Here is a 63,286-nt window from a genome sequence, read left to right as displayed (position 1 = left end):
TCACCCGCTGTCCGTCTTTGACCCAGCATTTGGTCCCCTCCAAGCTAGCTGCCTCTCCTCCTGGGGTACAGCAGCGGAGGGGACAAGGAAAGGGGGAAAGAGGCTGCCCGCCCCGGTCAGCTTGCAGGGCCAGGGGAAGGGGTGATGAAGCGCGCCCCGACACGGGGCACAGTTTGGACCCCCGCATCCCTGATTCCGAGACCGGCGTCTACCTCCCACCGCGAGCAGGCCTTCCCCAAAGGAGGCGGCAGGCTGAGCCCCCGCCTGCCGAGGGGAAGGAGCTGGCCCTGCCCTCCCATTGATCCTCCCCCGCCCCAAACTCCCCGGCCTGCCCGCGATGCCCCTCGCCCGCGCCCCTCCCCGAGCCGGCGCGGAGGCGGCCAGGCCCGCCGGCCTGCATGGCGAGGCCCGGCCGGGGGCCCCGCACTCACCCATGGAAGAGGCGCCGGGAGGCCGGGAACACGGGCGGTGCGGGGGGCGCCGCGGGCCGGGGGCGAGCGCAACGGCGGCGTGGGGCGGACGCCGGCCGAGCGCCGGGGTAGAGGCCGGAGCGCCGCGGCCGCGGGACCCTTTGCGGCTAGAGGCGGGGCGGGGCAGGTGGGCGGTGGGAGGAGCCGAGCGGCGGCCCCGCCTGCGGAGGGCGGGACTCCGTGCCCCGCCCCCTGCGCCCCTCAGCCTGGACCCCCGCTGGGCAGAGCCTGCCCCCGGGCGCGGGGCATCTGCCGGGAGGACGCGACCCATCCTCCCACCCCACAACTGGAGCCTTCCCCTCCTCTCTGAAAAGTCGTGGGTGTGACCGAAGGCCATCCCTCCGCCCCTCAACTCCCTCAGCCTCCCAGCCACCTCAAAAGAAAACACCTCTGTTTTTGATGTGGTCTGGAGACATTTTCTCAATCTCCTGGAAAGTGGGAATGAAGGCATTTTAGACAACTCTGCTATTTCTCCTGGCCCCAAAGGTACCGTCTAAGTGGAAACGGTGCCTTCTTGTAGATAGGCATGCAGGTCAGGACAGATCTCTGCACCCTCTGTCCTCCACCCTCAGCAGAGGACCCTCTCCTCATTTAGAGATGCTGTCGGCTGTGGGGGTAAGGGTTCCGTAAATGGAGTGGGCTTGGTGGCTACTGTTGTTTTATTACTATCACCTCTGTGTTGGTTAGCATTTTAAAAACTTTATGGAAGTATAAAACAAATATGTACAGAACAGTGCAGCTCTCATGAGTACACAGCTCAGAAAATTTTCGCAAAACGTATTTTTACAAAATAACCAGCCCGCAGGTTAAGAAGCAGAGCACCACCAGCCCCCCTGCAGAAGTCTCCCTCATGGGAGCTGCCAGCCACTCCCCACCCCCCAGGGGGTGCTGTCCTGACCTCTGTCTCAATTAGTTTTGCCTGGTCTTGTACTTTCATTCAATTAGTTTTGCCTGGTCTTGTACTTTATGTAAATAGCACCACGAGATACTTGGACAACATTTTAGTGTTTACAAAACACTTTTCACTTCAGAAATGGAGCCTGGGGGAGGTGGCCAAGACTCTCCCAAGGGACTCAGAGTTCTCCTGAGCCTGCGTAGACCCCATCCCACCTGCAGGTTGGTGCTGGGAGGCTCTGGGTAGATGAGATCCAGGTATGGAAGACCCAGTTTCCCATGGGACCCGGGTCTCTCTCCCAAAGTCTCCCCTGGCCCCTTCCCCAACCAGAGTAGGGTGCCTGCCTTTCTACGTGCATCTATTTCATGGGCTGGCCCTGGGGACTCGGGGGTGACCAGGACCCCATCCCCGCCCTCAGGGACTTGTGACAGAGGGCACTGTGATGGATCCCAAGGGTTCTCTGGATTCTCTGGATTCACTCAGCAAACATACAGCAAGGGTCCTCTGGGGGCTCACCATGTATCTAGCCCCAAGCTGGGCACTGGGGACCCATCGGTGACCCTGACAAGTCTTGAGGGCCTCATGTGGGGCCCGGCACGGCCGGGGCGAGGAGGCCGAGGGAGCAGCTGCACGAGAGGCCTTGCTCGGTGTTCCGAAGCTTCCAGGCTGAGAGGGAAGCGACAGCACAGTGTCCCCCAGTGTCCCCCAGTCTGCTGTTTGTGCAGTGGGAACCTGGCGTTCTGAGAAGGGCCCCTGCTAATTCTCAGGACTCTCAGGCGGGCCCTGCCTCACTCAGTTCACAGAATCACACAGTTCTGATTTCCCTCTCGGAATCTCAGCTGTCTGAAGGGCCAGGGACGCCTGTCCTGCCTCTAGCCTGGAGGCAGGGGCAGCTGAAGGGGGAAACAGCCCTGTGAGGACCCTGACGGGGTCCCTGGGGTCAGCGATCCTGCTGGCCCTGCCCCAGCCCTGCCTGTCAAGCCGTAGCTGGCTCAAGGGTCGGGTGGGAAGCAGGGCTCTTCTCCACCACCCGGCAGCAGCTCCTCTGCCATCTGGATTTCCAGGGACCTGGAGACCGCAGCCAGCTTTGGGGAGTTTCCCATGCACCCTACCTGAATCTGGGGAACTCAGCCAAATGAGGTCTGCTTGTAACCCTGAGTCCCTGGGTTCTCACAACTCAGGGCCTGGGGTTGGGTTCTAACCCCCTTTGTCCCAAGACTTCTGGACTCTGGTCCTAAATTCAGCAGGCTCTGGGCTACTTACGCCACCACAGGGTCCTGGAGCTGCCTTGCCAGCCCTCTGGGTCCTGCCATGACCGCCCCAGGCCACAGCCACTCCAGGGCCAGACTCCCCTCGGCCACCGTGGGGTGGTCGTGGGGTCTGGAGTCCTTTGTCCTGGTTCTTCCAAGCACTGGAGTTCTACCTGGCTAACCTCTCTGGCCTCTAGCATCCCCCCAACCCCGCCGCCCTCCCACCCTCCCCCAGCCCCCCCTCCATTTTCAGTTCCCTCAAGGTGCTCAGTCTGCTTTCTAGACGCCCCCTCTGCGGACTGCTCAGGCCCAGCCCCTCTGGAATCTAGTTTCCCTGCACTCCACATGAAAGCTACAGCCTCCTAGGTGTGCTTCTCTCCCCAGAGACTCCAAACACAGGACCTGAGGACCCTGCTAGCTCTCAGGGCCCAGAGACGGGCCTCTGGGGGCCAGGGAGGAATCAGGCATCGGGACGGGCTGTCCCCACCCCAGGCCTGCCATGGGCTCCCCTCTGACAAGTTGCCCGGTTTGCAGCCCTGCAGAATGGGTGGGTGTGGTAAGGGGGAGATGTCGTACCAGGTGGTACATACCCTGGACATAGTTGATTGGGCCAGAGGTGGCCGCCTGGGCCAGCCTGTTCAATTAGACGTGCTCTCTTGAGAATTTGAATTGAGACGGGCAACTCCTATTGGGCCCTGGAGCCCTGAGGTCACAGAAAGTCAGTCTGAGTGGGTACGCTCCCAGGGGCCGCCTCCACCACCTGCCCTCGCTCCCCCCAGGGTCCCCGCCCCGGAGTACCCCTCTGGCTGCTGGCCCTTGGCCAGCCCCAGGCAGACCTGGAACCTGGAAATTGCCCACCCCCAGGGTGCCAGATGTCGTCTCTCCGGGTCTGAAACAGCCCAGCTGCCCTCCTGGCCTCCTCGGGCCCCTGCGGCTCCCAGCATCCTGGGGAAAGCCAGGGCCCCTCAGCCAGGCAGACAAGCCCACATGCCAGCGTCCCCCACCCTCTATCTTAGTCACACGATGCCGCTTTTCCTTCTCCAACACGATCTCTACGACAACTGGCCGGCAGGGCGCCTGGGCAGAAGCCGGCCGGCAGACATGTTTTGCTTGGCGAAGCGCAGTGCTTCAAAAGAATTTGAATTGGTTGCCAACTTTGAAAAGTCAGATTTCACATAAAAATCCAGATTTCTGGCTTCCATGGACAAACCAGAGGAGCCTGGCAGCTCTGGACCCATATTCCTGATGGCTCCAGCTCCCCAGTTGTGTCTGCCTTAGACTGGCACACACCCTTCCACCCTCCACAGTCCCCACCACTCCCTATCGCCTCACTCCAGCCCCCTCCCTCTGTTACTCACTACCTCCCCTGGGACGGAACTGAGCTTCTGACCGCGGCCCAGCCCTTCCTGGTTCTGTTCCTCTGCCTCTGCCACATCCTTCCCATCGCTGTCTACTGTCAACTGACATCCTGCCCACTCTCTAAGGCCCAAGTTGAATGCAGCGACCTTCCGGAAGGCCTCTCGATCTCAGAATATCCAAATTCCAGATGAATCGCTCCCTCCTAGATCCCACTGTCCTGGGATGGGCCTTTGAATTGACCTGTTATTTTGGACCTCTCTTCCCCACTAGATTGCTCCAGAAACACCTGCCTATAACCATAGCTCTGACCTACTCAGCACCTGCTGGGCGCTCTGTGCTTTTCACACATGGTCTCATTTCACTGTCAAACCCTCTGCAGCATGGGCTAACCCCAAAGGACAGCTGCTGGCCACTGTAGCTACTGAGCATGTGCGATGGGGCTCATCCAAATTGAGATGCGCTATACATGTGAAATACCCAGCAGATTTTGAAGATTTCGTGCAAGAAAAAAAAAAACAATGTAAAATCACATTGATGCGGACTTCCTGACGGTCCAGTGGTTAAGACTCCGTGCTTCCACTGCAAGGGGCGTGGGTTCGATCCCTGGTTGGGGAATTAAGATCTCACATGCCGTGCGGCACAGCCAAAAAGTAAAATAAAATCAAATCTCATTGAGGATTTTTTTATACGGATTACAAGTTGAAATGGTAATGTTTTTGAAATAGACTGGGTTGATTAAATATACTCTTAAAATTCATTTCACTTGCTTGTTTTCAGGTTTTTTGTTTTTTTGCTTTTTGTTTTTAATGTGGCTAGTAAAAAAATTTAAATGATGAAAGTTCTAGGGGATAGCACTGTTCTAAACAACTGAGAGAAGAAAGTATGTTGATTGTTGCCCATTTTGCAGATGAGGAAACTGAGGCCCAGAGGGTTGGGCGACTTGCCCAAGGTCATGCAGCTAGTGAGTGATGAGCCTGGGACTTGAGCCTAGGACTGGAAGACTCCAAGTCTGTGCTCCTAACCAACAGGCCACACTGCCCCTATGGTGCCCCCATGGTTCCTGACATGGTTAGGTGCTTGGCACACATAAAATGATCCCCCCGTTGTCACATAAGACCCCTTTTCCCAGCTGGCTGCAGGCTGAGACAAGCGTACCACCCTTGTCATTCCTCAGGGGAGCCCCTCACCTCTGAGCACCCCCTGGCATAATGAACCTCAAGAAGACAGAGCTTCCCTGCCCATCACCTCCCAACCCCAGGCCTGGCCAGGCAAAGGCCACCCCTCCCAGGAAGCAGCTGTGGCCTTGAATGCCCCCTCCCACGCAAACCCAGCCCTCCTGGGAGCCTATCTATGGTTGGGCAGCTGCTGCGGGCTGTGCTAGGACTGAACCCCGTCATCAGGGCAGCTTGCAGAAGGGCAAGATTTGACCCAAACCTGCCCGAGAGCCAGAGGGGTGTGTCCTGGGCAAATGGCTGCTGACCCCAGGAACCATCCGCCTCTCCCTACCCCAGACTCTGGTCAGAGCATCACAGGTGGCCTGGGAAAGAAATATCGTCCCCTTCCCAAAGCCCCATGTAGCATTGTGGGGTAGGGCCGCCAAGTGGGGACCCAGCTGGAGGAAGGAGCCCGGACCATGGTCTCTGATGCTGTCCCTGCCTGCAGCCCAGACTGAAGATGTCATCGTCCCCTGGAGCCTAGAGACCCCCAAGCACTGCCCCGCCCACCCACACGCCTCGGACTCAGTAAGAAGAGGTGGGAGGACACATTCAGAATCCCTTTCTGGGGCCCAAGAAACCATCCACACAGTTCCTGCCCACAGGCCTGGAGCCCGCCTGCCACTTCCTCTGGCCGAGGCTGTTGTGGGCACCTGCCCATTTGCCCACTGCCACGGGCTTCCCCCCAGGCTCCTCGGAGGAACAGAGAGTGGCTGCGAGAAAAGCAAGAGCAGGACTGCGGAAAGGGGCGTGATTCCCGTTCGGGACAATCACGCTCCGGGCACGAGCCCCACCCCATCGCGCTGGGACCCACCACCCACCCATACTGGGCCCAGGCCAGGGGCTGGCAGGGTGCAGAGGACAGAGCCCACATAGACAGCTGTGTGCCCGCTCTCCCACCCGCCTGCCTCAGCTCGCCCCCGAGGCCGGCTCACGCGCCGTGACCCACGCACCGTGTGCTGGGACCTCTTTCCCAGCCGGGGCCAAGAGGCACGGGGTCGTGATGGTGGGCCTGGTCCTGCGGCTCCGAGGCGGAGGGCGGGAACTGTGGGTCTGGGTACCACCACTCACCACCCCACTGAGCCTTGCCTTCCCTTCCAGAGCAAAGGAGGGGGCCACCAAGAATGGTCCCTGCCTCCAAAGGTGGGCGTGAAGATGCTAGGAGCCAAGGGAAGTCTTGGCACGGGGCAAGTGCCCGCTAACTCTGTGCTGTGAGGCCCCACAGATGGCAGGGACTGCTTGCCTGGAGAGACTGGGGGCAGGGGAGCAGGAGCGCGCTTCACAGGGGCTGCCCCAAAGCCCCGGGAATGGGTGAGGGCCCAGCAGCAGGAAAGCTTGGCACTTTGCAGTGACTGAGATGAAGAGGACAAATAGCAAGAGGGGGACAGACCCCTGCTTGGCCTCCCTGGCTTGTGTCTGGGACTGGCTGTGTGACCTCATGCCGGACCTCAGCCACCTTCCCTGCCTCAGTAGACAGGAACCTGCCAGGTAAAGCCGTACAAGCAGGCAGGACTCAGTCTGCCCCCCAGGCCACTCCCCCAACCCACCCTCTGGTTCCAGAACAGTGCCCGGCTGAAAGAGACGGGGAGCTTTCTGCCAGGCTGGCCCGCGCCTGCCCCGTGCGGTCCTCGCCCTTCCCCCTGCTCCATGCCCTGCCCAGTCTCCTGCACAGGTGGGCACTGTGCCCACTCCACCCCTCCAAGCAGCCACATCCCTCCGTCCACTTTGGCCAACGGGACAGGTTGCCCGGAGGGGCCCCCTCTCAGGTTCGACAGCTGCCGTTTATGCCCACCAGGCATCCATTCTCCCCCTTGAGAGCAGCATTGCCTGCCCTGCTTTGTGGAACCCGTGCCCCACGTGGTCTCTTTCTGTGGTGGATCCCAGGCCTAGCCATCACTTTCCCTGCCCTCTGGCTGCAGGGAGGGGTCAGGGAAGGACCACGCCAGGCTGGGAAGTTGTGTCCCTGAGAGGCTCCTGCTTCTCCAGGCCTGCGGCCTGGGGTGGGGGCGTGCCAGAGCCTGGGGCCCCGGATGAGGCCAACAGAGGAGATAAATGAGGCCCGAGACACCGCGCCCTGCTGGCTTCTGCCAGCCAGACCTGGGCTTCCATCACTGGCACTGGTGTCCTGACAGAAGCGGAGTCGCCAACCCAAGGCTGAACGTTCTGCTGGGCCACTCATTAGCGGAGCTATGATAGAACAGCAATGATAACAGCCAGCATGGACCATGCCCTTGTTCTCTGGCGTGCGGGGTTTGAAGGGCTCCATGTGTCACCCCAGCAAGTCCTCTCAGCCACCGCACGACACCACCTGTATCTTTATCCCCACTGACACGGCCAGCTCAGCCTCCAAACACCGGCCGCCGGGCTCAGCACCCCGCACCACCCGTGCTGCCTCTCGGGGGGCTTAATCTCTCTGTGTTTCTGTTCCCTTACCTGCAATGGGGATAATACGAGAAAGGGCACATGTCCTGGGGCCTCGAACATGAGCATTCCAGAAAGACTCGTCCCACCACCTGGCCCTGATCTTGGAGGCAGAGGACCGAGGCAGAGACCAGGCCTGAAGCCCAGAGCCAGGCCCAGCTGCCCTGCTCCCAGCCCAGCTGCCGGGCCCACGCTGCCTGGCTTGGCCTGCCCTGTCTGCCCCCGAGGCCCCCAGGGTCCTCGTGCTCAGGCCCCTCTCCTCCACCAGCAGCGGCTCTCAGGAGGGCCTTGTCCCCCCACCGCTGCTGATGTGACGGGCAGCAGCATGTGCATGGTGAGCAGGCCGCAGGCTCCGGCCACAGGGCGGCGGCAGGGTAGACCAGCTGTCCGGACCTCCTGCGAGCCCTCCTGGGAAAGTGGAACTGCACCTACCCCCGAGGTCCTCGATGATGTCCAGGGTGGAACTCCAGGAGAAGCGCTCCACGGCCCCCAGCTCCAGCTCGGCCAGGGCACCGGGCAGGGCCTCCAGCGCATAGGCACCCCGCTTCTTCCAGTAGAGAAACATGCTGAGGCCGGGGGAGGCCTCCCCGCCGGGCCCGTGCCCTCAGAGGCTGGGCGGCCCCGGGGACCCGGGTCCCCGAGGCCTGGACACAGTGGGTGCGGGGACTGCAGAGGGGCTGTAGAGACCCTGGGGCTGGCCACAGGCCGGCGGGCACGGCCCTCCCTGGGGAGGGGAGCATGCTGGGAGCGGCCGGGGGCCTCAGAGCTGACCAATGGCCAGGGCCCCAGCCCCACACAAAGCGCCTTTCTTCCCCTCCTACAGACATTTTACAAATTTCAACTTCCCGGCCCCCTCGGAGCCCCCCCCCGAGGGGATGGGCTGGCCGTCTGGGGACGGCAGAGGCCCGGAAAAGAGTCCGATTGTTCCGTGATCTCTGTGCTAAGATAAGTTTTCAGAGGAGAAAAATGTGCTGCTCCAGGGGCAGTTCCAGCCCCCCACTCCTGACCTCTGACCCCAGCCCCCAGCCCCAGCGGGGCCCTGCAGGATTTCTCAGTGGGGAGTGGAAGCACCCATGGGGTGCTGTGGAATGACCCCAGAGCTGTTTTCAGCTGCCTGGCTGGGCCCCCTCCCCAGGAAGCGCGAGGCGTGGCTCCCAGCTCCCCAGAGCAAAGGCCCCAGGGAGGCCTCCAAGGGTCAGAGGGCAGGAGCTGCGGGCCAGGCCTCAGCCTCAGCTGCCAGTGAGGCCCCGCATCTGCCCTCCGGGCTCTCACCAAGGGCCCTCCCTCGCCGGGCTGGCCAAGCTTCCCCAGGCTGCCCACCCACCCCGCCTCCCTCCCCAGACTGTGTCACCTACACCAACAGTTGCACCACACATGAAGCCCTGGGCAGGCCTCAAAGGCCTCGGGCATCGTCACAGAGCTTCACAGCCCCCTGCTCAGTGGGCAGAGGGTGGGGTGCGGGCAGGGAGGTCAGAAGGCCGGGGGCTGGAGGAACCAGCTGATGCAGAGCACAGATGAGGCGCAGAGGAAGACACTGGCTCAGCTGATAAGCAGCAGGGCTTGAATTTGAACCCAGGACTATCTAGTCTCAAAGCCAGCTTGGGGGCCCAGACAGCTACCTGGGGGAGAAGGCCTGGTGGTCGGAGGGCAAAGGGGTGGCCCTGTGGGAATCCAGCCCGGATGGGGGAAGGGCACCTTGCTCGTCCCCCCAGCCAGCCTCTGCCACGTTGCTGAGCGCCCTCTGTGTGACCCTGCCACGGCTCCCCAACCTTCCGGGGTCCCGAAGGAGCTAGCCTGGGTGGGGGCAGAGCTGGCCGCCCCCAACCCTGGCCCGACCAGTTGCCTGGCGACAGAGAGGCACGAGGCCCAGACAAGAGGAATTGGCAGCAGAAGGCTCGACTTTCCGGGTGGGGGGCACCCCAGGGCTGTGGCGGGGTGGAGGCTGGTAGGGGTAGCCGACCAGGCAGCCTGCACACCCCCAGCTGAGGGCTAAGGTGCCAAGAGGCAGCTCAAGTGATTCAAACCAGATGCCTGCCTGCCTGCCCGCCTGCCCACCCTCCTCCTCCGGCCCAGGGCCAGGGCCAGGGCCAGGCCCAGACGAATGCGGCCAGGCCCTCTGGTCCTTAATCACTGGCACCCACGTAGCCTGGGCCCACACGAGGTGGGGGGCACCCTGGCTCGTGTTTACAGGCAAGTGGCCAGTGTGTGGGTGCCAGACCAATGTCGGGGGAGCGAGATGATTTGTCCCCGGCAGCCATGGCTGGTCTCGGCGCCCACCGGGAGGGGCCGGGGCTGCACAGTGAGCAGTGCTCCCCGAGCGTTACCTAGTCCAGATGCCTCTGTGTCTAGGCCTGGAGGGACTACACTTGGCTGTGGTTTCAAAACTGCAAGCCCCAAACCCACCCCGCCCGGAGGCTGGTGGGAGATGCTTCCTAACCCCTGCTTTGAGTGAACACAAGAAGCCCCCCGACCACACACACACACACACACCTGCGGAAGCCCTACTCCGTGTCTACTTGTGCTCAAGCCCGGGATGCTGCACAGCTGGGCCTGGCTGTGCCCCCCCTCCCCCCCCCCACCCGGGGCACATACAGCCTCCTCCCAGAGGTTCTCTCTGTCCCCACATGTGCCTTCTGCCTCCTACCACCCTGCCTTGGCTTGTGGCAGTCCTGCTGCCTGGTGTCCTCCTCTGGCTCCCACGGAGAGTCACCCACCCTCCTCCTGTCCAGGCTAGAGGCCTGCATCCCCGACCTTGCCTCCATCCTCCCTGTGCAGGAGAGCAGGGGCGTCCGGGCAGGCCCACCCGGGCTGGTAAAAGGGCCCCCAGGGTGTCCCGGGGGGGCCCAGCAGCCCTCATCACCATGCTGCAGGTGTCAAAGGCAGGTGGACACACCTGGGCCTTTTACTGGGTCTGGGGGAAACCAGGAAGCTAGCCAACTAGTGATGCCGCTTACGAACGTGGGGAGAGGGCTCTTCACCGCCTCTGAGGGAGCTGGGGTGCGGCATGGCCGCCGTGTATGCTGCTGTGCTCCCAGCCCCAGGTGGACAGTGATGACAGTTACTGTGGACCAGATGCCACACTGAGCATCATTCCTACGTTAGCTCCTTTAAGCCTCACATCAGCCCCATGAGGCCTCACATCAGCCCCATGTCTGAGATGGAGAAGCTGAGGCCAGGGGCCACTTACTTGCCCAGGGCCACCCAGAGTGGGCAGGGGGCAAACCAGGGTGAACTCCAGAGCTGTGCTCTCACTGCTAGGCTGCACCCTCTGGCTCTTGATGACGCAGTCACCGGGTACAGATGGGGACCCAGGGTCCAGACGGAGGCAGGGCGGCCCCAAGCTGGAAGCACATCCTCCCACAGTCCCAGGCCCACCTCTCCTGCCTGGCTCCTCCTGGAAGCTCATGACCTCTGCACAGGACGATCCCAGGGAGCCAGGAGACCAATGGCTCGTGCCCTCCTCTCGGCATGCCCGACCCCAAACCCAAAGGTTTGTCCCCACTGCCATGAGCTCCCACTGGCCAGGGGCCAGGGCTAGGACGGGCAGAGGGCCGGGGAGCTGGAGACCCGAGGCAGCTTCATCCAGTTCCTGGCAATGGCCTTGGACATGGGGAGGGGGTCGAGCCCTCCGCAAACTGCAGCTGTTTCCTTGAGAGCGGAAGTGCCTTGTGGAGGCCAAGCAGGAGCCCCGAGAGGCCCACGGAGTGAGGGGCTAAGAGAGGAAGAGGGGCAGGTGGCCCAAGCCGGCCATCAACCCCCACGCCAGCTGCCTCCCAGCCAGCCACGGCCGACAGAGACCTTGGCCTTGGCCTTCCCTTCACTAACCAGGGGTCCCTGGGCCCCCTAGATGCCCCTTCCCCCTTCAGCCCTGGCTGACCCCTTTCCCACCAGGATGACTGAGGGCAGCTCCCTGAGGAGTAGACTGGTCCAGGTTCCTGCCTCTGGCTCACTAGCTGGGTAGCCCTGGGCTTGACACTTCCTGAAGCCTCAGTTTCCACATCTGTGAAACGGGGTAAGGAGAGAGGCCGCCCCCACCCCCCGACCACTGTATTGTCTCCAAAAGATCCCACTCACCTGGGGCTAAGCAGAGAGCAAGTGCTTGCCCCACGGGGATGAAGACCTGGGGGGTCCCTGCCTTCTGCTAAGAGGCCCTGCCCCTCCCCCGCACCAGGTAAGGTCCTCCGTGACCCTCTGTGGTGCCCTGAGCTCCCCCAGGAGCAGGTGACCACATCTTTCCTCCACCTTCCGGAGTCTGGGGAGGCCTGTCTGGACCCCCAGGGCAGACTGGGAGCACCATCTTTGTGGGGGGAGGGAGGTGGCCTGTAACAGAGCCGACACGGCAGGGCGGTGCCCAGTGCCAGCTGTGCAGCTTGCGTGAGAAGCGGCCGCACGGGCTGTGCTGTGCTTAAGTGCTCCCAGGTCAGACTGCAGAGCCTGTTAGGAATTATGTCTGGCCGGCCAGCCAGAGGCCCGTTATATAACATGGCACAGGGCAGGCACTAGCCACCCCTAACCCCCGGCTCCCCAGCTCCCCAGCCGCTGCCCCACTGGCCAAGCCTGAGAGGAGACATGTCCCACTGACCCCCTTCCACCCGCCCCACGCACATAGCACGCCAGACCTCCGGCTCCAGGTGAAAAGGATCTGCTCCCACCTGCCAGAGCACGCGCCAAGGACCTTCCAGGGCCACAGCCCGGTAGGGGCCCCTGTGGGGAGGAGGCCACCCCCAGGCAGCAGGCACGCACCTGGGGCTGGCACCTGCAAGAGGGGTGAACAGTGGGGCCTGGCATGGGCGGCACAGACCCCCAGCCCCCTGACACACACACACAGACCAAACCGTTCTGAAGGCTGGATACGCAGGTCTGAAGCCTCGGCCGCCTGCGGGTCCGTCAGTTTGGAAGGTGCCGAGGTCACCTGGTTGAGAGCCAGCCTGGCCCTTAAGCCGCTGCCAGGCCGCTGCCCCAGGCCCTCTCCCATGACACCTCCTCACGGCCCCCAGCTACTGCGGCCCACCGCCCCCCAGAGCAGGCTGCGTGCACCATGCCCGGAGGGGCCTGGCACAGCGTGGGTCTCCCCACACCCCTGCAGGGCCCACACAGCCCTTTCTCAAGCCCTCGGGGGCCCCAGGGGCTGGGACTGAGACTTGTGAGATGTCGGACATAACAGGGCCCAGGACTCAGGATGGGGTTTGCAGAGCCCGGGACTGAGGTGGGCAGGGCCCCGTGGTGGGCTTCTTCCCCATCCCCAGGGTGGGCACCACGGGTAGCTCCTCGGCAGTGCCCCTCACAGCTGGGCTGTGCCAGCACTCGGAGTGTTGGATGTGTGTGAGCCAACACCGTCACCACCGCCAGGGGACAGAGCTCTGCCGGCAGGGAGCCCTGTGCCCGGCACTGAAGAGGCTGGGCCCCTGCGGCCCTGGGTGGGGACCCTGTGCTGCTTACACCCTGGCACTCCAACACGAACCCCTCAGAAGCAGAGGCTCCCGCTTGGCCAGGGACCCTGTCTCAGTCCTGGTTCTCCAGCTGCTGGCTGGGCACACAGTAGGGACACTGACATTAGCCAAGTCCCCTTGTGTGCCAGGCCCTGGACCCAGAGCCTTCAACATGGAGCTCCTTTAAGTTGCCTAATGATGCTGTCATCGTGTTACTACCCCCGCATCGTCCAGAGCAGGAAGCTGAGGCGCAGGGGGGCCTACAGACCTGACCAGGTCAGCCGGGAAGTGGGCGGGTGCTACTGCCAGAGTCTCCTCACCACCCCCCAACTCCATGCCACCCTCGGTTCCCTCTGTGGCCAAGATATTCAAGTTCCACGTGCCACGAGGATCCAGTCAACAAGCAGCCCTCCCTGCCCATCACCGCCAGCATCCTGAGCTGAGCCGCAGGGGCTCAGGGGGCCCCATCTCGGGGTCCCATCACAGTGACCCTCCCTTCCCCAAATGCACCCCTGCTTCAGGACTCTGGGGGCCCTTCAGGCTTAGACAAGCCTCCCTGACCTTTTTTTTTTTTTTTTTTTGCGGTACGCGGGCCTCTCACTGTCGTGGCCTCTCCTGTTGCGGAGCACAGGCTCCGGACGCGCAGGCTCAGCGGCCATGGCTCAGGGGCCCAGCTGCTCCGCGGCATGTGGGATCTTCCCAGACCGGGGCACAAACCCATGTCCCCTGCATCGGCAGGTGGACTCTCAACCACTGCGCCACCAGGGAAACCCCTCCCTGACCTTTGAGCCCACTGATCACGATCCTGGAAGTAAATGGGCCCCCTCCTGGGCTCCCCTGCGTGTGTATGTGGCGGGGGAGGGGGGACAGCCAGACAACAGGCCCCTCAGACCCAGGCAACTCCCCAGAGGCAAAGGGGTGGGAGGCCTAGTCACTGCCCAGCATCTGGCCTGGCCATCCTCACCCACCCATCTACCCACCATGGCCTGGGGACAAGCACACCCTGGGGCGGGCTGGCCACAGACCAGCCGCCCACGCCATTCTCAGCTCTGCCGCTAGAATGCCCTGGCCCCCGCTCAGGCGACCACCACCATGTCTGAGGCCCCTGCCTCGCTCTTGTCCCTCCAAGTAAGCCTCCAGAATGCAGCCTGGCACCTGGGTTCAGATCCCAGCTCCTGCTGGCTGTGCGGCCTTGGGCAAGTTGCTTAGCCTCTCTGGGCCTCAGTTCCCTCGTCTATCCAGTGAGGGTACTTACAGGACTACCTCCCAGGGTTGCTGTGGGAATTAAATGACTTAATCCAGAAGAGCGGTCTCCACACTCAGGCCCCTGGTGGGAGCTCCACGGACGGTGACCGACAATCACGGCAAGAATACAAAGCACGGGGACCTCCCTGGTGGTCCAGTGGTAAAGAACCCGCCTTCCAACGCAGGGGACGTGGGTTCGATCTCCAATCAGGGAACTAAGATCCCACATGCCACGGGGCAACTAAGCCCGTGTGGCACAACTACTGAGCTCATGTGCCTCAACAAGAGAGCCCGTGTGCCACAAACTACAGAGCCCATGCACCCTGGAACCCTCACGCCACAACTAAAGAGAGAAAAGCCGTATGCCACAACTCGAGAGAAGCCCGCTCACTGCAACAAACACCCAATGCAGCCAAAAAATAAATAAATAAAATTAAAAAAAAAAAAAGAGTACAAAGCAAGGGACTTCCCTGGTAGTCCAGTGGTTAGGGTTCCACGCTTTCACTGCTGAGGGCCTGGGTTCGATCCCTGGGTCGGGGAACTAGGATCCCGCAAACCACGTGGCATGGCCAAAAAAAAAAAAAAAGCAAATCTGAAAATGTCCCTGCTGTAATTAAAAATCTGCTCCCCACCCCCTGTGGGGCAAGGCCACCCTCCCTGTCATGGCTGCTCAGACCTTCCCGGACCTGCCTCCACCCACAGCTCCCTGGAGGACTGATGGCGTCATCCCCCAGCCACAGAGCCAGGCCGCCCTTTGGTTCTGCCTCTGCTGCAGGTGACCACACGGAAAGGTGCAGCCTGGATCCATCAGGACTGGGAGCCCCTTGAAGCAGCTACTGGCTTAATTCTCCCCTGAACACAGGGCCCAGGCCAGCCTCGCCCAGAGCAGGTGCCAGGAGAATGCTCATTGACTTGAACTTGGATCCGTCCATAACCAACCATCTCTCGCAGGGTCAACTTCTGAATACCTCAAAACTCAGTCCAGTAAAGGTGGCAGGGAGGATCCCAGCTCAGAGGGCAGCCCACAGGCCTGGACACCTGGCCTGGGGTCAGATCTGACCACCCCACGGGAGGAGCAGAGACCCCGCTAGACCCAGGCACTCTTCAGCTGGTGCGCCAGGGTTTTCCCAGCCTGGGGAGCGGGGAGAGGAGGAAGTGGGGGCTTGCCTGTATCCCCAGGACTGTCTGTGGTGATGGCAGGATGGCCACATTCCAGTCTTGCTGCCAGCTGCTGGCCACGGCAGACTTTTAAACCTGGCCAGACAGTCTGAGAGGCTGGGCCTTCTTGAGGGCCAAGTCTGTCCAAGGAACAAAGGCTTCTGAGCCAGGCTCCCAACCACAGAAAAGACTGGCCAGCCTTCCAGGACAGCTGGAATTTCAAAATATCTAACCCATTGTTGGAACACCAATCCCAATGGTTGGAAACTATCGTTGCTGTCCCCTTGGACACCCCCAGCAGAGACCCAGGTTGCCTGGGACAGGTTTTGTCTCCCTGTTGGCCCTTGGAGGCCAGAGACCCCTCCTTCTCCCAAGCCCAGGATGTAGGCCCAGCCTACAGAGGCAGTTTCTGGGCAGGGCAGCCGCTGGGTCTTAGCCTGTCATGGCTTTGTAGTAGATGCTGGTGAGCCTCCCATTGGGCCTGGAGAGGTGTTGCCTGGGTCCTGTTCATTTGTATCTCAGAAAAATAAAGCAGGTAATGGACAGAGAGTGACCACGCGTGTGTGCGTGCGTGCGTGTATGTGTGTGCACACGCGTGCACATTATTTTAGATACTTCTCTCTGAGGAAGGTGACTTTCAGCAGAGACTGGAATGATGTGAGGGAGCTCGCCATGCAGATATTTGAGAAAACAGCAAGTGCAAAGGCCCTGAGGTAGGGACATATATTGTGTTCTAGTTAAGGTGACCAACTGATGCAATTTGCCTCACCCAGACTAAGAGGATTTCCGGGACACAGGACTGTTAGTTTTAAAACCAGGATAAGTCGGTCACCCTAGGGAAGAGACTTCAAGGAGGCGACTGTGGCTGGCGCAGGGTAAGCACGGGGCGGAGATAAAGTCAGAGAGGTGACAGAGCATCGGGTCCTGCACAGTCCTGTGAGGACTTTGCCTTTCTTCATTCTGAGGGAGACGGGACCATCAGATTTGTGAGGGTTTTGTTTTTGTTTTTTGTTTTATTTACTTTTGGCTGCGTCGGGTCTTAGCTGCGGCACATGGGATCTTCGCTGAGGCGCTCGGGCTTCTCTCTAGTTGTGGCGTGCCGGTTTTCTCTCTCTAGTTGCGGCGTGTGGGTTCCATAGCACGTGGGCTCTGTGGTTTGCAGCAAGCAGGCTCAGTTGCCCCGCGGCATGTGGGATCTTAGTTCACCAGCCAGGGATCGAACCTGCGTCCCCTGCATTGTAAGGTGGATTCTTTACCACTGGACCACCAGGGAAGTCCCATCGGAGTTTTTTTTTTAAACAGAGGAGGAACATGATCTGACTTAGATTTTTAAGAGGCTATTATCACAGAAGTAATTACAGGTGAAATGCGAGGAGCTTATGACCATGAGGGGATTCTACGAGGGTACAAGGGACCTCCCGACCCTGTTGTGGCTCTGAGTTGGCCACAGAAAGCCTCTGCCTTACCTCATTATGATTCTAACAAACTTTAGTTTCCTGTGCTTTAAAAACACACAATGGGGACTTCCCTGGTGGCGCAGTGGGTAAGGCTCCACACTCCCGATGCAGGGGGCCTGGATTCGATCCTTGGTCAGGGAACTAGATCCCACATGCGTGCTGCAACTAAGAGTTTGCCTGCCACAACTAAGGAGCCCGCATGCCGCAACAAAGACCTGGCGCAACCAAATAAATAAACAAATATTTAAAAACACATCATGGGGAATTCCCTGGCGGTCCAGTGGTTAGGACTCCATGCTTGCACTGTAGTGGAGACGGCTTCGATCCCTGGTCAGAGAACTGAGATCCTGCATACCAGGTGGCACGGCCAAAAAAAAAAAAAAGAAGATATAGTTCATACAAATAGTTTACAAAAAAACTCATAAAAACACACCATTGGGCTTCCCTGGTGGCGCAGTGGTTGAGAGTCCACCTGCCGATGCAGGGGACACGGGTTCGTGCCCCAGTCCGGGAAGATCCCACATGCCGCAGAGCGGCTGGGCCCATGAGCCATGGCCACTGAGCCTGTGCGTCCGGAGTCTGTGCTCCACAACGGGAGAGGCTGCAACAGTGAGAGGCCCGTGTGCCACAAAAAAAACAAAACAAAACAAAAAACCACCATGGTTTTGGAAACAACAGGTATAAAGAGACAATATGCTAAATGCTTTGAACATTTTCCTCCTTCAGTGGAGACTCTCCTTCCTACAATCGTGGATTAGGTAAATCAGACCAAACTTCCCTCTTGGGCCAACCAAAAAAGCTGGGTGAAAAAAAATTGTTTTTAATCTTAAAAACATCAAACCCCACGAAACACAAAAGAGGAGGATCTAGGGAGATAAACAGACAGTTTTGCTCTCAGGGTATTTATGCATTCTGAAGAAAGAGGTGGGAAACAGCTTCACTTCTAACAGCTTTATGGAGCTAGGGGAAAAAATCAAAGTCCAGGGAACCTCAGGCCTGAGTTTGGATCAAAGTCATCCCAGACTGGTAGTGTTTCCAAGCATACAGCAGAAGCATATGAACATCCTGTGTCATCCTAGGCCTCAAATTTTTCTTGCAAATAAGTTTAAAAATACAATGTCCAACACACAGTCAAAGATAACCAGGCACACAAGTAACTAAGACCCCGTGTCTGAGAACCAACAGAAACACAAAAACTTGAGGTACTGGAATTACCAGACACAGACTCAAACACTGCCTCCTCTGAGCTCCACAAAACCCTGGGTGGTAGATACGGCTGTTGACTCCACTTGAAAGATAATGAAATTAAAGCTCAGAAGGCTAGTGACTTGCCTACGATCATCCAGCTAGTAAGTAGGAGAGTTGTGATTGAATATAGGTCAGTTGCTTCTGTAATCTGTGCTGTTAAAAACTTACTACATAAGAGGGTCCTTAGGAGGACCATGGAGTGCTGTCCCATGGAAGTTCTAGAGGCATGATGTCAGAGCCTGCAGCTGCCCTTGCACCTTGGCCAAGAGCCACAGCATTTCAGTAATAGGGGTGGACAGAGAAGAGAAGTGCCTGAGACCATGTAAGGGGACACCTGCCCAGCCACCCACCCTTATGTGTCAGGGACGGGCTCATGGAAAATGATGACCAGGAGACATAGAAAGAAGGACTGAAATACTCTGCTGATGGGGGAATAATTGGCTTTTCTGGATGACAACTTGGAAATGGGCATTAAAATGCAAAATGCTCAGCCCCTTCCACCCAACAATTCTACTTCCAGAAATTTATTCTATAGATACTCTTTCACAAGTCCACAGAGATACAGGTGTAAGAATGCTCACTACAGCATCATTTGCAGGAGTAAAAAACCGGAAACAACCCCAAATGTCCACGCATAGAGAGCTGGTTTATTTATTTATTTTTTATTAAAAAAATTTTTTGGATTAAGTGCACCTTTTATTTTATTTATTTTATTTATTTATTTTTGCCATGCGGCTTGTGGGATCTTAATTCCCTGACCAAAAAAAAAATTTTTTTTGGATTAAGTGCACCTTTTATTTTATTTATTTATTTTTGCCATGCGGCTTGTGGGATCTTAATTCCCTTAATTTCACTGTTGAACCCGTGCCCTCAGCAGTGAAAGCAGCGAGCCCTAACCACTGGACTGGAGGGAATTATCTAAAGAGGTAGTCTTTTTTTTTTTTTTTTTTTTGGCCTCGCCATGTGGCTTGCAGGATAGATTCCCGACCAGCGATCGAACCCAGGCCGCAGCAGTGAAAGCCCGGAATCCTAACCACTAGGCAACCAGGAAACTCAAGGGCTAGTTTAAAAATTAAGGTATAGGGACTTCTCTGGCAGTGCAGTGGTTAAGAATCCGCCTGCCAATGCAGGGGACATGGGTCCGAGCCCTGGTCCGGGAAGATCCCACATGCCACGGAGCAACTAAGCCAGTGCGCGACAACTACTGAGCCTGTGCTCTAGAGCCCACGAGCCACAACTACTGAGCCCATGTGCTACAACTACTGAAGCCAGCACTCCTAGAGCCTCTGCTCTGCAGCAAAGAGTAGCCCCCGCTCACCACAACTAGAGAAAGCCCGTGCACCTCAACGAAGACCCAACGTAGCCAATAAATAAATAAATTTATTAAAAAAAAAAAAAGTAAGGTATATCCATACGAACCATGAAGCCATTAAAAAGAATGAGGTAGATTTTCATGTATTGGCATTTTTAATGTCCAAAATATAGTATTAATTGGCAAAAGCAATTGCAAAAATGCATATTTTCTTCAATTTCATTTCAACATTTTTACATAGACACATATTTAGGTATGTGCACTGTGTACATATTCATAGAAAAAAATCTGAAATGCAACTGGAAATAACAGAAAATCAGGACTTGTATCTTCATTATTTGTGTACTGTTTGAGAATGAAAATGTATTATTTGTATAAGCAGAACAAAGTAAACACAGGCATACATGTGTGTGCATATGTATATATATTCATATGCTAATTTAAAGGCCTTAAACAATCACCTTTCACCTGCAATGCTGTAAAAGCCTCCTGATTCTTCGGCTCTTTATTTGCCATGTTCTCCTTCTCAAAGTCCCCCAAACCCACTCTCCAAACTGCTATCGAAAAGGATTTTCTTAAAATGCAAGTCAGAAAATGCTACCTACCCTGCTAAAAATGCTTAATGCTTATCACGCCAAGGATGAAATCTGATGTCCGCAAGATGCTCGACCGCCCTCTCTACGGATTGACCTCTGCCCCGTCTCTTTAGAGCTCTCCCCTCCAGCAGCTCCTACAACGCTCTCCCACCCCTCAGTCATCCCACTGACTGTCCCAGTCAGGCTGCACGCAATGCCGTCTCTAGCCCCTGTTTTCCTCTCTTCCTGAAATGACCTGTCTACCCCTACTCTTTACCCAGCTGACTCCAGTTTATCCTTCAGGTGATGTCACTTCAGAAAATCCCCAAGATTGGTGGTGTCGTAAGAGGAATCTTACGTGTGAACCTGTTAACCCGCAATTGCTCTATTTAACACACATCAAACTACTTTTCAATTTCCTGCTGACACATCCGCGTCACTCATTAGTGAGATTCTAGAAGGACGGGCGTGTATCTTGCTCCCGGCCATCTCCCCAGCCGCTGGCACAATGCCCAGTGATTAACGTGTTCAGTAACTATTTGGACATTGATTACATGAGGAACTATGACACACTGAAGCTTATTAAACTTTAAAACTTGGAAATACAGCAAAAGCAAAACTAGTTTTTTTTTGTTTTTTTTTTTCTTTTTCGGCTGAGCAGCGAGGCTTGTGGAATCTTAGTCCTCCGACCAGGGATTGAACCTGGTCCCTCAGCAGTGAAAGTGCAGAGTCTGAGCCACTGGACCGCCAGGGAATTCCCACTAGCTGTCCTTTTACTGTCAAAGAAAAGAAAAAAAGAAAGGAAGAAAGAAAGAAAACTAATAATAAAGGGCTTAAAGACACAATCAGGGAATTCCCCGGTTGTCCAGTGGTGAGGACTCCGCACTTCCACTGCCATGGGCCAGGGTTCGATCCCTGGTCAGGGAACTAAGATCCCACAAGCCGCATGGTGTGGCCTCCCCCAAATTTTTTAAATGACACAATCAGGCTGAAGCAGCACAGATGGCCATTCTCTGATGTCCATGTGGCAGCCATGATTTTGGGGACCCCCCCCAGAAGGCCTAGAGCCCATATTTCACCCAAGCCTGGAAACAATCTCCCCAGGGCGAGTGAGCAGTGAGGGACCTTGAGTTAACTGGACATCGGTCACTGGGGTTCGTGTATTAGGGTGACAGGCCCACTAAGGTGAATGGCACACGTTGGTCTTACTCTCTGGCCACTCAAGGCGGAGACCCCAGCGTGGTAGTTAAGCTTCACTTGGGGGTGTGAGCCAGAGGAGGGCTACATCAGCAGCTCAGACCCTTCCCGGGGTGGAGACAACCCTGCAGTGAGGCCTGGGTGGGTGCTAGGAGTTCTGTGTGACTCACTGTCTGCTTCCTAAATCTGTCTTGGGCCAACCGTGGGGCTGGGGGGGAGGGGGAGACAGATGAAGGTCGGAATGAGGGCTCTTATGGGAGCGCAGAGGGGTCAGTGACTAACACACCCTCAGGCCCTTCCTCTCTGGCCAGGAATGGGGTGTTTTCCAGGCCAGGTCTCTGATTCTGGGGCGCTGGAAGGCTGTTTGATTCCATGAACGCCATTCCTGACCCCCTCTGCCAAAACGCGTCATGGCACGAATCAAAAGTGAACTTACAAATATTGACGGTTTAGGAGGCATTTCACAGCCCCTCTTGAGAGAGGTACAAACACGGTTGGGAACCTATCCCTGACCATCCTGGCAAGGGGGACACAACTTTAATGCACAAAACTGAAGGTTTCAAGGTCTGGGGACCCCTTTCCCCCCCCCGACCTTCCACCTCCCAGGAGAGGAAGCTGGGGAGCAGCTTCCCCCCACCCCCGACCCCGCCACTGGCCCCTCCGCGGCAGCTGCCAGTGGAATATCTCTTCACACAGGACCCTGTTCTTTCTTCTTTCAGGGCTTGGAAGGCTGAAACCGAAAGCCTCCTTCCTCTGCCTTCTCAGAAGACAGGACACTATCTGCACCTAGATCAGAGATGATGCCTAACGCTCACCGGGCGACCCCTGTCTTCCACGCTCTCAAATTCATTAAATCACTGTGAGGGAGAAAATGTGGCCAGCCTGCAGGAGGGGTTCTTAAAGGGCCCAGGCGAATTCACCAAGCAGCCCCTCCAAGACCCACAAAATCTCTTCTCACTCTGCCGTCCACCCTCCTTTCTGGACCGAAGAGGAAGAAAACACACTCACCGCTTCCTGGACGAAGGCTGAGCCAGCCGCGAGGTGGAGACCCGTATTTTGTCAGGACTGAATTCATGTTTGACCTCTGGGGTGGTGGCACCTTGCCTGGCCCTTGAGCCACGTGCTCGACCCACAGTCCCTGTCCCTCTCTGCCCAGCTGCAGTCCCAACACTGGAGGGCTTCTCCCAGACTCAGCCCCAACCTTAATTTCTCCAGCTGAATCGTCTGCACAGAAAACCACCGAGCTCTCAGCCCTGCCAATTCTCTTCTCCGACACAGGCCCCCTGGGCGCTGTATATTTGAACGTATGGACTCTGTGGCCGCGGTTTGCACTGTTTCCTTGCCGGTGGTTTCCTCCCCTTGGATTTTCCATCCCCAAGTACCCATATGCTCCCTGGCACGCACTCCTCACACCGCTGGCTGCCTCAGAGGGTGCCTTCCCTCCTTTCCCAGAAAGCAGTGCCACGAAGACCCTCGTCTCTGCAATGCCAACAGCCAGCAGCAGCCCCCCGCTGGATTCCTCGGTCAGGAGGAAGGCCTGCAAGTGTGGTGGCTTCTTCCTGCCCGGCCGACATGCACAGCCCGGAGACAAGCCCAGGTCCGAAGCATTAGAAAAACCCAAGCCACAGTCCGCTGAGCAGCACAGCAGCATCGGGGCCAGTCGCCATGGCAACCCTTGGCTTCCCAGCCCAACACATTGTCTGCCTGGCTCGGCTGTTTGCCGATTCCCAAGACTGCTTACTCAGCTCCCGGGATCTCCAGATTGGACCTGCTGCCCCTCAACTCCAAGTGCGGCTCCTTTCAGACTGCTCCCTCACCCCGCGGCCCACCCTCTGCCCCATTCTTTTCCTGGCAAAGCCCTGGAAATAACTTTAACGCAGCCAAGGCTTTCTGGAGGCCCTACCTCACGTGGCTCTTCCCCTACTGCACAGATGGCCCCCATATTTATTTTAGCCACTGTTCAGGCTTGGCCTGTCAGCCAAGTCTCGTTGCCTCTACCAGGCCCCACCCTGGGAGCGAGGGCCGAGGGGCTGAGCTCTCGCTCTCGGAGAAGCGGTTACAGACACAGACCCCCGGCTGGCTGGCTAGCTTTCTTTCTATTTGAACTCTTCTGGGAGCAAAATTCTTTTCCCTGCTAATATACTCTCAAAGATAGTCCAGAAACCATTTAACTTACATACATGGGCCCAAAAGGAAAAATGACGATGAACTCCCACTGGAGTTTATCCCGCTCAATACTGAAACAGAGAAAAGGTGCCGGGCACTTGCTGGGGTTTCCTGTCTTCCCCACTATGGCGCCCAGATTTCACTACCCCCTTTCGATGTTTTCCCCATAATTTCTACTAAACATTTAAATAATTTCCGAGAATAAAATGGTCTATCTATGTACGTAAGAAAATCACACAATTAAATTCACATTCTCAAAAATATTTAATGATACAGAAGTTCACATATTAAGTGAAAAGAGCTGGATAGAAACCACACATACAGTTGGACACCAGTTTTATAAAACAAACACACACGTGCATTTTAGAAAAACACTGGACGAGACAGCATCCCAGCATCCACAGGGAGTCCGTGGTGGGGACTTCAGGATCATTTCCTACATGGTGAACTGGTCACACAATTTTAAAAGCAGTTAGCAGGGTTTATGAGAAACTCCCAGGAGCGGGTGATCGGTGGAAGCCCTGGGACCTTCCTCTCCGGAGCCCTGGGCAGGACCCACAGCAGGAAGAATGCTGTTAAGGGAAACCTGCCCGGGGACCGCCAGGTAAGGTGGTTTCCGGTGCCGACAGTTTCTGCTTTGTCCCAGTGTGACTGTGAGGGATACGATCGTGGTCCTGCCTTCTGGATTTACAACCCTTAGAGACAGGCCGCATGCTAAGAGTTACTGCTTCGCCTGCTGTAGACACGCCTCTCGCCCTCCTCACGCAGGGGCCCCGAGAGAAGCGCTATCCGCCCATCTTAGAGGACACAGGCTCAGGTTAAATACGCCCTCAGAGCTACACTGCTAGCCAGTGGCCCAGCCAGAAGGTGAACTCAGAGCTCCAACATCAAAGCCTGCTGCCTTAACCACGACATGGCCTCAACCAAATCTAAGGGAAACAACTACCAGGCGCTTTAATAATCACCGTCCCACGTCCCTTGGTCCTCTCGCCGTCTGTCGGGCAGAAACCTGAGTGCCCAGAAGGGTGAGGACCCGCCTGTCACAGGGACCCCAGGAGCGGCAGCGGCAGCTTAATTTTCTTAAAATAAGCATGTACTGCTTTAAAAATCACACACAGAAATGACTGAGTTTTTGTTAAGAGCATCTCCAACGCAGAACTCTCACTACCCGTCCTGAGCCATCGCGGACAGTGGAGATGCCAGAAAGCCCAAACCATCGCCACTGATCATCCAACACACCAGGTGGCTGCGCCGTTGCCAGTCTGACTGGCACACCTGGAGCTGACCACAGCGCCCTGTCTCCAGCATCTCTGGATGCTGACAGAGGCCTAGGTGGGCTCCTCGGCCAGGCCATCTCCAGCCTCCGTAAGGCCAGCTGACCAATGGCTGACAGCTCCCTCTAGCGGCAACGTTTGTTTTCTTTACCGATGGGGACTGAAGCCCGCAGCCTTAATGGCCAGCAGGAAACAGGCTAAAAGCGAGCCTGGATTTAATGAAAACGCAAATGACGGGCCACCACTTGCTGCTAAAGACCTACAGTATTATTGTAAAGGTACAGGAACTTGGGAAGGAGGCAAAAAGTTGATGGTGGATTGTCTGTTAATAGTCTTTGCAAGGCCAAGAAAGAAAACCATGTACAAGTTAAATTTAGATATAAATAAGAAGCAACTAAGAAGCTAGACATTAGGGTGGGGGGGTGGGATGAACTGGGCGATTGGGATTGACATGTATACACTAATATGTATAAAATGGATAACTAATGAGAACCTGCTGTATAAAAAAATAAATAAATTTTTTTTAAAAAAGAAGCCCTTCCTGCAGGGCCCCCTTTGTTCCTCTGGTAGAAAGAATCACAGTAAATACAAGTCTCCGTATGCAAATTAAATGGTTCCCACTGCAAAAAAAAGGAAGCTAGACATTAAATGGTCTCTAGGGTATCACACCTGATCCTGGATGGTGACAAGGGCTCTACAAGATGAGATGAGAAGCCATGTGAGTACTTAAGACAATGACAGTCAACGGTTTAAATGAACGTAAACATTAAAACCCACACATCATAATAGCTGTCCTTCCACACATTCTGCTAGGAAGCTGGAATTCACACCACCAGTTTGAAAGGCTACCTCAATGTCCTAAACGCAGAAATGGTGACCTGACCTGGCTGTCCGGATTGTTTACCAAAACCACTTCCAACCTGGGAGGTTAAAGAATCCTGACCACCAGGAAGAAGATGGAGTTCCATCGTTGGCCCCAAAGCCCCCTGGGAGAACAGCACCATCACTGACACAGAGTTCAGGTCCAGCCACCGAGCCCAAGAGCATGAGCTGCTCCCCCGGTCCTTCTTCCGAACAGCCTAGTGTCCGGCTCTGCCCACTGTGCGTTTTTAATCTCAGATGTGAAGTCAATTAGGACAAATCTGGTTTTAAAGAGGCCCCAAGACAGGCTTCCTGGATTTGAGAGCATTTTTTCAGCATCAGATTTTAAAAAGGAAGAAGAAGAAGGGCTCTGGAGTCAAACTTTTATCTCTGAAACACTGATTAACTTTAACAGACCAAACAGAGGCTTAACCCTTGGCCCACACGCATGGACGGGGTTGGAGAGCATCCAACGCGCAGGGATGGGAACGCCCCCCGCCCCGGGGGAAGGACCACAGGGCGCCACCACATTCCGCTACGCCCTCCATCCTGCTGGCCAGACTGCCTTCCTCCTTAGGACGTTTCTGTGGCTCCCATTACTCTATTTTTATCCAGATGCCAACAACCAGGTCCGGCAAAAACTTTATGAGGAATCTACCATGTTCTTTCTGTTTCAATGGCGCACAAACTTTCCCCTGCTGCTTTACTCCCTTAGAAAATAAAACAGAAGACCAGGGCAAACCTCTAGGTCATGTCGACTTAAGAACAGACTTAAATGTACTCTAAACATATCCATGAGTCATGCAGCGTTGTGCTACGTCAGCACACCGTTCCGTTCGTGGCCACAGAACCCCATCGGTCCGCTGGCGCCGGCCTGGAGACAGAGTCAAGCTCTCGGAAGAAAAGGTCCTTCCCTGATTAAGAACATCAGGATCAGTTTGTTTTTCGATAGAATTTAGGTTTGGGGTGTAATTTCTCTTTACGTGTTTCCTCAATTTCTCTTGCTCCAATTTTCTCTGATGCTCCAGGAAGTTTAAAATTATAATCTGTTGTGATGTAAGGTATTGTCCCTTCGAGCCCACGCTGAAATGGAAACACAGAGAAAATACTTCAAATCCAGCGAAGATGGAAGGAAGACAGTGTTAAAAGTGAGAGTCTGAGGAAGGTCCTCTCACTCCTAAGACACTCGGCTCCACTCCCCTGGAAGGGCCCACTTACAATTCAACCCCACAAACACATCAAACAGCATGAGAATGGGGGTGGGGACTTCTCTCTCAAACAGGCAGAACGAGCCGGTGGGGAGGGGGACACTGGTGCCTCCCCAGCTGCCTGCAGGTCCTGCCATTTGGTTTGGGGCCACACGGATGCCCTTGGCCAACGTGACCCTCCATGGCCTTCCCACGGGGACCCCTGAAGACTGTCTTCAGGGAGGGCTCATCATGGGGACGCCACCTCTGCTCTTTTCTCCCACACGCACGTCTGCAATGTCGGCTCCACCACGGGGCTCCTGGCCGTGCGTGATGGCGACTCTGGGCCCCAGACCTTTAGGCCACGCTGACACACCACCATGGGGTGTGAGCTCCCCAGACAATAATCTGCTCCCCCGAGACTCTCGCCCCGACTTCAGGCCCCCACTGTGGACACGGCCAGCGAGCTCCAGGGCTGCCCCCGGGGGCCGTACTCACCTGGCTCTTGAGAACACACTGTGGAATGGAAATGGTTCCAACCAGCAGACAGTTCACGTTTCTTAGCTCTTCCGGGGGCACAGGAGTGAGGATGTGGTAAAGCCTCTTCTCCATGTCGATCCCTCTACAAATTCCTTGAAAGCACACAAAACACACAAAAATCACCCTTTCTGGAAGATATCAAACTTCCCCACCACTCAGAATTGTAGAATGGCTTTTAAAATAAGAGTTTCAAGTTCAACTGTGTTTTGCTTTAAAAATACAAAGTGGCATATGTGAATATCTGAAGACTCTTGGTACCCTTCTCCTAGTTCAGCTGTGAGAAACCCAAGTCCCACACTGTCTTAACTAAGGCGCACCTGGGCCAGGGAGAAAGCCACCAGTGGGGAATGCAAAGATGACTCAGCCTCTCCCCACCGCCAATCCCTTCTTTACGGTCTGTACTAAGCACATGAGTTCTGTGGAATGCTTTCGAGAAGCTCAGCGTTGTATAAATCAAGAACACATATTGACTGAGGGCTCTGCTAATCTTGAGGTGTGTAGGCCCAGCCCCCTTCCAGAAGCATACACTGACGGTTACTGATCTCAGTGAGCCGGGGGACGATCACGTGAGGCAGGTTTGGTGAGGGACGCAGGGACCCAAGGCTGCCAGGCACCATGAGGCTGGGTCCACATGCTGGACCTGTGCGAAGGGACGCACCAGGATGCAGTGTGATCTCGTATGTGCTCAGATCACCCCTGACCGTGGGGAGTCCAGTTACACAGCTTTTCCACTAGTCCAGGGCAAGAAATGAGACGGGCGTGGTGAGAAGAGGTGAGATGGAGGAGTCTGACTTTCTGAAAACGAAACCACCAGGCCTGCGAGTGGGCTGGATGTGGAGAATGAAAGCAAGGGGGTGCCAAGGAGGACCCAGGGGCCTGACCCAAACACCAGAGTACATCTTCAAAGGACTGTTCATGGCCTAGGAACTGGGGATGGTGTGGGCTGGGAGGAGATCTGGGGAGAACATCAGGGAAGGGGTAGAAGGACCTATCAGGACTCAGTTTGGGACCCAAGTCTTAGGTGCCGGCGAGACATCCAAGCGGAGAAGTGCCGTGCTCACACGGGCTTGGAGCTCCGATGCACCGCTGTGCTGGAGAGACCCCACGGACGTCAGCCTAAGATGGACTCAGAGCCCCAGCAGTGGGTGGGAAGGCCCACGGAAAACATGTCAGATGAGAAGGAGGCCGCGACCAGGCCCTTAGGAATCTTGGAGGAGAAGCAGAGAAAGCACCGCTTCTTTCCTGCCCTCCAGCCCGCAGAGCCCGCTATACAGAAGACAGAGAAGCTAAGCTCGCTGGCCACGCCAGCCAAGTGACGGCGACAAGGTCAAGCCCAGCCATCGACAGTTAAGAAGCGGGTCAGTTTCAGTAGGTTTACAGACAGTGTCCCTCTCAGACTCACCAAACCCCAAACAATCACAGATGGGCGTCTGGGCAAGCAGGATGGGCCCACTTGCGTATCCTCTGACATCATCCAGGATCTTGCAAAGCCCAACCCAGCTGGCGTTCACAGCGTATAATATGTGGGTAGGAGCGACATCAGCGTGGATAATCCGGAGTGCCACGGCATTGAAAGGGACCTGAAAGATACATGCGCATCCCCCTCTATGAATTCTACTTGAAAGACTACTTTTAATTTTTACAAGTCGACTCACCAGCTATCTGACGTTCTATCTGCCAAACCACTTACCAAGAAATATCTAAACAGAATGCGAACACCAACCAGCATTTGTTTAGTGCTTCACCGTTCTAATACAGAGAACCTAGGAAACTTAAACAAAGCTCCTGTATACCAGCAATACCTGCTAGAAATCTAAACTGAATGCCTGGAACTTTGTCTACAGAGACACAATGAGATGCAAGTTTGGAGACATCCTACATGAGCTGAAGTTGACGGAGGGAGACTATGGAAACCCCTCACTGAGGTCTCCTGATGGGAGAAAGTAAAAATCCATTCAGCGAGAAAAAGCCTCCATTCACTCCCTAATTTAATTATTGCAATAAGAAAAATGGATTGCATTCCCGGAGCACGAGGTAAATAATTACTTTTAACATGTAACTTTCTGGGTAATTTCAAACTTTTAAAGTAGAAAAACTTTTTTTTTTTTTAATTTTATTTTTGGCTGCGTTGGGTCTTTGTTGCTGCACATGGGCTTTCTCTAGTTGCAAGGAGTGGGGGCTACTCTTCGTTGCGGTGCGCGGGCTCTAGGCACTTGGGCTTCAGTAGTTGTGGCGCGCGGGTTCAGTAGTTGTGGCTCGCGGGCTTAGTTGCTCTGCGGCATGTGGGATCTACCTGGACCAGGGCTCAAACTTGTGTCCCCTGCATTGGCAGGCGGATTCTTAACCACTGTGCCACCAGGGAAGTCCCCCTCACATTTGTTTTTGAAGCCTAAATAATATGTATAACAAAATGCTTTTCTGGGGACTTCCCTGGTGGCGCAGTCATTAAGAATGACTGCCACAACTACTGAAGTCAGTGCACCTAGAGCCTGTGCTCTGCAACAAAAGAAGCCACCACAACGAGAAGCCCACACACGGCAATGAAGAGTAGCCCCCACTCACCGCAAGCAGAGAAAAGCCTGCGCAGCAACGAAGACCTAATACAGCCAAATAAATAAAATTTAAAAAAAATTGTTTAAAAAACAAATGTGAATTTGTAACAAAAGGCAGTTTAAATTACTGGCAGCTAAGTTTCACGTTCAGTTATAGAGCATCGTCAAGTGAGTAAATTGCAGTAAATCAACCAAAACTCCATTAAACCAACTGCCTTAGGTTGTTCAGTGGAGATGACATGGAAGCCTGGAGCCAATCTCTCCATCAGGCTCAGGAAACGCATCCTTGCCCCCCAGGTCACAGCCCCTGCCTGTGCAACCTCAGGCCAGTGTGTCTGCCTGGCTGTGCCCGGTTTTCTACACTGTAAGCGGGGTCTATAACAGCACCTCCCCGGCAGGCTGCCACCCCAGGTAATGTGCTCGGCAGAGCGCGCGGCACAGCGGGTGCTCAGCACTGCACAGGCCACGCAGCAGAGCTGAGTACCCTGGGCTCTAGAGTCAGGCCGCCTGGGCGCCAGTCCCGGCCCAAACTTTTCCTATGGGCCTTTGGGCAAGCTGACTCAGTGCCCCTGGCCTCAGTTCTGCCGTCTGCAAAGTGCGGATAATAACAGCGCCTCGGTGAGTAAAGGAGTTAACCCAGGCTTAGAAGAGAGCACGGCACAGGGTGAGCACTTAGAAATGCTACCTGTTGCTGTTTCATTCTGTCATCATTTGGAATCCTAACGTTATGGTGGTTTCTTCCCAAATGAATTTCTTCAGAGGTTGGAATCCAAGATGCATGTACCCTAGTGCCAGAACCTACTTGCGACGATATGTGAAACAGTTTAAGAGTGTTCTCCGGGCGCCAGGCCCTGCTGTGAGCACTCGTGAAGCCTGCACAAGCGTTCTGCGAGGTCTGGCACCGCTGTTCCCAGCTGAGAGCCCAAGTTGCACCCAGCCAGTCAGTGCAAGGGCGGAGATGGGCTGCCAGGGCGTAATCCCAGCGCCAGGCCCAGCACAGCAGTGAAGAGCTCGGCTCTGGAGCTGGGCTGCCTGGCTCTGTGGCCAGCTGTGCCACTCACACTGGATCACTCAGCTCCCTCTGTAAAGCGGGGACAGTCACCAAATCTACACCATAGGGCTGCCCTGAGGACTAAATGAGTGAGGCGCTATGAAGTGGTCAAGGTGCTCTTGGCACACAGGCACGGGCGTGTTTAAGTAACCCAAATAAAGACAATTCCAAGAGTTCAGATCACCTGATAGGGTGTCAGACCATGTAAGGGACACAGTGGCTTTGGCACTGGGGGCTGCAGCTGGCCAAGGTAACTCAGCACTGCCAACTCGCGAAGGACTTTGTTATGTGATTCTCTGAAAAGGAAATCACAACGAGGTAAACAGAGATTTAACCTTCCAGGCCCACCTCCCACTAGAGACATCACACAGATTCTACGCACACAGCCCACGTTCCAACCTTAGCATCTGCAGACCCTGCCCTTCCATAAACCCCCTGGAAATCCTTCAAGTCAAAGGCCCTGGCAAGCAGACCTGGAAGCCAATTCTGGATGTTTCCACTGGCAAAGTAACCATTCAGAAAATAACTGACTCTCCTTCATAAATAGATAGCTGTGACAGAGATCTGAAAAATTTTAGAGGACTATTCCTTTGAAGGAATTGAGGACAGAAGGCCTTGTAAGACTGAAGAAAACTAACTTCTCCAGCCATGACGCTTTGCTTACCTATTTCTTGGAGTTTTTCCAGACACAAACTCCGACTTAACGGACATCAGTTTGAATCCAGTAAACAGAAGTGGATTCTCCTTTTCTTCGTCAGCAAATTCTAAACTGTCTGCAAATTCTGCCAGGTGGAACCCTCTGTTTCTGACTTTGGACGTGCTCTTTGTGTACAAGCCGTCCATGTTGTCCACGTAGCTTGGGCTGAGGTCTGGCATGTACCTACCCCGGTCGGAGCTGAACTGAACGACGTGGCTGGGCGACAGCAGTCGGATCAGGTCAATAAGAAGCAGGAGACCCTCGTCTACGAGGAAGGAGACCACGGGAGCACAGTTAGCGCACAGAGAAGCGACGCACTCCTGCAAAAAGCTGGACTCCTTCTGAGACAAGGAATTGCCCCAAAACCGGGCTTCGGCACTAATGTCTGGAAGCCACGCACTTATCCCCACTGCCCAACCCTCCCGTCCAACCCATGCGCCTCGGCGGGCTTACCTGCCACCCAGCCCATCGTGTTGACGATAAGAGGGGACTCTCTCTTGTAGGAGCTGAACACATACTTTATTATCTCAATATAATTTTCAAAGCTGTTTTTACAAGAAGGCTTCCCATAATAGACCATTTTCTGGGGTGTCCTCTGGTGGGTGAAAGGTGGTCCTAAGACGATAAAGATGAGCGTCATCGATCCGGGAGAACCTAAGAGGCGGCGAGGGTTCTGGTCCAGCCATCGTCACTGACGAAGCTCCTCAGGAAATCCGAGCCCGTCCTACCACTAGGAATAGCTGTGCTCCTACTTTCGGAAGTCTAAGCTGTCAACTTCATACAAAGACACGCTCACGATTACGTACACAGTTAACCCCAACTAAGTCCTAATACAGCCACTCACTCAACAAACATTTACTGAACACCTACTGAATGCTGGGCATTGTCCTAGATACTTAGGACATTTCTGTGAACTGAACAAACATCCCTACAGGGCTTACACACTAAGGAAACGACGATTAATAACAGCAGCAGTCACCTGTTGGACTACAGTACTGTGTCCTACGTATGCTTCACACACAGTCTCTAGTTTTCATAAACACCCTGTGAGACAGGAAGCATTACTTTTCCCCATTTTTACAGACAAGGAAATTGAGAAAGAGATTAACCTGACCAAGGTCACACAGCTAGTAGAAATCAGCTGGACTTGAACTCAGGTGGTCCAGCTCCAGAGCTGATACTCCCTAATCACAACAGCAGTCTGTCCATCCCCTCTGGCTGGGGCCAGCGCCCACAGCAGACAGGTGGCCAGGACGACATCGCAACACAGTTGGCGAGGCAAGGGCCTTGGTCAATGCGGTTGGGGCGAGGCCGCCTGGGAAAGAGCTGGCGAGGCTCCCCTCCAGGTCGGGGCCAGGGGATTCGGGGCAGCCCACAACAGAGAGGGTGGCCTGCGTAGTCGAGGGACTGAGCCAATACAAGGGGACTGAGCAAATATGTAAATATACTGCGAATAACGGCAGCCAGGGTTCTTACCATCAGAGAAGGAACTTACAAATACGGAAGGGGGAAGGCTACCTAGAATGAACCCTGGGCGCTAGATTAGAATCGGAATGATCAGTGCAGGGAACTCCCTGGCGGTCCAGGGGTTAGGACTCCACGCTTCCACTGCAGGGGGCCCAGGTTTGATCCCTGGTCAGGGAGCTAAGATCCCACAAGCCACGTGGTATGGCCAAAAAAAAAAAAAAAAGATCAGTGCAAACTCATGGCTCTTAATAAACAGACAGATAGAGATAGACATAGAAATATGTGTGTGTACATATATGTGCGCACACACACACATACACGTACATACATGACATGCGTGGGTTTAAGCATATGCATATTTCCTAACTCTGTCCATGGAGAGGATCTAGAAGAAATGACACCCAGAAGAAGATAAAAACAGCACACCTAGTTAGAGTGGAAAACCCTGGCAAACACTATCTTAACCAACTGATCAAAGCTAACATGTCTGGCAACAGGACAAACTGACAGCATGTTGATATGACACACGGAGAACAGCGTCACTTCTAAATCGAACCACAGGGGAGCCTACAAACGTACCCTTCGAATTGTCAAGGTCATAAAAGATAAGAAAAGCCGGAGGAACTGTTCCAGACTAAAGGGGACTAAAGATTTGTAAGTACACACTGGGCCTACACAGATGATTGGAACAGTGGACAAAATCGAGTAACCACACTGTAGCAAATGTTACTACCCTGATTCTGGTGGTTGTACTATGATTACACAGCAGTGTTCTTGTTTTTAGAAATACCCACTGAAATACTAAGGGATAAAAAAGGAAAAAAAATTAAATTAAGTAGAGAAAATGTAAAAGAGGAACAACGAAAACAGCTAAAGAGCTAAGTCTAAACAATTTTTCTTTTTTGGCTGCGCTGTGTGGCTTGCAGGATCTCAGTTCCCAGACCAGGGACTGAACCCAGGCCATGGCAGTGAAAGCCTGGAATCCTAAACATTAGGTCACTAGGGGCCTCTCCTAAACATTTTTTTTTTTTTTAACATCTTTATTGGAGCATAATTGCTTTATAATGGTGTGTTAGTTTCTGCTTTATAACAAAGTGAATCAGCTATACATATACAGATATCCCCATATCTCCTCCCTCTTGCGTCTCCCTCCCACCCTCCCTATCCCAACCTAAACACGTATTTTTTAGAAAGCTGTTAAAATAAAGTAAATGTATTTAAAAATTCTTACTGACTAAAAGCGTGTTAAATCGCTAATATATCTAGCAACCTAATGTGATACCGTCTGCTTCCTTTAAAAATCAACTTAACAAAAGTCACACAATTACCTGAACAGGAACAGAAAAAGCATTTGACAAAATCCAACATCCTTCCATGATAAAAAACATTCCACAGACTAGGAATAGAAGACAACTTCTTCAACCTGACAGAGGTAAAGTGAAAAAGCCACAGCTAACATTTTGCTTAATGGTACAAGACTGTACGCGTTACCTCCAAGATCAGGAACAAGAAAATGATGTTTACTTTCTATTCAACACTGTATTAAAGGTTCTAGCCAGAGGTACCAGACAAGAAAAAGAAATAAAAGGCATCCAACTTGGAAATGAAGAGATAAAACTATCTCTATTCACAGATGACATGGCCTTATATATAGAAAATCCCAAAGAATTCAAAAGAATGCTACTAGAGGTAATAAAGGAATTCAGTAAAGTTACAGGGCATAAGATCAAAACACAGAAGTCAGTTATGTTTCTATACACCAGCAATTAGCAATATGAAAAGGAAATTAGAATAGCAATTCCACTTACAATAACTAAAAGAATTAAATCCTTAGGAATAAATCTAAACAAGGAGGTAAAATACTGCTTAAACAAATTAAAAAGGGAGTTTCCCTGGTGGCGCAGTGGTTAAGAATCTGCCTGTCAATGCAGGGGACACGGGTTCGAGCCCTGGTCCGGGAAGATCTCACATGCCGCGGAGCAACTAAGCCCGTGCGCCACAACTACTGAGCCTGCGCTCTAGAGCCCGCAAGCCCCAACTACTGAAGCCTGTGTGCCACAACTACTGAAGCCCGCATGCCTAGAGCCTGTGCTCTGCAACAAGAGAAGCCACCGCAATGAGAAGCCCGCGCACCGCAACAAAGAGTAGCCCCCGCTCTCAGCAACTAGAGAAAAACGGCATGCAAGCAAAGACACAATGCAGCCAAAAAAAAAATTAAATTAAATTAAATGAATGAATAAATAAATTTATTTTTAAAAAAAAGGGACTTCCCTAGTGGTCCAGTGGGTAAGACTCTGTGCTCCCAATGCAGGGGGTCCGGGTTCAATCCCTGGTTGGGGAACTAGATCTCGCATGCCACAACTAAAAGTCTGCATGCCGCAACTAAAGATACCCTATGCTGCAAGGAAGATCCCGTGTGCCGCAACTAAGACCTATGACCTGACGCAGCCAAAATAAATAAACAAATATTAAAAAAAAAAGAAAAGAAATTAAAGAAGACCTAAAAAATTACAGACTGAAAACAATCCCTATCAAAATTCTAATAGCCTTTTCCCCAGAAATGGAAAAGCCTATTCTCAAATTCATATGGAATTGCAAAGGGTCCCAAAAGGCCAAACAATCTTGAAAAAGAATAAAGTTGGAGGACTCCCATTTCCCAACTTTTAACCTACTACAAAGGTACAGTAATTAAAAGTGTGGTGCTGGCCTAAGGGCAGACATAAACCAAAGGAATAGAATAAAGAGTCCAGAATGATTTTCAACATGGGTGCCAAGATCACTCAGTGGGGGAAGGACAACAAACGGATATTGGAAAACTGGACATCCACGTGCAAAAGAACAAAGTTGGACCCTCCCTTGTATCATACACAAAAATTAACTCAAAATGGATCAAAGACCTAAGTGTTAGAGCAAAAACTGACAAAATTCCTAGAAGTAAGGAATTAACATCCAGAATATATAAAGAACTCCTAAATTCAACAAAAACAAAGAACCCAATTCAAAAATGGGCAAAGGGGGACTTCCCTGGTGGCGCAGTGGTTAAGAATCCACCTGCCAATGCAGAGGACACAGGTTTGAGCCCTGGTCCGGGAAGATCTCACATGCCACAGAGCAACTAAGCCCATGCGCCACAGCTACTGAGCCCCCGTGCCACAACTACCGAAGTCCGCGCACCTAGAGCCCGCACTCCGCAACAAGAGAAGCCACTGCAATGAGACGCCCGTGCACTGCCCACCCTCGCCGCAACTAGAGAAAGCCCACGTGCAGCAACGAAGACGCAACGCAGCCAAAAATAAACAAATTAATTAATTAATTAAAAAGATGGGCAAAGGACTAAACTAGACATTTCTCCAAAGTAGATGTACAAATGGCCAATAAGCACATGAAAAGATGCTCAACTCCATTACTCATTAGGGAAATGCAAATCAAGACCAAAAAGAGATATCACTTCGCATCCACAAGAAAGGTCATAATTAAAATAACAAAAATTGGGACTTCCCTGGTGGTCCAGTAGTTAAGAATCCGCCTTCCAATGCAGGGGTCACGGGTTCCATCCCTGGCTGGAGAACTAAGATCCCACACGCCCTGGGGCAACTAAGCCCGCGCGCTCCACAGCCTGCACACCACAACTACTTTGTTCAAGATCACAATAGGCAGAAAATGAAAACAATCCAAGTGTCCATCAACAGTTAAAAGGATAAACAAAATGTGACATAATGGAATAATTTTCAGCCATAAAGAGGAATTACTTTTGACATATGCTACAATACGAACAGACCTTAAAACCTTTATGCTTAGTGAAAAAAGCCTGACACAGAAGGACAAATATTGCATGATTCCACTTATATGAGGTGCCTAAATTAGGCAAATTCATAGGAACCGAAAGTAGGCTGGCGGTACCTAAGGGCTGTGGGGGACTGGGGTGGGGAATGGGCTACTGTTTAACAGGTATAGCATTTCAGTTTGGGACAGTGAAAAAGTTTTGGAGGTAGATAGCGGTGGTGGTTACACAACACTAGGAATGTATTTAATGCCACCGAACTGTACACATGAATAGTTAAAATGATAAATCTCATATTATGTATATTTTTGTATTAAAAAAAAGCAGTGTGGGAGTTCCCTGGTGGCCTAGTGGTTAGGATTCCAGGCTTTCACTGCCGTGGCCAGAGTTCAATCCCTGGTTGGGGAACTGAGACCTTGCAAAGCCTCAAGGCAAAGCCAAAAAAAAAAAGGCAATGTGGGACTCTGATTTGGATTCTGAAATATAAAAAGGATATTAGTAGGATAACTGATGAATTCTGAAAAAAGACCTATAGATTAGTTAATAGTATTATATCAATAGTTAACAGTATTAAATCAATGTCAATTTTTTTTCTTTTTTTTTGTGGTACGCGGGCCTCTCACAGCTGCAGCCTCTCCCATTGCGGAGCACAGGCTCCAGACACGCAGGCTCAGCGGTCATGGCTCACGGGCCTAGCTGCTCCGCGGCATGTGGGATCTTCCCGGACCGGGGCACGAACCCGCGTCCCCTGCATCAGCAGGCGGACTCTCAACCACTGCGCCACCAGGGAAGCCCCAATGTCAATTTCTTGATTTAGATCATTGTATAGGGTTATATAAGATGTTAATATTACTGAAAAGTGTTTCCAATTTACATAAAATAAAATGGATGGGGATTCCACTTACTAAAATGGAACCCTAGAAAGGTCTTATTGGGTTTTTGTTTTTGTTTTTTTGAGGCTAGAGGAATAGTTATGGGAAGACCATGAGTTTGGGAGTGGGGGAGAATGTTCTTTTTTTTATATTTTATACTTCTGTATGCTTTGAAATTTTTTTTTTAAACAATACTTTTTTTTATTATTTATTTTATTTATCTATCCTTGGCTGCTTGGCCATGTTGGGTCTTCATTGCTATGCGCGGGCTTTCTCCAGTTGCCGCGAGCGGGGGCTACTCTTCGTTGCGGTGCACGGACTTCTCATTGCGGTGGCTTCTCTTGTTGCGGAGCATGGGCTCTAGGTGCGCGGGCTTCAACAGTTGTGGCTCGTGGGCTCTAGAGCGCAGGCTCAGTAGTTGTGGCGCACAGGCTCCGTGGTATGTGGGATCTTCCCGGACCAGGGCTCGAACCCGTGTCCCCTGCATTGGCAGGCGGATTCTTATCCACTGCACCACCAGGGAAGCCCTCTTTGAACTTTCTGTATCATTACTTTCGCACTGTATAAAACCAAGACATTTAAAAAGTATATAATACATACCTAGAACCGGTTCTGTAACATTAAGTAGAGAAACGCAACCTGGCGGAGTGAATTCTGTCTGCCCCAGATCGCACTCCAAGTAGTCAATGCAGGATATACTGAAAATTTAAAAGAAAGAAAGAAAATCTTAACAAGTGTCACTGTGCCCAAAGGGTACATCAGATTGTAAAGATTCTAAGTGAGGCACAGGCATAATCCACCCCATGCAGCCTCACAGGCAGGACGCTCCGAAGACGACAACCAACACAGCAGAAGGACGGTAAAGAGAAAGTGGGACGCAGGCAAGGCCACAGTGTCCACTCAACATGTGGATAAAATTTTGCCTTTCTTAACATTTTATTTTTAAAATACAACAGAATTTATCCCTACCCTGACTCTCTGGATTTGGACAAATACATTTTCAGAGAGCAAGTGACAACTCCCACGAGCTCACCGACAGGGAAGGTGGGTATACCTGAGAGCGCCATCACTTCACCCCAAAACCTGGTATAACCAGACGGCCTCACTCAGCTGAGTGGCTTTGCAGGGTTGTATATAATCTCTACTTAGGAGTCAGGATGCATTCCCATCTAGTTTCTCAAATCAAAAATCCTACTTCCTGCCAAAAATCTAGCAATATGTCAAAAATACGCTTACCTATTTAACAACTGGTTAATCAGGTATCTAATAAATGTTGACTTTCCAATGTCCTGAGAGCCACAAACCAGAATGACAGGGCAGCCGTCTGCTTCTTCTGGAGGTGAAACAAACATTGACCCCTAAAATTAGCCATCTTCTTTAGGACGCTAATCATCAACAGTAACCCCCTGAGGCTTTGGTGGATAAACGCTAGACTGTATCGGTACCTATTACTCACCACAAGAAATGCTGACTAACTCTTCCATGACTGAAAAGGCACTCTCGGTTAAACGAAGGCCGTTTTTTTTTCTCTCTCTTCTAATGCCGACAGATTTCAAGGCGAAATACTCAGAGTTAATCTGGAAAGTTGGAATCTGAAAGTAACAATGTAAACTTTAAGAAAAGATGAAAACAAGCACACTTCTTTTTCTCCAGTTCTAAATTAATAAGACTTATGTAGTTGTGAGCTACAAAAGATAAATTTGATCCCTCCCTTTCTCTCACCCCCCAAATCCAACCCTCCGGTAAGTCTTGTTGACTCCCAAAGCCGTCCATGTCTCTATTTTCATAGCTTACGCTTACTACCAAGCTGCCACCACCTCTGCAGGAGACTCCAGAGAAAAAGAAAATGCATGAAAATTTAAAAGTGATGGCCACAAGGGGCTTCCCTGGTAGCGCAGTGGTTGAGAGTCCGCCTGCCGATGCAGGGGACGCGGGTTCCTGCCCCGGTCTGGGAGGATCCCACATGCCGCGGAGCGGCTGGGCCCGTGAGCCATGGCCGCTGAGCCTGCGCGTCCGGAGCCTGTGCTCCGCGGCGGGAGAGGCCACAACAGTGAGAGGCCCGCGTACCGCAAAAAAAAAAAAAAAAAAAAAAAAGTGATGGCCACAAGAAAAATTCAACCGAAGACGCCAGCTGTAGAACAGGTTAGTGATTTGGAATAAAGTCAAGACAGTCTCCAAAAACATCAAGCAAAAAGACAAAGAGTTGAAAGGAGGGACTCCCCTGGTGGTCCAGCAGTAAAGAATCTGCTCTCCAATGCAGGTGATGGGCGTTGGAGCCCTGGTCGGGGAACTGAGAGCCCACATGCTGTGGGACAACTAAGCCAGCACGCCACAACTACTGAGCTCACGCGCCTCAACTAGAGCCCGCGTGCTGCAAACTACAGAGCCCATGCACTCTGGAGCCTGCGTGCCACAACTAGAGAGCGAGAGGAAAAGAAAAACCCACCGCCACTAGATAGAAGCCCGCGCACCGCAACGAACCACCCACGTGCCGCAACTAAGACCCGACGCAGCCAAAAACAAATAAATAATAAATAAATCTTTAAAAAAAGAGAGTTGAAAGGATGTGGAAGGTGGAGACATGAAGTCCGATGGCATTCTAGCAGAAGTAGCAGGAAACCACAGGAAAGCCACCGGAGGAATGAAAGCAGGGCCCTGGCAGAAGCAAGTGGGTCTCAGATGGAATAAGGGAGGACCCAGGAAGAGACCCCACCCATGATCACATCCGCATGCAATTCATCAACCCTGAGGAGAAGGACCTCATAAAAGGAGCAAGGGGCTTCCCTGGTGGCGCAGTGGTTGAGAGTCCACCTGCCGATGCAGGGGACACAGACGGGTTCGTGCCCCGGTCCGGGAGGATCCCACATGCCGCGGAGCGGCTAGCCCCGTGAGCCATGGCCACCGAGCCTGCGCGTCTGGAGCCTGTGCTAGGCAACGGGAGAGGCCACAACAGTGAGAGGCCTGCGTGCCGCAAAAAAAAAAGGAGCAAGAATCAGCCTGGGGTGAGGATTCCTAGCAGGTATTCTGGATTCTAGAAAACAGTGGAGCAAGTCCTTCAAGGTTTCTAGGAAAACTTCTGTGAACCTGTAATTCTACACTCCGCTCAACTATCAATCACTGAGGGAAGAACAAGTACATCTTATAAAATGAGATAAGCGAAAGTTTACTATTTGCCTTATATGAAAATATAATTCCAGAATGTGTTAACGCGTAAGTGTGGAAAGGAAAGTTATCCAACAAAGATCATAAGGAGGATAAACAGTGCTGGTTGGGAAAGTCGCAGGGACAAAACAAAAGCTGAAAATAAATGAAAAAAGAATGAGTTTGATTGTGGCATCTGAAACATTCACTTGGTAACAAGGGATTTCCATTCCCTTCTCAATGGCTCCGACCAAGCTGCTGGATTCTGTACTAGATTAAATTTACATGACACAAGAGCTCATTCATTGTCCTGCCCTTGTTTCATATCTTCCAGCCTCCAACCCCCTCCTACTCCCTAAGTGATAACCTTGAACCATTTCACAGCGTAAGGGGAAGCAATCAGAAGAGACCTTCCCCTTGCCTCTGGCTCTGTCCCAGGCACTGCCTTCGGCCACTCTGAAGGAACTGCCTCTGCTCCTAAGGCCAACCCTACACACAGACACCAGAACCCGTCCCTCGCGGTCCAATCCCCCACCTCGCTCCAGCCATCCTCTCCCTCACGCACCAGCGTGCTCTCCTGGGGATCTTTCCCACCTGCTGTGTTCAATCACGAGGTTGTTTTCCATCCACCTGCACAAAAACCAGAACTCTCTAGCTCATGTTCACTCCTCCCACCACTGTTTCATTTCTTTCTTCCCTTTAACAGCTAAACTCTCTAAAAGCAAAATCCCTTACTACTAAACCCTTGAGTTCCACTCTTCCCCAGGTCTTGACCCCATTCCAGTCAGGCCAGCCCCCTCAGCAATGCAATGAAACCACTCTTGTCCAGATGGTGATTCTGCACCCAAGTTCCCTTCTCAGGCCTCATCTTACCATCAGCTGCAGCAGGGCCTCCGCGTCCTCCAGCGGCTCCCCGACCACGCCCACCTGCTGTGCTCAGTCTTTGTTGCTCTGGGCTCAGACCCTGAACCTTCTCGTTTTTACCTGTATCAACTCCTTGGCGTTACTATCCTGTCTCACGGGCTCCAGAACCCTCTTCTGCTGAAAGCTCCCAAATTTACATTCCCAACCTCCTCTCTGAACTTGACTCTCACACTGAACCTCCCACTTGACATCTCCAGCTGAATGTCTAAGAGGCATCTTTAAGCTACAGATTTAAGTCTCCTCCCACAGCGCCCCGTCTCCGTGCCCCCAAGCACTCACACCTCACACCCAGTCTGTCTGATTTCCTATAGAGTTGACTCGGTCTACTGGCTCGTGGGAGATAATTATAGTGACCGACCCGACTTCAGGAAATTAATACTAAGGGCAGCAAAAATTTGGAGGTGAAGAGAGAGATGGGATAAAGTGTAAGTACACTGAAATTACTCATTCTCATTCAGAGTTTAGAGAAAATTCACACTGTCTCAAGTTAGTAAATCAAAATATAAAGATAACCAGTTAAAAAAATATAAAGATAACCACTGAAGAAATATCAAAAGGCATTGAACCAACTATAGTAGAAAACGATGACTTTCTCTGGGGAATGAAGCTAAGGGGGGTAGGAGAGACAATTTTCACGATATAGCCTTCTATACTGACTACTTTTACTTTACACACATGTCACATTCTGTACGACTTACAGCACAATGTGACAGACAGACTGATCTTCCAAAGGGGCATCCTACATAGTCATCTGACTGTTTTGGTGAAAGTAATTAGCAAAACTCTGAATGAAAACTGGTTCTACCTCTTGTACGAAAACGTAAGATAAACCTGGATGGCTGATTATGAAGTTCACAGTGGAGGTTTTCAGACGTTCCAGCAACAGAATGGAACACAGAGGAGAAAAATTCTTCATCAAACAGTATCTGTCATCTGTAAAGAGAGATATAAACTATCTTAGAAATAGCACGTCATTAAACTCTATGCCCTTTAGGACCTCCCTCTCCTCTGCTAAATTCCAAACTTTTGGAGACTAGGAATTATGTTTGAGAGACTTTTCCAGGAGGCCATATTGCATGATAGGAGCACACCTGGGTGGAGAAGTCAATCCAGGTTTGCTACCTAAATGCTGTGTGGCCTTGGGCAACTTTGCTCATCTGTAAAATCGTGAAAACAATAGCTTCACTCTCAAGACCCTGGTGAGAGTTTAAATAGATACAGTAAAGAGTACAAGTTCTAGGCCATAGTAAGCATCTGAAAATTATTCGCCTTGGGATTTCCCCGGCCGTCCAGGGGTTTAGACTCTGCGCTTCCAATGCAGGGGGCACGGGTTCAATCCCTGGTCGGGGAACTAAGATCCCACATGCCGGGCAGCGCAGCCAAAAAAAAAAAAAAAAAATTATTCACCTTATTATGATACATCCTTAGTAAATCACGCAGTTTTTTTCATTACCTTGGTTCAGATAAGATCTGAGCAAACTTCGGGCTTCCCTTTTCATCTCCTTCTTGCTTTTCTCATGCACTGAGTAATGAACTGCATTGATAGTCAGGCGACAGTGGGTATAGGTAGAGAAGACGTTTTGGGCAGGTTGGCCTTGGCTGATGGTAAAACCAAACACCTGCACCTGGCCATAGAGGCAGGTCACACGACAGATCCCGCTAAAAGTAAAGCCCTAGAGGGAAAGAAAAAGGAAGAAATAAGGTTACAGATTCTGTTACCAATGACAGAAAACTTCTAAGATCTTAACTGGCTACTCAGACATCAAAAGGAGACTGATTTCCAAGTAACAGAATACCTTGTAGGTGACTATCTAGTATTTTAAACTAATAGATTAAAATATTAATTTTTTTAACCTAAGATCATATCCTATGGCAGCTACAGGGACAGAGAGTCTGGTGAACACTGACCCGGGGGGGCCCCCTGAACTCAGCTCTGCTGTACTCCTGGCTCCCTGTTCTTACAAATGTCCAGCGCCTGCCGAGTCTCTCCCGTTCTGGGGTTTTCATCTCCCTCCTGTATTGCGGGGGACCTCCCAGACCAACGTTCAAGTGAACGTCAGGGGCCCTGCAATCAGGCTGCCAGGGTTTGACTGCTGGCTCTACCTACCTCTGCTGTATAGCTTTCTGGCAAGTTACCTAAGCTATATTCTTTCTTTCTGTAAACATTCCTAGCGGTAATGACTCCGTAGAGCATGCATGGGTACTAAATGGGTTCACATGCCCCAAATACTTAGAACACTTAGAGCCCGACATTTCTAAGCACTCGGTAAATGCTACCTATTATTATCATTACTATTAAAGTCCCTCCAGCCCCGAAGACTTAGAATTCCCTCGGGAGGGTCCTTGTTACGCTCTGCCCAGCACCACCGCCCGAGGAATGCGTCCAAAGAACCCGCAGGGGGACACGGGCCTCTCCCAGCCTGCAGCTCCCGGGGCTGCGTCCCTACCCTCCCCGCTCCGCCCTGCCGGCTCCCCGGGCGCGACCTACCTGCCCCAGCGGCAGCAGCAACACGGCGCGGCCCGAGCCGGCCGACCGCACAGGCGGGATGGGGAGGATCGCGGAACAACTCGGGGCCGGATCCTCGGGCGGGCGGGGGCTGGGGGCCGCGGTCTTGTGCCTCCGGGGCGCCGCCGCACGCGACACCAGACAGCCGCCCTCCCGCCAGTCCACGCCGGCCGCCTGGGCCTGCAGCAGTCGCCGCCGAAAGCGCCTTCGGCTGCGCCAGCGCAGCCTCCCGAGCCGGCGGCGGGGCCGGTAGCTGAGGATGAGGTGCTGCCGGGCCTTGCGGGCCCGCAGCCACGTGGAGCGAGAAGGACCCCTCTTAAACAGCAGCAGCGAGTCGGCCATGCTGCCCACCGGCGCCTGCTCCTCGACAATCTCGCGAGATCCCGTCGCTCCGCCCCCGCGGCCCGTCCAGCGACCTGGGAGTCGCTGGCGTCCTCTGCCGGCGGCCTCGGCAGCGCCCCCGGGCCTCATCCGGCCCCTTGGAGGCTCTGGCCCTCTCGCGGTGCGGGGCGGGGGGGGGGCGCGGATCTGGGGGCCGCCTGGGGCGACACCCGGGCCGGGTGTCCCAACGAAGGCTCTATTTACATTATGCAAAAGCCCCACCCCGGCTGCCTGGAGAGGGAAAGTCAGATACCCTGAGTCCAAGGCCGCCTCTCCGGAAATCCACCTAGGATTTTTTTTTCCTGCAGAGAAAGCGCCAGGATTGACGTTTTAAACAAAACCAGTCTATTTGCATGCATTTGTCTTTGAGCTGAAGGGAGCAACCCTGTTTATAACAAGGCGAAATCGGGATGATTTACTCAGAATTTCAATTTCAGGATACTGAGGACTGGGGTGGGTGTGTGGAGTTGCAAGTTTAACTCAAAGCCTTGTCTCACTGGGTCAACTGAGGCCCAGGTAAAAGGTTTTAAAATCCTCAGCTCCCAGAGAGCAACTTTCCACACCCTGTTCCTCAATGCCCCCAGAGAAGATGTGTTCCAGCCTTCCTCTGCCCGCCCCCAAATACCAGGGCTCTCTTTCTGAGCCAGGTGAAGCCACAGGCAGCAGTGCAAGGACAGAACCCACAACCGTCCAGAGGAAGGGCCAGTGGGTGCCACCTGGTTTGCACCTGTGCCTTTACCCTGCCCGGTTCCTGAGGAGGACTGCAGCCCCAGACGCTGGAGGCAAACAGCCCGCTTCCTATAACTGGGTTCCAGTCCCACCCCTTTCAAAGGCATGAAACTGGGAAGCATGGGCAGCTGCCGACCATTCTAGTTAAACGGCCCGGCCTGGTCCCAGGGCGCGGCGCGGCCATGCCAGGTGCAGGGAGGTCTGGCCAGCATGTTACTCTGGGGGGCGCGCTTCATCGGCCTGCAGCTTTTCCTCTCCTGCTGCTGGGCTTTCAGCTGCCACGGCACCGCGTCCTCCTCTGACTTCAGCCTCCCTGGGGATTACCTGCTTGCGGGCCAGTTTCCTCTCCACAGTGACCATCTAGGGGTGAGATGCAGACCCACAGTGACCTTCTGTGACAGGTGAGTGAGGGGTCAGCAGAACTGTCACCTAGGGGGGGCCCATGCCTAGGGGCCCTCTGCCAGCCCCCCTCAGCAAGACCCTGCCCGTTCTGCCTCTGGGGTGACCGTCTGAGCTGCCTCCAGTCCCTACCCAACCTGCAGGCGCCACCTTCAAGTGCTAGCTAGCCCCTTCCCTGGCACCTTGTAATACAGTTTCCACTTTGTAATATGTCCTTTTGCCCTGGCTGTTAGAGTCCTTTGTCTTTTAATTCCATGCCAGTTGTTTCCTGGCTTTGTGATGTAACTAGATGGCAAGGATTAAGCAAGCATGGCCTTTCCCCTCCTCCGTCTCCTCCCCCACCCCATTCCTCCCCAAGTTCACACTCCTTAGTCTCCCAGATGGCAAGTACAGTCCTCCAGGGGAGGCTTCCCCCCATGTGGGAACACACAGCAGTAGATGCTTCAGGAGCTTAGCAAAGATAAATTAGGTTGGTGTCTTCATGAAGTCAACAGTCTAGGTAGAAAAAACAACGGCTTTTCTTATAAAGAAGATAGTTTCTTGCCATCCATACAAGTGTTAGATTTGGGCAGCTTGAAGGTAGCATGGCTCAGCAGTAGGATGCCCGAAACATGAAGCACACCTGACAGCCAGCCCAGGAGGAAGGTTCTGGAAAGCCTGGCGCAGGAGGACTGGCCCAGAGAGCTACAGGTGGGAGCCTGGGAAGAAAAGCCTTGAGGAGGAGATATATGAACACCGGCTTCAGGTAACTGAAGGGCTGTCACGGGCAGGAGGTACTGCATTTCCTTCCAGCGACTCAAGGACAGAAGTGATAGGAACGATGGGAGAGCCTAGCAACAAGCAGAGAGGCTGGGAAATGGAACAGGCTGGCACACTCTCCAAGGAGGGCTGAATCATGTCCCCAGTGCGCCCTTGTCGGTGTTTCCCAGAGAGGCCATGAGGAACACAGGCCCTCATCACAGGCATGAGTGTCCCAGTGAAAAGTACTAGTTAAACAAGGTTAAGCATGGACCGTGGTTAATTCCATGTGTCAACTTGGCTAGGGCCTGGTGCCCAGTTGTTTGGTTAAACACCAGTCTAGATGTGGCTGTGAAGGTATTTTTAGACGTGGTTAATATTTGTCTATTTTTAAGATTTTTTTGATGTGGACCATTTTTAAGGTCTTTACTGAATTTGTTACAATATTGCTTCTGTTTTACGTTTTGGTTTTTTTGGCCGTGAGGCATGTGGCACATTAGCTCCCAGCCAGGGATCGAACCCACACCCACTGCACTGGAAGGTGAAGTCTTAACCACTGGACCACCAGAGAATTCCCATAGATGTGGTTAATGTTTAAATCAATAGACTGAGTAAAGCAGATTGCCCTCCATCATGTAGGTGGGCCTCATCCAAACAGTTGAAGACCTTAAAAGATGGAGGTCCCTGGAAAAAGAAAGAACTCCACCTTCAGCCTCAGCCTCGACTGCAAAATAAAGTCTCGTGGGAATTTCTAGCCTGCCCTGCCAATCCCAGACTAGCCAGCCCCCATAGTCCATGAGCTAACTCCTTAAAACAAACCTCTCTTGTCTGCTCTCCCTCTCACTCTGTCTCCCTCTCCCTCTCCCTGTGTATGTATGTATGCACCTCATCTTGGTTCTGTTTCTCTGGAGAACCCTGACTCATATAGCAGGTTTCTCTCCTACAGCACTTGGGAGCCTTTCAGTGCTGACATGCTTGTTTGGGGGGAGGTGGGCATGGTATGTGTATTTCTCCAATTTGCCCCCTACCTCTCCGAAGGCCTGTCAACAGAACCATGTGTGCCACAGGGTCCACACTGAGGTCATGGTTGTAGGGGGCTGAACAGATGACCTCAGAGGTTCTTTTCTACCCCCCAAGCCTGGGGTTCCAGGAGACCAGAGGGTCTCAGCAGGGCCTTTTGCCCTTTTCAGCTCTCAGCCTGGCTTTCCCTACAGGCCTAGCACCTTCAATGGCCACGGCTACCACCTCTTCCAGGCCATGCAGTTTGGCATCGAGGAGATAAACAACTCCACCGCCCTGCTGCCCAACGTCACCCTGGGGTACAAGCCGTACGACGGGTGCTCGGAGTCAGCCAACGTGTTTGCCACGCTGAGCCCGCCAGGGACGCGCTACGTGGAGAGCCAAGGAGACCCTGCCCACTACTCCCCTGCGATTGTGGCGGTGATTGGGCCCGACGCCAGCAACTATGTTGCCACCACTGCAGCCCTGCTGAGCCCCTTCCTGATGCCCCTGATAAGCTGGCGCCCTGGCAGTTCGCTCATCTCCCCTCCTGCCAAGTCCAATGTGGGCTGGGGTGGGTGGGCAGGAGCTGCCATGCCTGAGGCCAGCCTGGACTTCCTGGGCGGTCACTGCTCGTTAGTCACCTGCCTGGCATTCCTTCCTGTCCAAGCGCCGCTTCCAGGTCTCCCTGCCTCAGTGCTCACTGGAAAATCCATTCTCCTCGGAAACTTCTGCCCTTCTTTCTCCTCCCGCTGTCCTATCACCTTTGTGCAGAACTGAACACCCTTTGTTTCCCAGCCCCCCAGACTCAGGCTCAGAGGTGTGGCATCTGTCCCTGTGCGGGCCAGCCCCGTCCTTCCCCTACTCTGCTCATCCATCGACCTCTCCCTGGGCCTCCTCCCCCACCCACACGCTTGCCCGTCTGTCTGTCCTCCTCCTCTTCCCTCCAGGCGCTTCTCCTCTCAGACCTGGCTGACCCTGCCCTGCTTCCATGCAGGCTTCTCCGAAGAGTCCTCTGTTCCTCTTTGCTTCTCCCTCTTTGCCTTGACTCCTCCCTCCGCTGCCCTGGACTCTGCCCTTCTAGCCGGTGCTGGAAGGTGCAGCTGGGTAGGGACTGGACGTGGTTCAGGTGGCTAGGACCGTCTTGCTCAGGTGGGCTGGTGCAGGGCCCAGTAGGTGGCCTTTAATCCATTTGATCTTTTTTTTTTTTTTTTTTTTGGCCCCATGCTGCTCAGCATGCGGGATCTTAGCTCCCCGACCAGGGATCGAACCCATGCCCCCTGCATTGAGAGCTTCCAGTCTTAACCACTGGACAGCCAGGGAAGTCCCTCCATTTGGCCATTTTGACACTTTCCCTTAGCATTTATGACCCTTTCACTTGGGGCACTTCTTTCTTGGTCTCCTTTAGAGAATTCTGCCCCCACCACCGGCCCCCATCTCCTCTGAGAAGGCGGTGACTCCCTAGGGCAGACCCCTCCCCTTCCCAGGCAGGCCGAGGACAGGGCTGAACTTCCTGTCTCCACCTTCCTTCTGACCCCTGAGCACCAGCCTGATTTCCAGACGCTCGCCCAGCGCCCAGCGTCTCCACTTCATGGACCCAGCAGGCCCCCAGATGAACTTCCCTCCCCACGTAACGCAAGCCTCTTGTCTTCCTGCATCCCCTGCCTGGCCCGTGTGGCAGAGTGTCTGTCTCTAGGGAAGCCAGAAACCCTGCAGTCCCACCTTCACTCCCTTCCCTGCCCCTACATTTAGCTCATCTCCATGGCCTCTGCCGGGGTCGGTGGGGGAGGGGGCCCTCACCGCTGCCAGCTGTCCCTTCTTCTCTATGGCCACTGATGCAGCTTTAACTGACCGCCCTCCCCTCTCATCTAGATGATTCCATCAGGTCCTAGGAGTTCTCTGTGACTCTGGCCTTGAGCCTTTTTGTTGTTGTTGTTAGTTCCCTGACCAGGGATGGAACTTGCACCCTTAGCAGTGAAAGCTTGGAGTTCTAACCACTGGATAGCCAGGGAATTCGCCTGGCCTTGAGCCTTTTTAAACACGTTCCTCACTGATCAGAGATCAGAGATTCCTCACAGATCCTAAAACACAAGTCTGATGTCACTTCCCTGCCTAAACCCTGAGGCCTTGGGATAAAGCCCCAGCCCCCCAGCAGGGGGCTAAGGCTTCCCACCCTGACCAGACACACCTGCTCAGGCTCTCTTTCTTCCTGGATCTGAACTCCAGCCGAGTTCAAGTCCCTGAAGGGACACACACACACACACACACACACACACACACACACCCCATTTCACTCCCTGCATGCGGCTGTGGTCCCTTTGTCCACAGGACAGATTCCCATTCTTCTCCCAGAAGTCTCCCTGGGGACCTACTCCCTACCTGACTTGTAACCTGTTAGCCTCGTGTGTCAAGTGGTGCTCTGCTTGAGACCCTGGGCCAGGACCTTGTCTCCATCCTCCCCGTGTCCCCGCGCCCAGCACAGGGCTGGCACTGGGGGGGGCCCTCATTCGAGGCTGATGCCACAGAACTTGCTGAACTGAACCCCACAGGTCAGCTCTGATGCCAGCAGCGTGATGCTCAGCGTGAAGCGGCTCTGCCCCTCTTTCCTGCGCACCATCCCAAGTGATGAGCGCCAGGTGGAGATCTTGATGCTGCCGTCTCGGAGGTTCGGGTGGGTCTGGATCTCCATGGTGGGCAGTGAAGGTGACTACGGGCAGCTAGGGGTGCAGGCGCTGGAGGACCAGGCCACCCAGCAGGGCATCTGCGTTGCCTTCAAGGACACTGTGCCTTTCTCTACTCAGCCGGGCGATGAGAGGATGCAGAGCGTGATACGCTGCCTGGCCCGAGCGAGGACCGCGGTCGTGGTCGTTTTCTCCGGCAGGCAGCTGGCCAGGGTGTTCTTTGAGTCCGTGGTGCTGGCCAAGCTGACTGCCGAGGTGTGGATCGCCTCAGAAGACTGGGCCATCTCCAGACACATCAGCAACGTGCCTGGGATCTGGGGCAACGGCACAGTGCTGGGTGTGGCCATCCCACAGAGGCGTGTCCCCGGCCTGAAGGAGTTTGAAGAGCCCTATGTCTGGGCAGACAAAGGAGCCCTTGGGCCTTGCCTCAGGGGCTCCTGGAGTGCTGGGCTTTCACGGCACAGAAGATGCCCACACTTGGAGCGTTCTCCATGAGCTCCGCCTACAACACGTACCAGGCTGTCTAGGCCGTGGCTCACAGCCTCCACCAGCTCCTGGGCTGCGCCTCTGGAGTCTGTTCCGGAGGCTGGGTCTACCCCTGGCAGGTAAGGCACTTAACCTGCCACTGGCACCCTATATCAGGGTGCTTTCCTGAGGCAAGCAGAGCGGTTCCTCTTCGGCTACCCTAAATGCAAGGGGTCGGGGACAAAGGCCCCCGACTGGAGGCCGATTCCTTCTCTGAGGCTCGTGTTAGTCTTCTGTTCTCTGAACTGGGGCCCCTCCCACCCATCATGCCTCAGACCCAGGGCTTGAAACCTCTGCAAAGGGCTCCTTTGTTAGAGACTTCCTCTCACTCAGGAGGCTGGAATAGGAGGGTGAAGGGGCCTCCTAGGAGGGGAGAGAGCCTGAGCAAGGGACCAGAACTTCCAGATGGGCTGAAACCACCCAGATGGAAGTTCAGCAAGGCCCCACGCACTTGCTCCCTGGGCCGTCTGGGTCCCAGCGGGTCCTGGAGGAGCAGCCTGTGCCAGCTATGGCAGCGCCGTTATCCCTGTTTGTTTCAGCTTCTGGAGCAGATCCTCAAGGTGAATTTCCTTTTACACAAGGACATTGTGACATTTAAGGACAATGGCGACCCCCTCTGCAGTTATAACTGCCTGGGACTGGAGTGGCCCCAACTGGACCTTCAGGGTCGTCGGCTCCTCCTTTTGGTCTCCAGTTTGGCTAGACATAAATACGATCAAAATCCGGTGGCATGGAAAGGACAACTGGGTAATGGGGACATGTTCACTCACCAGGTGATTGCCTGACAGGCAGCCTGGAGCACAGGGACAATGTTGACACAGAGCAGGAGAGGGGATCCCAGGTATCAGGCCACTATGACTCTCCCCAGCCCTGCCAGGGAAGCTCCACAGGCTCACGGACAGACGCCCGGTCGTCACTGGTTCACACAACCAGGGGCTCTGCCCTGGGAGTAATCCGCGAAGGCGGATGCCCAGAGATCCAGTTTTCCATCCTAAGAACGAGTGTCCCTTGAGCTGGGCCCCTCCGCATGGTTGCAGAACACCTGTGGCTTCTTTTTTTTTGTGGTACGCGGGCCTCTCCCGTTGCGGAGCACAGGCTCCGGACGCGCAGGCTCAGCGGCCATGGCTCACGGGCCCAGCCGCTCCACGGCATGCGGGATTCTCCTGGACCGGGGCACGAACCCGCATCCCCTGCATCGGCAGGCGGACTCTCAACCACTGCGCCACCAGGGAAGCCCCTAGCCTGTGGCTTCTTGCAGGTGCCTCAGTCTGTGTGTTCCAGCGACTGTCCTGAAGGGGACCAGAGAGTGATCATGGGCTTCCACCACTGCTGCTTCGAGTGTGTGCTCTGTGAGTCCGGGACCTTCCTCAACAAGAGTGGTGAGTGACCCAGTGATGAGTGGGCGAGCCACCCAGCACTCCTAGGGTCTGTAGAGCAGATGAAAGGACCTCCCTTGGGCCACACATGTGCAGAACCAGGGCCCTGGTCACTTTGCTGCCAGTTAGGGACAGGTTGGGGGACACCTTCCATCAGACTGAATTCTGATCAAGCAGAAAGAAACAAGCAGTTGAAGGCCTCATATGTAGCTGAGTTTCCTTCTTTTCTTTCTTTCTTTCTTTCTTCCTTCCTTCCTTCTTTCCTTCCTTACTTCCTGCCTTCCTTCCTTCCTTTCTTTCGTTTTTGGCTGCATTGGGTCTTAGTTGTGGCATGCCGGATCTTTCGTTGTGGCCCATGGGCTTCTCTCTAGTTGTGGCATGTGGGCTCAGTGGTTGCAGCATGTGAGCTTAGTTGCCCCGCAGCATGTGGGATCTTAGTTCCCTGACCAGGGATCAAACCCGTGTTCCCTGCATTGGAAGGCAGATTCTTAACCACTGGACCACCAGGGAAGTCCCCCTAAATTCAACCTCTTTATCCAAACAGATGTGGCTATCATTCCCTTTGTGCCCTCCCATGTTATCTGTATGAAGTCCCTTCTGTTGTCTATGCCAGTGACAGCTGACACCTTGAAGAGCTTGGCCTGAATGCAGATACTAGCATGTCTGCAGCAGGACAAAAAGCATACTCTACCCAGTGATGCAAGGTCAAGACCAGAGAGTAAACAGAGGTAGCTAAGGGCTCAGCCCAGAGATGGACTCCAGGGGCCACGTGCCTTCCTTTTACTGTCTCTGCGGGCGTGGGAATGTATCTCTTATTTCCTGAGAGAGTCAACTTAGAGAAACCACAGAGCGGCAGCTCAGGCAGGTGGATTTGGCTAGTTGGAGTGCTGGGGAGAGACGAAAAGACCCTTCCTTTGGGGCTGGCTGCTCACATTGGATCATAGCCTCAAGGTTATGTGGGTTAAGGCCCTCTCTACGACCTCTTGGTTTGCAAACCCCTTCTGGGTTTCATGGGACCATGAGCCACACAGAACCGATCCAGGTGTCTCCACAATCTGTAATTAACACAGGCATGTTGAGGAAACACTTGGCCTGGGGGCCCTCACCCAGGGCTACCCCCATCTTGCTGTGCCTGGCAGAGCCTAGCTCCTGTGCTACAGCCCTCCCAGAACCTTGGGGGCTTGCACGGCCTCCCTTCCCTTCCCCATTCCTGCTATGCTCACCCGGCTCTCAGGAACCCTCTCTGCCTTCCCTTCCAGACCCCTACAGCTGCCAACCTTGTGGGAAAGAAGAGTGGGCACCTGAGAGAAGCCAGACCTGCTTCCCATGCACCGTGGTGTTTCTGACTTGGCATGAGCCCATCTCTTGGGTGCTCCTGGCAGCTAATACGCTGCTGCTGCTGCTTGTGGCTGGGACTGCTGGCCTGTTTGCCTGGCACCTAGACACGCCTGTGGTGAGGTCGGCTGGAGGCCGGCTGTGCTTCCTCATGCTGGGCTCCCTGGCGGGGGGCAGCTGCGGCTACTATGGCTTCTTTGGGGAGCCCACTCTGCCCACATGCCTGCTGCGCGAAGGCCTCTTTGCCCTTGGTTTTGCCATCTTCCTGTCCTGCCTGACGATCCGCTCCTTCCAACTTGTGTTCATCTTCAAGTTTTCTGCCAAGGTACCCACCTTCTTCCGTGCGTGGGTCCAAAACCAGTGCTGGCCCGTTGGTGGTGATCAGCTCAACAACCCAGCTGCTTATCTGTCTAACGTGGCTTGCGGTGTGGACCCCACTGCCCCCCAGGGAATACCAGCCCTTCCCTCAGCTGGCGGTGCTTGACTGCACAGAGGCTAACCCACCGGGCTTCATGCTGGCTTTCGCCTACAATGGCCTCCTCTAGGTCAGCGCCTCTGCCTGCAGCTACCTGGGCAAGGACCTGCCAGAGAACTACAGCGAGGTCAAATGTGTCACCTTCAGCCTGCTCCTCAACTTCATGTCCTGGATCGCCTCCTTCACCATGGCCAGTGTCTACCAGGGCAAGCACCTGCCTACGGTCAACATGCTGGCCAAGACGAGCAGCCTGAGTGGCGGCTTCAGCGGTTATTTCCTCCCCAAGTGCTATGCGATCCTGTGCCGCCCAGATCTCAACAGCACCGAGCACTTCCAGGCCTCCACCCAGGACCACACCAGGCGCTGTGGCTCCACCTGACCAGTGGATCCGGCAGGGTCAAGCCGGGGCAGGGTGGACTGGAAGTCTCCACTGCTCTCAGGGTTGAAGGTGGAATGGGGCGCTCAGGACCTGGGGTGTCCGGGAGGCCTCTGGGCTCCTCAGCCTTGGCTTGGGAAGTGTAAGCCCACGGGAGAGCTCAGTCCGGGCTGCGCTGGCTGCCAATAAAGAGGTGAAAGGTGCGTCTTGGCTGTGCTTCCTTTCTAGGGCGAGGGTAGGGCGCTGTCTCTTCAAGCCTGAGGGCGCTGCGCGGCCGGGCTAACCGCAGCCGGAACCTCGGGACTCCGAGCGGGGAGTAGACTCAACGTGCAGCTTGGCGTTGCTAGGCAACCCCAGGAGGCGGGCCCAGCGCCGAGGGAACGGAGCTGGCCCCGCCTTTCCCTGCACCCCATTGGCTGTTATCTACGTGGTACCGCCTCCAGGGGCCGGAGGTAAAGGCTAGGGCCTCCGAGGCATCCAGCCCCGACCGGCGCGCTCTGACGTCACGTCCGGCGGCGGTGGCGGCGGCGTCGTCGTCTCTGTACGGTCGGCCCGGCACTTAACGCCGGGGCAGTTGGTCAGTTGGGCTATTAGGGCGACCTGGCTTGGGGCCGGAGGGGTTGGCTTAGGGAGGACCGGCCCGGGTGAGGAGGTCGGGAGGAACGGGTCGAGGGAGGGGCGCTGTGGGCCGCGGTGACTGTTGACGGAGTGTGACCGCGGCCGCCTTCCGCCCGGCCGTTCCGGACGTGTGGGCGCGGCGTGGGCCCCGTTCACCTGTCTGCCGCCGCCACCCTCCCCTGCGTCGGGCCCTCTCGCTGTGCCAGGCTGATGAGTTCGCGCTGGTCCCCCGCCTCTTTTCTCAAACTTTTGATTTCCTCCCACCAGCACCCTTCCCGACTCTGTCCCCACCTAGTCCGCCTGCGCCTTCGCCACCACACTCTCTGGCCACCCCCGATATGTGCTGCTTACTTGGCCCCGGCCCCCAGGGAGGCTTTCAGTCCGTTCCTGTGTCAGCTTACACCTTCTAACCTTGATCTAAGCCCTGCTTATAATAAATGTGACTGAATAGAGTGTGCCTCCGCTTACCCTCTTCTCAGATCCAGGGGCTTTCTCTTACTACTGATCGGTTGGACTGGGCAGGGGGTCACTGTTGCCTTTCTCCCTTTCAGACGGACCATGGACGGCTCCTTCGTCCAGCACAGTGTAAGGGTTCTGCAGGAGCTCAACAAGCAGCGGGAGCGGGGCCAGTACTGCGACGCCACCCTGGACGTGGGGGGTCTGGTGTTCAAGGCGCACTGGAGTGTCCTCGCCTGCTGCAGCCGCTTCTTCCAGAGCCTCTACGGGGATGGCTCAGGGGGCAGTGTCGTCCTCCCTGCCGGCTTCGCCGAGATCTTTGGCCTCCTGCTGGACTTTTTCTACACTGGCCACCTCGCCCTCACCTCGGGGAACCGGGATCAGGTGCTCCTGGCAGCCAGGGAGTTGCGGGTGCCAGAGGCTGTAGAGCTGTGCCAGAGCTTCAAGCCCAAAGCCTCAGTGGGACAGGCACCAAGTGGCCAGAGCGGGCTGGGGAAACCCGCCCCTCGGGATGTGAACAGCCACCTCAAGGAGCCAGCAAGCTTGGAGGAAGAGGAAGTTTCGAGGACGCTGGGTCAAACCCCCAGGGATCAGGAGCTCAGCGGTAGTCCCAGCCTCCAGAGGCCCCAGCTTGGTCTCCCTCCTCAGAGTGAGAACCCCTCCTTCCTCCGTGGGAAACTCAAGCAGGCTCTGAAGCTTAGTCCCCCTGAGAACAAGGAGCCTGAGGATGGCAGAGTGCCCCCAAGGCCCTTTGAGGCTGAAGGTGTCCAGCTGCAGGGCGGGAGTAACGAGGTACTGTGCCCAGGATGCTGGAGCAGGGGAGGCAGGAGTGGGGAGGAGAGACTGACGCTTTTCCGGGATAATCTGGACCCTAAGGTAGAATCTGTTTTGTGGGTTTAGAACAGATTTCCTCCAGATGTAGGAAGCCAGCTCCACCCTGCTTCCTCAGGCTGACCTTTCTGCAAGTCGTGTTCGTGGCTGCCAGCTTCTTGGGGTCGAGTGGGCAGCATCAGGTGTCTCCCAGGGTAGTGAAATCCAGGCAGACTTCCAAGTTACCCACAAATAGAGCTCCTGCTCTCCAAACCCGAGATTTGGATGCTGCCTGCCCTGGGACCCTGAAGGGAAGAGTCACTGGTGAAGGGACCTGTCTGGGGATGTGCCTGGGTTGGGACTTGGGATGGAACTGGATGGAGCTGGCTGCCCCGTAGATCCGTCCCCAGCACCCCTGCCGATTAATTTGGTGACCTCGCTCCCTCCTGCTGCCTCTTCTGCTCTAGTGGGAAGTGGTGGTTCAAGTTGAGGATGATGGGGATGGCGATTATGTTTCTGAGACTGAGACTGTGCCGACCAGGAGGAAATCAAACATAATCAGAAAGCCCTGTGCTGCCGAGCCAGCCCTGAGTGCAGGTTCCCGGGCAGCCGAGCCTGCTGAGAACGGAAAAGGTACAGCGGTGCCGGTTGAATGCCCCACGTGTCGTAAAAAGTTCCTCAGCAAATATTACCTAAAAGTTCACAACAGGTAAACGTTCTGTTTTTCTATTTTCTTTTCCCATCTGCTGTTCCCGTGTTGCGGGAGGGGGCCTGCATCCCCACTTCTGGGCCGCGTAGGGGCCCGGGGCTCCACCTCAGACCCACAGAGCGCCTGGCATTGGCGTCCTCTGGCCTTCGGGGAGTGAGCACCTGACCTTGGTTGGCTTCCTTCTTCCTCGCCCTCCTGCGAGCCCTCTGCTCGGAGTGGGTCTGTGGACACCTTAGTAACAGGTTCCACATGCTGTGAACATGGACCTCCAGCTGGCTTTTCCCAAGGGGGTGAGAGAAGCCTGTGGCCCCGTGCTGTGGCTGTGGCCTGACTGTAGGTGTTTCTAAAGCCTGGCAGTGTGGGCTTTGGGCCAAGATGTCGATCTTTAGGGTTGGTGCCACCCACATTTCTGGGGACAGGTTAGCTCTGAGGTGTCAGCAGAGCATGAGAGACCATTCGTCTAAAACTGCCGTGTCCCATAAGGTAATCAGATGCCACACGAAGGTATTTTAATTTAAAATCAAAGTCATTAAAATTAAGAAAGTTCATTTCCTCAGTCACACTAGCTGCATTTCAAGGGCTCAGCAGCCACATGTGGCCCCAGCTGCCGAATCGACAGGACGGACATGGAACATTTCCATCATCCCAGAGCATCCTCTTGGAAGGCGCTGCTCCAGGGGCCTTGCTCTCTGCGGGGCCTGCAGGGACGGCAACTAGGTGACACGCCTTCTGGTCTTGCCCCTCCTTAGCCCAAGACATCACTTGGCGCGATTTCTTGCCAAGCCAGGCTGGGCCATACATGTTTTCTCAGTATGACACTCTCAGAAGCCACTAGCGACCGAATGGAGTTGGAACTGGGGCTGAAGCCCATTTGCTGTCCCTGCTCTGGGGGCAGCTGCTGCCAGTGGAGCATTTGGGGAAGTCACCCTGGGGTGATCTGTGTCTGCCTGGACGCTCTCCCAGTGTAAGACTTGGGTACAGGCACTGACCCCATCCTTACCTTGGGCTGCAGGCTGCTAGACCGGCCCTGAGAACTGGGGAGGGGTGATGGCCTCCTGAGGTCTTTGGGGCAGGGGACAAGGACAGTCAGTATCGCAGCAGAGGATGAGAGGAGTGTATGGCCTCTGGCAGGTTGTCGGAGCTCTCTCCACGCCACTCCCGGCTCTGAAGTCAGGGTTCATTTAGCTCATTCAGTGAGCTGTCTGCCTGGTGGCTGGGCGCACCGGATACCTTAGTGGGCAGAACAAAGAGGCCTTGTGGAGCTTGCCTTCCAGCAGGGCGATGAGACCCTGAACTACCAGATAAGAGACTCTGCAGTGTGATGAAGGCCGTGGGAAAAAAGAAAAGGACAGCAGTGCCAGGGGGCTGGGGAGTTCAGGGTGGGGTCAGGTTGCGATTGTAAAGAAAGGAGATAATCCAGCAGACTCGAAGTGCAGAAGTTTGCCTAATGGATGGCTGGGGAGAGCGCTCTGGGCCAGAGAGGGGCCAGAGCAGAGGCTCTGGGGTGGGAGGGGGCCAGCAAGGTAAGGGGCAGGCCAGCAGTGCCCTCACAGGCCCCCAGGCCTTTCTCAGGGTGAGATGCCCAACGTTAGAGGGTTCTGAGCAAAGAGGCGATGCGATCTGGTTGTACTTGAGGGCCCGTCTGGCTCCTGAAGTGGAAACCCCACGGGAGGTAGGCGTGGAGCACGGGATGGGTAGGAGGCCCAGGCAGCGGCCCAGGGATGGCGTGGCCGCACTAGATGGTAGCATGGAGGCCAGGTGAGGTGGTCAGATTCTGGCTGTGGTTTTGAAGGCTGAGCCCATGGAAGCTCCAGGCAGACTGCGTGGTTTCTCCAGGGAGTCAGGGCCCCGGGATCATTTCTGTCTTCGGAGAGATGCTGGCGGCTGGGCCTCCCCATCGGCCTGTGGCTCTGGGGCAGCCCCTCCAGCATGGAACTGTGCCGTGCCCTCCCTTGCAGAGTCTCCAGGAGGGAGGAGGGTTTCTGGGCTCACCCCTGCAGCTTCACCAGCTGTGTCTGGCCGAGCCTCGTGGAGAGCCTCAGGCGTCAGCCCAAGTCCAGTCTTCCTCTGCCGCGGAGCACAGCACTGTCAGCAGAGGTGCTGGAGGGGGCCTGGGTGAGGGAGGGCGGCAGGTGCGCTCAGCCCCGACACCCCCGTGGCTTCTCCCAGCAGGAAACACACTGGGGAGAAACCCTTCGAGTGTCCCAAATGCGGGAAATGTTACTTTCGGAAGGAGAACCTCCTGGAGCACGAAGCCCGGAACTGCATGAACCGCTCGGAACAGGTACTTGGGGGCCGGCCTGGGTCCTGGCGGGCAGGGCATGCTGGCCTCTGTCTCTCTGCCACCTGGGAGGGGCCCCCAGGGGACTGGCCTAGACGGGACTGTAAACTCAAGTACTGCAGGGTCCTTGGATATCATCGGGTCCACTTCCTGGCACATGTGGCGGGGACACAGGTCCCAAGGGCGGGCGGCACAAGCCCAGGAGGGACTCTGTAGGAGGCATTTTGGGTTTGCCTGCCTGGGCCCCTGGGCTTTGGAGAAGGGGTACTTCGGTGGGGGATGGCTGCTGAGAAAGGCCACCTGGCCACCTCCCCCCACGCCCCTGGCTGGCCCGTGTGACTCGGCGGCTAACCCCCACCTCTTCCTAGAGGCCTGTCACCTGCAGGCTGCGGCCCCGTCCCCGGCCTGGCCCCCAGCCTGGCGTGGTGGGCTTGCAGCGTTCTGCGAGGGTCAGCGTCAGGGCAAGCAGGTTACGTGTTGCCCTCTCCCACCCTAGCGCCCCCCCCCCGGCCCCCCCCCACCCCGGGCAGACTCTTCCCAGCAGCGAGTGGAAGCCTCGGCCGAGGCTGTCATCGAGGCAGAGGCCCCCGCTGACGCCGGTCCCGCTTGCCCCTCACACTGCCAGGTCTTCACGTGTTCCGTGTGCCAGGAGACATTCCGCCGGAGGATGGAGCTGCGGGTGCACATGGTGTCCCACACGGGGGAGATGCCCTACAAGGTCAGGCTCGGCTTGTCCCCATGGCTGGGGGCCGAGGGGCGGCCCCAGGGGCCCTCCCGCCTAGCCCTTTACCTGGGATGGTGTCGGGGGGCCTCCCCCTCACCAGCCGTCAAGGAGCCCTGCCCTCCCTCCCCGTGTCCCCGTGTCCCCGTGTCCGGTGCTCCCGCATCTTTGGGCAGGGCTGCCGTTTCTCTCCGCGGAGGGCAGCCTCAGCCTCGGCGTGGGCGTAGCACCAGAGGCCCTCCCCAGTGTGGCCTTCACGCCCGGTCGGGAGCATCTCGGGCTGTGCCCTGCCTTTGGGTTCCCGCCCTGGCAGCCTGGGGGCCTCAGGCGACCGCGGCCTGTCTTCCAGTGCGCCTCCTGCTCGCAGCAGTTCATGCAGAAGAAGGACCTGCAGAGCCACATGATCAAGCTGCACGGAGCGCCCAAGCCCCACGCGGTGCGTGCCAGGCCGTCCTGAGGGCCCTGAGGACCGGGGCCGCGCACTCCGATGCCGGGCACTAGCACGGTGAAGGCGGCCGTGGCCGCGTCCAGAGTGGGCGGGCAGTGCGGTTTCCGCCATGAGGGGTCCAGGGGGTTCTGTGGGGCTCCCGGGCGGCCCTCCCTCCTGACCCTCGCCCTGCTCACCCTGTCCCTTAGTGTCCCACCTGTGCCAAGTGCTTCTTGTCCCGGACGGAACTGCAGCTGCACGAGGCTTTCAAGCACCGTGGGGAGAAGCTCTTTGTGTGTGAGGAGTGCGGCCACCGGGCGTCGAGCCGAAACGGCCTGCAGATGCACATCAAGGCCAAGCACAGGTGGCGTGGCCCGTCTTCCCCAGGGCCTGGCCCCGCTGCTGCCTCCAGGCCCGTGGGCCGCCTGGGAAGGCAGAGTCTGCTGCCGCTCCCCCAGAGTGCCCCCCACCCTGAGTCTGGTGCCTGTAGCCTTTCTGGGTGGGGACGCCTGCGGGATGAGCAAGCCTGCTGGGCCATGGAGGCTGCGGGGGAGGGGATTTCAGGCAAGACCAGGCTCCCCTACCCCCGCCCTGGGCAGCTTCTCAGTTTCCTGTGGCTCCCGGGATGGGGCTCGTGCTCCTCTCCCAGCCTTGCCCAAGCCCTTTCTCCACCAGGCAGCTCGCAGCAGCCCGGGCCCATTCCCAAGGCTCAGGCCGGCTGGCTTCAGCCTTGCCTGTTTCCGTGGCTCGGGCCGGCCTGTGTTCCCAGCTGCAGTGGCGCCAAGGGGGCCACTTCCCTCGGTGACGCCTCTGCCCGTGTCCCCACCTGGACAGGAACGAGAGGCCGTACGTCTGTGAGTTCTGCAGCCACGCTTTCACCCAGAAGGCCAATCTCAACATGCACCTGCGCACGCACACAGGCGAGAAGCCCTTCCAGTGCCACCTCTGCGGCAAGACCTTCCGCACCCAAGGTGAGGCAGGCCGTCCCCTCCCTGTCCTGGGGCTAAGGCCCGGTGGCTGAGCCCTCACCTTGTCCCGCAGCCAGCCTCGACAAGCACAACCGCACCCACACCGGCGAGAGGCCCTTCAGCTGTGAGTTCTGCGAGCAGCGCTTCACGGAGAAGGGGCCCCTGCTGAGGCACGTGGCCAGCCGCCACCAGGAGGGCCGGCCCCACTTCTGCCAGATCTGCGGCAAGACCTTCAAAGGTGCCTTGGCCCTGCCCCGGGTGAGCCCCGGGTTGGGGAGAGAGGGCCACAGGGGCTGTCACAGGCTCCTCCACTGTGGAAGCTTCTGGCCCGCAGGCAGGGGCGGAGGCTCCCCAGGGCATTGGGCAGTAGTGACCTCAGGGTGGCGCCGGAGAGCCTGGCAGGGCCCAGAACCACCGCCGCAGGCTGTGTCTCCTCTCCGGGCTGGAGCCCTGCTCCCGCCCCGACACTGGGCCCTTCCCTCCTGCAGCCGTGGAGCAGCTGCGCGTGCACGTGAGGAGGCACAAGGGGGTCAGGAAGTTCGAGTGCACTGAATGCGGCTACAAGTTCACCCGGCAGGTAGGCCTGGGGCCAGCCTCCTCCTGCCCCCGCCCCCCGGCCCCTGAGCCCCTCCCCCAGATGCCTCTGTGCCCAGCCTGAGCGCCCGTCCCCGCTAGGCCCACCTGCGGAGGCACATGGAGATCCACGACCGGGTGGAGAACTACAACCCACGGCAGCGCAAGCTCCGGAACCTGGTCATCGAGGACGAGAAGATGGTGGTGGTGGCGCTCCAGCCGCCCACCGAGCTGGAGGTGGGCTCGGCTGAGGTCATCGTGGAGTCGCTGGCCCAGGGTGGCCTGGCCTCCCAGCTCCCTGGCCAGAGACTGTGTGCGGAGGAGACCTTCTCGGGCCCGGGCGTCATGGAGCCCTCGCTCATCATCACGGCCGCCATCCCCGAGGACTGTGAAACGTAATCCTCCCCGCCTCGCCGACACCCCCCGGCCCCCAGCCCACTTGGCCCCATCCCCCAATAAACCACATGGCTTTGGACTCGATTGTTCTGGCCCATCCAGCGGCCTGTTCCCCGGGAACCTGGGCTCCAGGGAGGTGCTGCTTTCCCACCGTGTCGTCTAGAAGAAACGGTGTCCTGCCTGACCCTCCGTGCACCCCAGAGCTCGGCCAGTGTTGGGAGACCCCAGCCAAATGAAACTTGGGCAGGTAGCTTTGGGGGACAAGCCTCTGGCCAAGGGCGCTCTCATCTTTCTCCATGTGGCTTTTAGAACCGGGACCAGTGGCCAGGGCCCTGGCGGTGGTGGCTGGCCCAAGACAGGGGCCCCGTTACTCTGCAGCCAAGTGGATCTGGGGGCCTGAGGACAGGCAGGCTTGTGGCCAAGCGCGCTCTGGACCCTGGCTGGCGGCATGACCACGGACAGGACCTTCCCCTGGGGCAGAAGCTTGGTTTGCTTGTCCAGGAGGCTGGCTTGGCACATAGGCAGGGCCAGGCCTAGAACAGCAAGCGGCCCTGGTGGTACCCAGGTTCTGCAACCTTGGGAAGAATAGCGTGTGGGCTCGGGAGGCCACTGCCTGCATCCAGATTCCTTCCCAGCTCTTGTTTAGAGCTGTGACCCGGGGCAAGTGACTGAACGCTTCACTTGCTTACTTTTTAATGGAATTAGTAACAGTGCTCGAGAATTAAATGAGAAAGCCTGCTGTTCCAGTCCACTGCCGGGTAACAGACGACCCCAGAGTCGCCCTCGGGGCCAGGGGGCAGATCCGCTCTCAAGATGGCTCACTCGTGTGCCTGGCAAGTTGGCACTGGCCGTGGGCCGGGGTGCCTCCCATGGGCTGCCTGGGCTCCCTCACAGCATGGTGGCTGGGTGCCAGGAGGAACGTCGCAGCAGGCCGAAGCTGCAAGGCCTTTCTGTGACCTGGCCCTGGAGGTCAACAGTGCCACCCCTGCCGCGTTGTATTGGTCCAGGCAGTCACCAAAACGTCATTCCTTAGGTTCAAGGGGAGGAGTGTCAAAGAATCCGCA

The 63,286-nt window shown here is 55.2% G+C and overlaps 3 protein-coding genes across 4 annotated transcripts; 2 read left to right on the top strand and 1 right to left on the bottom strand.

Moving 5' to 3' along the window:
* Positions 1–25,169: 25,169 nt before the first annotated feature.
* On the bottom strand, positions 25,170–44,591 carry NOL9 (nucleolar protein 9; the record flags this gene model as incomplete). The annotated part of the gene is made up of 12 exons (XM_082675684.1): positions 25,170–26,614; positions 27,217–27,350; positions 28,661–28,838; positions 31,046–31,157; positions 31,526–31,823; positions 32,012–32,173; positions 38,279–38,376; positions 38,915–39,011; positions 39,135–39,270; positions 42,549–42,676; positions 43,197–43,416; positions 44,232–44,591. The coding sequence occupies 12 exons, from the start codon at positions 44,589–44,591 to the stop codon at positions 26,465–26,467; spliced, it is 2,073 nt and encodes a 690-aa protein (XP_082531810.1). The 3' UTR covers positions 25,170–26,464.
* A 978-nt stretch (positions 44,592–45,569) lies between these two features.
* TAS1R1 (taste 1 receptor member 1) lies at positions 45,570–54,345 on the top strand (the record flags this gene model as incomplete). The annotated part of the gene is given in 11 exon segments (XM_082671234.1): positions 45,570–45,760; positions 47,711–48,008; positions 50,045–50,614; positions 50,620–50,700; positions 50,704–50,781; positions 51,241–51,329; positions 51,331–51,448; positions 51,960–52,080; positions 53,337–53,769; positions 53,771–53,954; positions 53,958–54,345. Coding segments are annotated over 11 exon segments (2,472 nt in total). The 3' UTR covers positions 54,267–54,345.
* A 422-nt stretch (positions 54,346–54,767) lies between these two features.
* ZBTB48 (zinc finger and BTB domain containing 48) lies at positions 54,768–62,265 on the top strand. 2 transcript variants are annotated; one of them, XM_082669977.1, is made up of 11 exons: positions 54,768–54,840; positions 55,433–56,129; positions 56,615–56,856; positions 59,029–59,140; positions 59,763–59,855; positions 60,208–60,294; positions 60,495–60,649; positions 61,120–61,256; positions 61,327–61,491; positions 61,742–61,830; positions 61,929–62,265. In XM_082669977.1, the coding sequence occupies exons 2-11, from the start codon at positions 55,440–55,442 to the stop codon at positions 62,223–62,225; spliced, it is 2,067 nt and encodes a 688-aa protein (XP_082526103.1). In that variant the 5' UTR covers positions 54,768–54,840; positions 55,433–55,439; the 3' UTR covers positions 62,226–62,265. The 2 variants fall into 2 exon arrangements, with proteins under 2 accessions (XP_082526103.1, XP_082526104.1); XM_082669978.1 differs by lacking the exon at positions 54,768–54,840 and adding an exon at positions 54,882–54,907.
* The last annotated feature ends 1,021 nt before the right edge of the window (positions 62,266–63,286 follow it).

The sequence above is a fragment of the Grampus griseus genome (genome assembly GCF_964374135.1).
Source record: "Grampus griseus genome assembly, chromosome: 1".
NCBI classification, from domain to species: Eukaryota; Metazoa; Chordata; class Mammalia; order Artiodactyla; family Delphinidae; genus Grampus; species Grampus griseus.
The sequence above is the reverse complement of the archived record's forward strand: the minus strand, read 5'-3'. Positions and strand labels throughout refer to the sequence as shown.

Excerpts from the sequence above, each read along its gene's own strand:
- ZBTB48 (XM_082669977.1), top strand. The coding sequence starts at position 55,440 with ATGGACGGCTCCTTCGTCCAGCACAGTGTAAGGGTTCTGCAGGAGCTC. Across the intron at positions 60,295-60,494 it reads GAGCGCCCAAGCCCCACGCG|TGTCCCACCTGTGCCAAGTG; the intron begins GTGCGTGCCAGG and ends CCTGTCCCTTAG. Across the intron at positions 61,831-61,928 it reads GCTACAAGTTCACCCGGCAG|GCCCACCTGCGGAGGCACAT; the intron begins GTAGGCCTGGGG and ends CGTCCCCGCTAG.